At 45.2% G+C, this 72,089-nt stretch overlaps 4 protein-coding genes and 1 pseudogene across 4 annotated transcripts in view; 3 read left to right on the forward strand and 2 right to left on the reverse strand.

Annotated features, from left to right (window-relative positions):
• Positions 1-16,867: 16,867 nt before the first annotated feature.
• LOC125522501 (anthranilate O-methyltransferase 1-like) lies at positions 16,868-19,689 on the reverse strand. The gene is made up of 4 exons (XM_048687559.1): positions 18,458-19,689; positions 17,918-18,325; positions 17,476-17,748; positions 16,868-17,398 (listed from the first exon to the last, which is right to left on the reverse strand). The coding sequence occupies exons 1-4, from the start codon at positions 18,530-18,532 to the stop codon at positions 17,039-17,041; spliced, it is 1,116 nt and encodes a 371-aa protein (XP_048543516.1). The 5' UTR covers positions 18,533-19,689; the 3' UTR covers positions 16,868-17,038.
• Positions 19,690-47,086: 27,397 nt separating this feature from the next.
• Positions 47,087-47,655, forward strand: LOC125520964 (late embryogenesis abundant protein 6-like). Its single transcript, XM_048686005.1, has one exon. The coding sequence runs from the start codon at positions 47,172-47,174 to the stop codon at positions 47,433-47,435; it is 264 nt and encodes an 87-aa protein (XP_048541962.1). The 5' UTR covers positions 47,087-47,171; the 3' UTR covers positions 47,436-47,655.
• A 15,620-nt stretch (positions 47,656-63,275) lies between these two features.
• Positions 63,276-65,094, forward strand: LOC125518176. The gene is made up of 2 exons (XM_048683099.1): positions 63,276-63,342; positions 63,769-65,094. The coding sequence occupies exons 1-2, from the start codon at positions 63,276-63,278 to the stop codon at positions 64,491-64,493; spliced, it is 792 nt and encodes a 263-aa protein (XP_048539056.1). The 3' UTR covers positions 64,494-65,094.
• Positions 65,095-67,239: 2,145 nt separating this feature from the next.
• LOC125524549 lies at positions 67,240-70,053 on the forward strand (annotated as a pseudogene).
• Positions 70,054-70,195: 142 nt separating this feature from the next.
• LOC125524548 overlaps positions 70,196-72,089 on the reverse strand; it is a 2,598-nt gene continuing 704 nt past the window's right edge. Inside the window, exon 2 of the mRNA XM_048689584.1 lies at positions 70,196-70,558. Within this exon, the coding sequence (XP_048545541.1) occupies positions 70,429-70,558 (130 nt within the window). The 3' untranslated portion in view covers positions 70,196-70,428. The remainder of the gene's footprint in view (positions 70,559-72,089) is intronic.

The following is a 72,089-nucleotide window of genomic DNA, read 5'->3' on the forward strand; positions in this document are numbered from 1 at the left end:
CCAAAGAACTCAAGGGATCATTAATAACCAGATAAAGAATAACTATGTGATCTGACAACAAAGGTGCGAGTTCTGGATGCCTAGATCATTGACGTGACAAGGTCATTTGTGGCCAAAGGGGCGATTACATGGAGAGCTATCAAGATCATTGGGATGGAAAAGGACAGAGGAGGAGAGTGTTGAGAAAGTAGATATCGATGGATATGTGGCAAAGGCATCACATCAAAAGAGACATGCTATAGTGAAGACAAGCAGGTGAGAGAAGAAGCCTAATAATGGAATGAACAGGTATTTTGTCCGGTCTACTCAACCTTCTTGTGCACGTGGAAAAGATACAAACAAAATGACCATAGGTAAAACGGTTGTAGCTTATCTATATCAAATTGTGACTTCAAAGAAAAGAAATAAAAAATTGACATGGATGCTCAGAAAGAAAATAGACTTGAAAGCCAGTTAAGAAACATGGCAACGCACACATGGTTTCCAGAGATGTTGTATGTAAGCATCTTCTATCTTCTATTTAGTAATTGGAGGCACCAAACGAGGCTCCACATTAATCCTGGAGGTTAGAAAATTTCATCCATTAGATTGAGTAATAATCAACTAACAACCATCGGATGATCATGAGGCCCGCTACACCTATTCCACATGTGTGAGGAAACCTGACTCCTCTCCTTACATTTCCTTTCCTAATAAAAATAGTAGTAACAAAAAGAAAAAAACACATCTAATCTCTTTCCATCTCCTTCCATGATAAAAGGAAGAAATCGAGTAGAAGTTGCGTCCTTCCCCATATTGATTGGCAGGTACAAGTGGGAGGAGGATTCATCTCCTGTGTTCATGCGCCTCCACGCAAGGCTGCAACAGCTGATCTTCCATGGCACTTATCACCCATGTGCTCAGATCTGATTTGTAGCAACAACCCAACAAGATGCAGAGCAGGTGATGATTACCGATGGACTCTCCGGCACGCATGCTTCCTGGCTGCCCAAAATATTTGATAGAGGGTTTATCCGGTAAGCACCAGAATTTTGAGGTGTTAGCAATCTGCAATCAGCCATGAGGAACAAAATTCATTTTCCTTATTTATTTATGGATCTTAATTTATTATTCTAGAAGAAGATGTGTGGATGATTTCTGGATTCTTAGAGGGAAATCTCCACAAAATAAAAACACTAATCAGGCATGTACTTTAAGGAGAACAAAACTTGCAGATCAGTTGCAAAAGAAGCTCATGAGCATGTAGTCCGGACAAAGTGAAGTGCCTAGGGAGGCACATGGTAGAAGACGTTGGCAAGTACTGCCGGCATCAGGCCATCCACTCCAAGAGCTTCTTTTCAATACGTGTACATGCCGGCTGCAGTAATTCCTCCAGACACGGACAAAGCTAGGCTTGATATTGCTCTGTGTGTGCTTTAGATTTGGGTAGTTCATATGTTTGGGTGCTGGCATGGAATTAGCTAATACTTTGACCCATGTCTCTGCCTCCCCCCATTGACTCTCCGTAGTGTGGCAGATTAAACTTCAACAGTAGCGCTGGCCAGCGCCAAGTTCGTACAGCTGTGGGCAGCAGCCCTGACCTGGTAAGCACTAAGCATGTCCACTTCCCTGCATGATCATGTCAGATCTAGAACATTTTTTTCTAGCTATGCGTAATGCATTGAATTAATCTGATAAGATCAATATAATTTTGACTTGCAAGTTCATGATAACCCAGATATTTTGGACTAAGTGGTTTTAGAATAATTGCCGGTCTCACAACATGAAACATTGGTATGTTCGTTAAGTATAACAAGAATTATTTAGTGAAGCCGATATGGCTAGGACGATAGTCTGTTTGCAAGATTGCAATTGATTGAAAGAAAACGTGTTCCATACTCTCTAGCCTTTCAAATATTCTTAACTGCCAACCACGCACGAGCCAAACATCTATTTGTAGCTTATTCGAGCCCAAGTTTAATGTAGGAGGAGGCATACCGATGTATACCAACCACGTTTGATGCAGACTTAATTTCCGCAGTCGTCGACGACGTAGCCGGGTGTATGCACTGTAGCAGACTGGTGCAGCGGAAATGGTTTACCGGTTGTTTGAAGGAGGGCGCCATTGATATTTGAGGGCACACATGCCAGAAGTTAAAGGCAAGTACAGGCCGATGGCAGCTTCGTCATCTGCTCCTGCTCTGTTTGGTCTCGACAGGTACACACACACCTTCTCTGTTTTTTATGGGAAGTACTTATTTTTTGAGGAAAGTTCTTTCTTTTCTAGACCCTCTCCCAGGCAGAGCAAGCGGCTGCCCTTCCTCCAGATCGTCTTTGGTGATTGCGGAGCATGTCGCTTGCCTATTGATTACAAGGACTACATCATATCAATAGAGAACATCACACATGAAGATTTTCCTACCGGCCATGGTGACGAGCAACGAAAACTGTTTAATTTCAGCTGTTGTCATTTACCCATGCCCTAATTCAAGTAGTAGCAAGTAATCCCAGTAACAGAAGTGTTCTCTGACCCATCGTTTCATTGTAGAAGTCTGCCAAATTTGCATGATTCCTAATGTAGAATCACAAAAAGATAAGTTCTAGATGTGCCAGGACTTGATTATGTGCTATACACAGAGTCCACGAGGATGAGGGTCAGCTTTGATTGTCACCATCAACTCCAGCGACGCAAGCAGCAAGGGTCCAGATGATGATGTTTCATATAAAAATGGAAATATTCATATGTGATCAGCTTGCAACTGTTACTAAATATTGAATGTATATTCTCTCTAACTCATTTTAAATAGTAAATCTTCTGCTACAATCTGCCTAAATTGTATCTTTACGTTCTTTTTATAATATATGAAAATGAGTTATACACGATGTAAATAGTTTACATATTCTATGTTAAATCTACCTGCACAAAAGGAGTGGATCTATGACTTTATCTCCACTGTGCGCACTGAGTAGAACTATGACTTTGGTTGTGCTTCCCAGCATAAATAGATTTGTATATGCATATATAATTTTTCAAAATGCACTTTGCGGAAACGTTCTCTTCAGACATATATTCATATCGACTTGAATAGAACACATACTTTTCGCATGTATCACTATTGATGGAACTGCATAGAATTGGCACTGATTTATCTCTAGACATTTTTCACTCTTCCCGTTGAAAGCAACTCTTAGTAAATATTCAATATTTTTTAGGACGGGTGGTGAATCATGTTTTATTTCCAGAAGAATATAGTTGAAGACGTGTACCTTCAAGGTTTTATCTCTGCAAATAACATGCACTTATATGTAATTTCTGGATGATTAATCTTCTTTTTGTTACCAGATATGTGTAACTAGATAAGAGTTTCTTATTTACCTGACAGTGGCAGCATCTAGGGTAAAAGGCAATGGAAAAGGATCTCCAGAGGGCAATGCCACATGCTGCTTACAGCTGTTGCAAAAGGACAGTGACTGAGAGGCACATCCAAGACGTCTGGAGGCAAATGGAGTCAATGGTAATGAAAGGTGGAGCTTAATCTAACTTACAAACAAGTTAAATCACATTAAGAACCATATACAGGTTTAGGAAAAATGGATGGAGGGTCAAATGTAAGATGATCCGTCCGAGTGCTTTGTGTATGAATGGAGGAATGGTAAACGTGAGTAGTTAAATGAGAACGAGTAAATTACACAACAAGGCGTTCTTATAGGAATTCGAAAATGGTTGCTCTCACATTTTGATGTGATTATAAAGTTTATTATGTTGTACGAGTAATGTTTTTGCTCGGTGTTGTATACATCCATTCATGTTGAACTCATAGTCGATTCTCACATTTTGTATTCTATTTACAAATTCTTTATGTCGCATGATATGCTGAACATATTGCTGCGCTTCTAAGGTGTCATGATTACTGTCCTTGCGAGGTTGCCATCTATTGTACATACACTATTTCAGCTAAATTATTATTTTTTTCCAAAAAAAAATATATTTAGGAGATCCTACAGAAACTTAGTTCTCCCATGCAATATATGGTCACTCTTAGTGTAGTATGCATTCAAATGCAGCTGTATTATTAGATTGCTTCTTTGCTCACAACACTTTTTAACACGCTATTTATAGCTCCATTCATGACACTGACATTATATTAGAACAAAACTAATTATACGCAAGTTTTATTTGTACCTAGAGAATTATCATTCTAATGTATTCTAAATTGATTTGTTTTTCCGTTGAGTGATTCAGTATAAAAAGGTTATGTGTGTTGGTTGCCCTTTCATCTAATATCAAACTATGTTCACATTGTACAGAAGGAGAAAAATGTAAGATGTTGCAGAGGACTAAGGGTAACTACTACTGGTAGCATCTTACTGGGAAAATCTAAAGGTCCTATAAGTGATCATGGTGGAGATATCATGGTGGAGATATCCATGCCCATGGTATTTAATGCACTTGATTAGAAATCTCCTGATTATTGGATAGTGTCCTACTGTGTTTGAAGTACTAGAGCCTTGGTCATGTTCACAACACCACTTTTTCATCAAGTATGTAGCCATTTCACCACAACTACAACAATTGTATGATGTTCGTTGTGAATCATGGTGTGTGTATCTGCACTACGGTTTAGCCTTCATATTTCATCCTTGGACAATCCATTAAAATATCTGAGTCAAACTATACTGAAAAAAATAGAACATATGACATTCATTTGTTTTTTTTACTATTTAGTGTCTACAAAGTTTACTTACGAGAATAATAATGTAATCCATATTTATAACAAGGGGTTAAATAAAAATACCTAGCCCGTGCAGATGCACGGGTTGATGACTAGTATAATTAAACACAGTCCATGTTTTGCGATGAAAAAAACACAGTACATTACATCATAAAAGAATATAGTTACACAATAAACGATCTACATATTGATAAGTAAGATTGTATTCAATTCATTTGATATAAATGGTCAATTTTTTTATCAAGACCACATGGTTCGCATGTCACTAGCATGATTTCTTTTCATGTTGGGGTGCAAAACTATAGCATGTGTATGCTCTTTTGAGTACACTCCAATCCATATAATATAACATCATCCGACCCGCCGTCGTGGTCTCCTAGCACGGTCACTGCCGAGTAGCTGGCGGACGAGCATAGGCTGGCCACGCTAGTGATGGAATGGGCGGCCATTTGGTGGAGAAGCTCGTGCTTCGTGAAGCCGCGGCCGCTATCCACGTGTGTAAGATCGGCGCTCACGGCCACCGACTCGGTGACTGGCCAAGCGATTGAGAAGGCGAGGAGGAGAACATAGGGCAAAAGCTGTGACACTGACCAGCCCTTCTTCATGGAGTTGCATGCGCTACTGCACTGCCGTTGAGCTGGAAGTGCTATAGGTAGCAGGCGGGTCACCATGGCACAACAAAAAAAAAAGCATCACAAACAAAGTAGAACGTGAATGGCTCTAGATCTTGCCGCCGGTCTCGCGAATGCTTCCAGCAACGCGCTCAACCAGCGGGCAAATGCTGCCACAGCTACGACCTTTTATGAATTGGATATGCGTTTCCAGATCATGCATGCATAGATGCATGTACTTAATATCCACAATTCCAAATCAGTATTACTACTTCACTAGATCCCTCATCAAATATATTCTAATGTTTTATTTATTTGATATTACAGGTGTGTTACTTTTTTGCTATAAACATCTGGAAGGTTTACTCACCCTTGGATTCGGAACACAGCAAGAGTGAAGTCCCCAATGATGACACTTCACATGAGGACAGAAGGGGTGTCTGCAAGACATAGAAAATGGAAAGCAAAGGAATAGACAGATGTGATGCTAAAATAAGACAGAGCAGCAAGCAGAGTATGAAGAAAAGAAAGACGTGAACAAAATTTATGAAGAACAAGAAAACTACACTACCCCATAACACTCCAAGCAAACTACATGAGGAAGCCCCTTGAAGTTCCCGGAGCTTCCTCGCGTCTAGGCTTATTTAGTTCTTAGACATGGGATTTATGTAGGTCGCATACTATTTTTTAATACTACGTTGACAAAGGCTTGAACTCAAGACCTTCTGGCTCGGACCTCATCTTGAATTCATGCTATAGCCAACCCATCCAAAAGTATGAACTGGTGAAAAGAGGCGGACAATATATTTCAACACTCTCAACCGTGAACGATCACTGCGAAGTGACGAAGCCATGTACAGCAACCAGGTACTCCAAGGTGGTGTAACACTGGAGCGTCGCCACGGCCTGATCCAAGGATCATGGTTTCCCTGGAAGCAACATGGAGGACGAAGAGTAACTGCGATGACGCCTTTAGGTAGAAAACGACGCCCATATGCACCCCCATCGCCGGTCTGACAGAACCAAGGAAGGTTTTCACCCTGTCAAACACTTCTCCTGCGGAAAGTCGTATGACAAACCACGAATGTCTGCCGCACCAACTCCACCGACCATCGCACCTTGGCCACCATGCCGCCCGCACGACTACGATACCATGCCAACACCTGAGCCGCAAGCTCCGCCCCCAAGCACCACGGCTCCCACCACCAAGGCCGATGCCCAGGCATCCATGGATGCAACTCCATCCCCTCCACAAGCTTGCAACTAAGACAAGGAAGGCACCTCCTTCCCCACCCCTTAACAACCCCAGGCCGGCCAGCTCTAGTCAACACCGCCCCGCTTTGCCCCTCTCGAGTAAAGGCGAGCTCCTTTGTAGCGAACGACCATTAGATGGGAGGCAAGGCTGAAGTCGTGGCCCTCCCGCCGATGAATCATGCCTCAATGATGAGCAGAGCTAGGAAAATTCTAGCACTTTGGTGCATCTTGCCAAGCACGACTTGGGAATGGAGCGGATGCACTCTTGGACTGACACCACCGCTAGAAAACCGCCTGCAGTGCCATCAACCACCGCTGAAACTAGCAAGTGCTCGCCACCGTCTTGCCGCCGGAGCAGCCAAGGACGACACCCATCAGCATCAGGGATGCCCTACCGCTAGGAAGCTGGTGCGCTCCATGGGACGGCATAGTGAAATGTTGGATGAAATGTTGGTAAGCGTTCGTCCCTAGAAACGTCAATGGAGAAGCCTCTATCAATTTTATATACGCCATGTTTATAGGGGTGTGGTTCTTAGGATTGTCGGGACAATGAAAGACTGAATTTACATAGTTAATGGCTGCCAGGAATATCAAGACGTTCCCATGACGGTTTGCAGTCATGAGTGTAACTACATGGCGGCGCCTCGCATGGTGCAACCGCATGCATGGTGCTCCAACTGTGATCTTGCGCCAGCCCCAACCATGATTGGCCAATTCCCTTTTGTGTTGATGGAAATGTGAGCTGTAGGTTTCAAATTGTTTGAAAATTAAAAAGATGTTTATATTTCTCTACAAAATATCTATGCTGGAATTCTTTTATCAAAACTTCCTGTTGAATAATAGGCAGGAACCATTGTCGAATTGTGGTTTCCCGTACTATGCAAATTGAACAAGGTAGCATTCGGGATTACATGGGAACAATGCTATACAAGACACATATATGATCTACCATCTCGACAACACATAACCTCGATCTTTGTGCCCAGAAAGTAATACGAAACGTGGCTTATTCGGCAGGTTCTAGTTCAACTATGTCACCACGGACTATGATTCTATGGGTTCTGCTAACTCAATTTTTCAATACATCCCATTCCGCCGCTAGATCAGGATGTGTGACTGACAGTGCCATTCACCCGAATCGTTATTGATGCTCTCCTCCCCTCCCTACCAACTAAATTTCATCCTTCTACGTGTGGAAATAAGCTTGTTATTTATAGGTGGTCACCAAGTGATCAACATTGTGTGTAGCTAGGACATCATCATTGCTTCACCAAACATCAAATGCTCCAATGGTTGTGATTTTTTAATTCTACTTTGAGTGGTGTAGTTGCGGACATTCATAACACGCATGCCCTATTTAAGTATGAGAACCCTTCTTGTGTGAATAAGCAACACAACTAGAGTCTCTTTCCCCATAAGGAAAGCCAGATGACGGGTACCAAACATGGGATCAATTGATAAAGGAAGGGAAGGGGGAAAACTAGGATTCAGGTGAGGGTGCAGAGGAACGCGGACATGAGATTAAAAAGGTTTAGGATTCTAACACTCCTTGTTGGCCTATAAATATATATGAACTATGAAAACTCCACTTGTTTGATAGAGGAATAAAAATTCAATCAGTGAGGTGCTAACCGTGTTTGACGAGATCTGCATACCATTTGAGGCGGCACCCTAGGACCATCATACAAAATCAAAGTGTTGTAGCCACACTAGTCAAGGGAGGTGCACGCTGCTTCTAGTGGGTCTCTTTCCTCTTAGGACAATCGCACCACGAGTAGCAAATAGAGGACAGACATGTGGATGGAGGAAGGGATGCGATGTGAGAGTCCCGAGGAACAACGCGGACCTTGTAGAGCGAGGTTGCGCAAGCGGTGGCGATGGTCGGCTATGAACAGTGACGTGGTGGTCAGTGCCAGTGATCCTTCTCGACTCGTCAGACGATGGCTTCACGCAGCTCTGCTCTACTCTTCCCACTGTTGTTGCTTTTGTTTATCTATAAAAAGTTGGTACAGATGAGGGACCTGTTGCTTGGGCTCATTTTACCGGGCTGGTCCATACAAGTCGGGCTCGACTTCAACATACAATACATGCCAATTCTATCGATATGGTAGAGTAGCTCCACTGCATACATACTTGTTATCCATCCTCTTTTGTCGGAAATGTGATCCGTGGATTTCAATCGTGGTATCTCTCTTTTGTCCAACCTAAAGTAGTTCTTTTTTTAGGGAACCAAACTACTAGAGGGGATTTCTCCCTACTATATTTTTTATATTAATTGATTCAAATCAAGGAATAAAGGAAAGCCGTGGGTAACTAAGGGAGGTGATACTGACAAAAAAGAAGAAACAAAAACCAAATAATGGGGCGCCAAGATGAATCCTCGCTGAGAATCCATGGCCTATTTTCAAACTCAGGTACCACTTCCTCTTGGGCCTATGGATGAGTAAATGGACCTCTTAAAAATAAATGTGCAAGAGTAGTGGTTCGAAGAAGTTAGTTTGAATATGAAACCATTCTTTGTAATCCAGATTGCCCAAGCCATCACAATGATTATCTTCCTAAGAAAGTTCAGGCTCAGGCAGTCCTTAAAAGAGCTGATCTGATCTTGGATTGGTCTACGCAAAGGATACCATGTTCGGCACATGTATTTCTAGGAGGCAACAGCAAAAGGGCACCCAAAGAAAAGGTTTGTCTGTAGATTCAGCAGCCCAATCCCCACACAGAATGCATGAATAGTCTGAGATGAATTTATTCTTCATCTAGATCATTTACCTAGTATATAGCCTATTATGCAGTAAGAGCCAGAAAAAGAGTTACTTGCGTCAAGTTACCATTCCAATAGATCTTTTTATTCAAACAAGAAACCAAACCTCCCCGCCCCAAGAAAACGACATCAATACGTCGGAGCTCTGCCGACAACGTCCAGATAGATGAACACGAGAAGGATCGGAGCCCGCAAGACAAACTCGAAGAAGAAGCGTCGCCATCCGGTAGAGCGACGCACCTGTGAGGACTAAAGAGACTTAAACTAAATTACTAACCGGAGTGCAGGCATCGGGATTTCTCTCCCTGCCGCCGTCCGCCGGAGTGTCAGGCAGAGGAAGAGTATGCCGTAGCCATCTAGGGTTTGGTTTTTTTACTTTGTCCTGAATCATACTATTTGATTCCCCTACATAAACATAATTGGCCGACAGATGCATGGTCTAACCTTCAATCCATAAATAGGCGATGCCAATATAGATGTTCATGATATACTGCAATATCTCTGAACAAAATCTGTTAGTTTGCTCTAAATATAGAGTTTTCCTTGTGAACATTTATAATGGGCTGTTATTTTTATAAACGGGTTGTATTTGTTTATCATGGATTTGAAGGCTGACTTGTGGGTCCACTAGCTTGACGTATACACAGGGCTTTGTCAACTTAATCAACAAACCATTGTGGAAGCATAAGCCGTTTGATGTCAATCCAATGTATTATCCCTCGTGGATTCACCCTTTTATCTTACAGGACTTGTTAAAACAACGAGTAAGTGCTACGAAGTAGTGTTCTTAGTCTACACCTAACTTTTACCGGCCACATTGAGGGACTCCACGCGTATTCTTCTATTTCCGCCGTAATTGTCTTCGGACTGAGCCTAGAGCTAAGGCATGGTGTAAGGATTATATACTTGATCTGTGATGGAATACTATGATATGCAACAAGGCTTGATATGTCATCGCAAACTTTGAGTGCTAGTTATTGATTCGGAACTAGCACAGTGAATCATGGAGATTCAGATCTGAACGGGTCCGGAGTAGTCACAGTTCTACATATATGACGTTGAAGCTACCTAGCTATCTGTAACATCATACTTCCATCAAGGGATGTCAAGGAGTGTATAAAATGGAAAACAAAGACGCCGTACAAAGCTACATATACGTATCAGCGGATGGAGGATTAACTTCTGGAAACAGTCGTTCGCCCAGCTTTACAAACAAAGCAACACCCAAAAAAGTACACGATTGAACGATACAAGATGATGAGGTTTTTTTCCCGATAAAAGGCGATTTTATTATCCAAAAAATGTAGCATCAAGCGAATACAAAGCATTATGAATAACATCCTGGGCTCTGCATAAATAGGATGCACATGGCCCAATATGAAAGTCTGACAAAAATTCATAAAAAAACCGACAAACCGACATTATGCCTATGTCGATGGAGGTGGTGGATCAATCCGAAGGTTATGTTGCCACCCTTGTTGAGAGAAAACCTCCATAGCCACCTGCTCCAATCGCATACACACCGCCTTGAACAGCGGTTGGTCCTTCAGTCGTTGTAACATAGACCACGTACGTAGCAATTGTGTACACCGGAAAATAACCTGCAGAGGAGAAGCATTTTTTCAATTAAAACCAAATCATTTCTACATAGCCAAAGTGACCAAATTAAGGCATACGCTCCCACCCTTATTAGTGTTTTGAACCTATTTAAAATACCATCCAACCAATGACCAAAAATATTGGCAACACTTGTGGGTGGATACAAATTTGACGCTATTTGGATGACTGACCACGTAGAACGTGCAAATTTGCATTGGAAAAGGAGGTGTTTGATTGTCTCAGCATAAGTACAAAAACAACACTTCTTACTCCCTTGCCAATTGCGCCGTGCGAGATTTTCTTTGGTTAACACAACTCCCCTATGAAAATACCACATGAAAATTTCCACTTTTAGTGGAATCTTGGTCTTCCAAATTTTCTTGCTATTACTCACTGGTACCTCAGAATGTATGACCGCACGATAAATAGTCTACAGTGAAAGACCTTGATGTAGTAAGGTTCCAGCGAAACACATCCCGGCCTTCTGTCAGGTTAATCAAATCTAGTCAGGATAAAAGATTATGCCATGACACAAGTCGAGGGCCAATCAAATCCCGCCTGAACAAAATATTCAGCGGGGATGAACTGAGCACTTGCGCAATAGTATTATTCTTTTCGCGAGCTATGTTGTATAAGGCCGGATATTGTTCTCGGAGAGTGGCATTTCCTAGCCAGATGTCTTCCCAAAAAACGAATCTCCGACTCATCCTTTATCGCGAAAGACCCAAAGCGAAAGAAATGTTTCTTTGCCGCCATTAGACTAGCCCAAAAGTGTGAGTCCCCAGGTTTCCAAAATGCCTGGGACACTGCCTTTTGGCCTAAATACTTGTTGTGCAGCAAGATTTGGCAAACACCGTCCTTGGTAAGAAGTTTGAACAACCATTTACTGAGTAGGGCCTCATTTTTGACATGTAGGTCATGAATTCCGAGGCCACCTTGGTCTTTTGGCCTACAAACCACGCTCCATTTGGCTAGACTGTATTTTTTTTCTTTTCACCGTCTCCTTGCGAAAAGAATTTGGATCTGAAATAATCCAGTCTTTGTAGGACCCCTTTTGGGAGTTGGAAGAAAGAAAGCATATAGAGAACCATATCTGTGAGGACGGAGTTAATCAAAACCAACCGTCCTCCAACTAAGAGTAGTTTGCCTTTCCAACTGCTGAACCGTTTCTCTAGACGCTCGTCTACATGCTTCCACTCTGCAATGGTGAGGCGTTGAAAATGAACCGGTATTCCCAAATATTTAATCGGGAATTGGCCATGTGCGCAACCAAATAGGTCAGCATAATCGGCCGCCGCCTCAACGGCTTCTCCAAAGCAGAACAACTCGCTTGTATGGAAGTTTATTTTGAAACCCGACATTTTCTCAAACACTGAAAGCAAGAGTTACAGGTTTCGAGCCTTGTCCAGATCATGTTCCATAAAAAAGAATTGTGTCATCGGCGTATTGTAAAATAGAGGCCACCATCCACAATGTGTGGGACTACTCTTGCAAGCTATCCGTCCTGCTTTGCACGCTCGATCAGAATCGCCAACATGTCAGCGACAATGTTAAATAATATTGGGGACATGGGGTCACCCTGCTGTAGATGAGGTAGCCCTCTTACAAAGCCAATCCTGAGATATCCGGCACACGCAGAAGGCACATGACTACGCTACCAGCAATGAGCACCGAAAGAACTAAACACCCCCACGCTACCACCTAGTACAACTAAACTTCATGACAACGTCCCCAAGAAGGAGAACGGCATAGAGCGTCGCCACTGCCGAGTCCACACTGGACAAAGGTCTTCACCTGGAACCGTGACACAGAGAGAAGAACCACAGACGTCTTCAAGAGGAGCACGACACCCACGGGTGTCTTTGTTGTCGGCACCAAGGCACGGAGCTTTCTCTTGGTAACTCACTCGTGCCACCACGAGGCCGCCAGGAGGAGCGTGATGGTCTCAGATTCGCAGATCCGGGTTACGATGCTGCCCCACCGAGAGAGAGGGCACATCCGAGTTACCCACCGCAAGGCCTCCCTATGCCCATACAACCCGGGAGGAGAGCCCCCACCACCACAATGATGCCCGTCGGAGAGCAACCATGCAGACCACCATCAGGGGCCACCACCCCCGTATCCCTGTCGCGATACTGAACGCCGCTCATATCACAACGCACTCAACCGCGGTAGGAAGAGTGGCGGCACTCCATCTACTCCTAGGCCGGCATCAGTCCCCGAGTCTGGGTATGTAAGCGCCTCCATCGTAGGAGGTGCCCACACCTGTGTCCCTAGCCAATGCCCTGTGGACTGGGGGTGACATGACTCTGGAACTGCCGGTGGCCGATGACGAGCCAGCCCTGAGCCCTTGGCCACGCTACCTCACATGATGTCATTTCTGTGGTCACCGGTGCCGATCCGCGCATCCACACATCACAAACCCGACCACCACCATCAAGCACCATACCGCGAGGGGGGCATGAGCACCACCCATGAGCACATCCCGGGCCAAGCCTGTCCTCACCTACCCGAAGCACACGCTTCAATCCGCCCCAGGCCATGAACTGGACCTCCCGACCATGAAACCTAGATCTAAACCATCCCTTCGGCACAGAGCCTAGAGAAGGCAGCCGCCACCACCGCTGCACACCGCCTGCATAACTACCACCACTACATTGTTGCAGCTCACCCAAGCGCGCACCACCGCACTGCCTAGCCAAGGCCCAGAAGCCCGAGCAAGGCAGAGCACCACCACCGCACGAAGCCACTGCCGCAAGGGGCGAAGCAGCAGCCGTCGGCAAGAGCCACCATGGCCCACGCTGCCTGCCGACCAGGCACGCTCCACCACCTTACCTGGGGCGGATCTGGCAGAAGCTTCCCCGCCGCCACACTCACCACTGCGAGTCCCGCTAGCCACCACGCCGCCTGGAGCCGGCCGCTGCACCGGCACCCAACACGGGACCCGCGTGCCACAACGCCGCGACGCACAACATCCACGTCATGCCAGCACTGTCGTGCCGGCCCCTTCATGGGAGGGGATGAGAAGGCCCTGCCGCCGACGATGGCGGCGGGGGAGGTGCCTAGGTGGGGAGAGGGGGCGGGTGGCTGGCGGCGGTGGAGTAGGGTTTCTCCCCGGTCGCCGCGCAGGGACGACGCGGGAGTGGAAGGAAGGGGGGGGGGGGGTCGGGTGAATGTCTAATTCGGATTGACACTGACTTGCTAGCGAAAAGAACCAACAAATGGAAGCCGTTGAACTAGTTTTTGGCTTGAACAATTCCGTCATCATGATGACATAAAGCACTGGATAGCCCTGATTGGTTGATGATGCTGCTTGCTAGACGCCATAATTCCATCAGGGCTTCCATGGCTTTCCATCAAAGCTACACCCAGGATTGAGATTCGGGGTGCACGGGGGACAAAGGAAAGACAGCCATCAACCGATCGCGGCTAACTGTAGGAAACCACAGGCTGGCTGGATCAAACTTAACGTGGAGGTCTTTTAATTCGTTCAGGCAACGGGATCGACAAGGTAGTGCAGGCTGCAGGAGCAGTGGCCTGGGACTGTGAGGGCAAAATTATTGCCTCCACGTGCAAGCTGCATGATTCCTATTAAGTCCTAACTGCGTTGGATTGGTCTGAGGAGGCACGAGCATGTGCGGCGCATATTTTTTTTGATAAAGGGTGAATTTTATTACTCAAAATAAAGCATCAAACGAATACAATCAAAATAAGCACATACTCGGCCTCTGCATAGTTAGGATGCACACAGCCAACACGAACGCCTGTTTGGTGTGACAATGTGCAGCGCATATGGGTGAGCTCATTATTGTCTCTGGGCGCTACGAACGCCTGTTTGGTGGCATCACCCGCGCCATGGCTGAGGCCGCCGCCTCCTCGGATCCGTTCACCACGAGTGTGATAACCCGCCAAGTGACAACATTTTCATCATCTAGTCACCTTCATAGATCAGTGTCAGAGCTTTGCCCGGTCTAGCCTCTAACAGCGGCAGGGAAAGGCGGAATCAATAGCTATTTTTTAGAACACAATACAAACACCAACGTACGATCAAACGCTTATACATACGCATGTACACATAGTTCTATGAGCGAACACACGTATACCCTATCCCTATAAACAGCTCTGAAAGACTAAGCCGGCACATCAACATCCATGTCTTGCATCCCGGCTGGTGTGACCATGGAGGGTTGCGTGTTTTTGGCCTCTTTTTGGTTTTGTGAAACAGCCTCCTTCTGGTGGTCATCTGTGGAGTGTTCGATGGCATCGGCGGTGGTTGATGCTCGATCTTGGTGCCAAGCTACCACATGACGCCCGCCCACTGGGCGGACCATCTCCATACTGTCCTAAATCGAGTGTGGGCACCATCTCCATACTGGATGCATTATGGTCTAGCACATGGGCATGAACAAAGGCTACATGGTGTACACCTTTGAACGCAAGCAAGGTGCAACCCAAGGTGATGCTTGGGGCACGTTCCCACATAACAAGCACACAATATGTAAAAGCATCCTGCAATGAGCCCTAGCCATCCCTCCTCCTCCTCCCTCCTCCTCCCTAGCCGCCCTCCTCCTCTTCCCTTCCTCGCCGCCGCCTGAGGCAGCCGCCGGGCAAGCCCGGGGCGCCAAGGATGGTGGTGGCGGGGCCTCGGTTGCCCTGCCTCTGCATAGGGAACTCCGGATCTGGAGCGGCGCCTCCATTGGCAAGGCACGGACGGCTAGCAGCCATGCGGGCGGTGGATCTGGCATGCCGGGTGCGCGGGCGGCGGGATCCGGTGGTCGTTGGCGACCGGCGGCGGTTTCTGTGGTGGCCGGTGCGCGTGATCTGGCGCCTCCCCTCCTCCCCTGTTCGGCGTACGGGTCATCCTCGTCGGGCCGCGCTTTCTTGGGTCACCGGTTCTGTACAGGAGGCGCTGCTGGTGGCGGGGATCTAGTTCGGGCGAAATCCCTGGTCGGCCATGGCCGGCCGCATCGACGGCGACGCCTGAGGGCGCCGTTCCCCTGCTTGGAGGCGTCGGTGTGGACTGATCCCCTCACTTCCCATTCATTCCCCTAGGTCTCCCAGGCGAAAGCCCTAACTTTGTTGGGCGGCGACGGCGCTCACGATGCCTTTCCCTTCTTGAAGGCACCGCTTTGGAAACCTTGGGGCTGGGTGGCGCTTGTGGGTGGTGGGCCACGGCGGTGGTGGGCCACGGCGGTGGTGCGGCCCTATCCTAGCATGGATCTATGTCCGTTTCTTGGAGATGGACTCCCGTAGGTGGAGGTCATCGTTTGGTGTCATGGTGCCGTCGATGGCGGAGGTACCTGCCAAGGTTGGCACCTCAATTTGCTCTGAAGATGGACCAGTGGAAGATGGCGGCGACGACACATGTGAGTACGTCGGACCGGTTTGTGACCCGGACCCGGTATGTGGCTCGGTCAGGGCCTTCGACTTTAGATGTTAGGCTTAGGTGAGAGGTCTGGGCATTTGGCCCAGGTTTCATCATATGGATGGGAGTAGCGGCAGATGTTGCCAAATGACGGATTTAGGCATATTGTTGTACTACTTTGTAAGGTCCTCGAGAATAATCAATAAAATGGCCGCATGCATCTCCCAGATACAGAGGCTGGAGGTCATCCTCCTTTTAAAAAAAAAAAATTTGACTCCTTGTAGCATTACATATGTCTTCAATTTCGCAAACAGATTTTGATCTATTGAAATTCTCTTAATTTGACTAACTTCGATTAAGCTTTAATTTTCTTTGGAGTTAGTTTGAATCTAGCTTGAATATTTACGGTTAAAAATATTTCCATGCACACCGAATTGTTGGAAATTTCACTGAAATTCTGAATCTTAGGTGAAGAGCCTTAGCTCGATCCCTGTGTCAGTGGTTAAGTGTGCGTGCCGTCAATAACCTTTATTTGTGGCTTGATCAACATATTACTGTTAAAACGCAATACAGATTAGTATTTGAGGAACTTATTATTATACCCAGTTGTAGTGGAAAGAACTCTCCTAGTATTAATATACAACAACAACATAACACAACCCATGACTCATGCATATATTTTAGGAGGCGACTGATAAATACATAAATTGCAAGACCACAGATCGTCTACGCCTCATCTTCTTTTCAGTGATAGAGTAATGACAGAGTACTTGGTCTTCTCCTTGACAAGGTGCAAAGCGACGTTATATGCAAACTTCTTGAAGAGCTCATCGAGCACGGATTCTCCAAAATGGCTTGTAAACAGGGGCTCCATCACTGCTCTCAAGCAGTTTGCGACGTTAATCCCACTCTGGACACTGTCGTGCACATCATTGCCCTCCGAGTCGTCATAAGGATCCCAATTGGTTTCAAACAGTTTGATGTAAGTCAATTCAAACTGCTGGCTCTGGTCGACCACTGCCTTAACTTCATCCATCGATGGCCCATACACAGCTAGATTAAAGGAGTCCAGCTTTTCTTTCTCCACGAGCCCCTGTCGTAATTAGTATGCATTAATGAATAATTAGTTTCCTCAAATAATTATTAGAAGTATGATATATCATTGCGTACCTCCTCAACAAGAGATTGTACAGACTGTGAAAGTAACCCATATAAACGGTTGAGACTTGCTCTGTAGACATCATCGTGTTTCCTCCCAAGAAATGTGAGAACCATTTGTCCATTGGCAACTAGTTCTTCATGGCGCAGCTGGAGGAACAACAACATGTCCTTCTGAAACTGCTCTTTGTACATTTTCACCACACAGGGTGGGGTAGTCGCTCCAATGCCGATGTTTCCTTCATTGGGATATGATCTTTTCTTGCCCTCTAATCCATCAGGAAGCTGTGTATAACATGTAGCCTTTTTTCAGACATTCTGATACACATTGATATATTTTGGGCTGTCTACTTAGCTCCGTCAATTCAGCAAATTCTCACAATTAAATGGACCGATGTGGATGATTATAAAAATAAAGTTATGCAAGTAAGCTGTGTGTTGTTGGTGCTAGTACCCGAGATCGCCAATGCAGGCAGTATGATGAGTGAAAGAGATGAACACTCCGGCGAGGCAAAAGTCTTGTATAGTAGGAGCTGGGCAACCCAGCGATGTAGAAAGCAGGTATTGGCTCTCCCTTGTGATCCATATCAATCGAGTTGTTGAATCGTTGAAGTGATTGGAAGACATGGTTGAAGTCGTTGCCTGGTAAATCGTTGAGAAAGAACTGAAGCTCAATGGGATGGCGACTGAATTTCTCAAGGTGGTGGCTGACCGCTTCGATCACATTGGAGACAAAGAAGAGTGTGTTGTCACTTGAAGAGCAGCCTAAGTCAACAATTGTCATTGTTGGATGGAGGAGATCCACGCACATTTCCATCACAATCTTCTGGAGAACCGGCTTAGTCTGAACCAAAGCTTTTTCCTAAGATGAATGGAAGGGAATTCTTTATAAACTGCTGATGTAGAATCTACCCAGCGAATTAGGAGTAGAACGGCAGGTATGTCAAGGTTGTAGGCAATACCAATTGTGGATGCTAAAAGGATTGTATCGAACCTGAAGTCTTGAGTTCTTGAAGTAGCTGGTCTCTTCTTCTCCTTTGGTCATATGGAGGTCATGTTCCATCTTCATGGCTACTAAGAAAGTAAGAAGTAAGAACTCGAGGCACAAGTTGATTTTTCTGCTTTGTGTACGAGAGAACTGAAGAATGCACGGGTCAGTGCCATATAACCTTGTTGAATATATAGGGAGAGCATGAGTGATATTTGCTGAAGGTCCCTCTTTCTTCAGTATTTCACATAGATCTGTCTACTTCTTACATTATTTCCCTATATGCATACAGTACAGTTGTTAGAGCGTCCCCAAGGCCCATTCCCCATTTTCCTACCATGTTTATCCATCAAATTTTTCCATATAGGAATTTCTGGACAAATGTACCATGGTACCCAAGGGGGATACACCATTTCTCCACCTCAAATGTCCATACATTTCATCGAACAATTGATGTGCGGAGCTGCGGCAGCGGCCTGGAGAAGCTGCTGCACACGTTCACATCAACCATGACGAGAAATTGTCTCCAGGCTAGCGGGGAGGGCGGCGGCTTGTCGGGAAGGAGGGTGGGGATGGCTCCGGCAGCCAACCTGGCTCAGTACTGACAGTCTGACACAACACAGCAGCAATGAGCACCCACATGGTGAACACGAGGACCGAGCTCATGGTGTAGAGGACCAGCCTGAGCTCGCACCCAGCATCGTGGGGAGAGAGAGTGAGGCAGAGCAGGGCTCCTGCTATGTGTGTCCACGCTCGAAACAAAGTTGTAAAAATCGAACTGGACCGGAGGTGCGACATGAAAAACTAAGAACCGGCAGGATGCACTATTTTTTAAGGTTTCCCAGCTTTTTAGTAAAGAAATCACAAAAATGTTTGAGAAAAGGTGTATCACAAGGGATATGACACCTACCGTTGAGGCAAGCCATGCTAAAGGCCCAATAAACAACTAACGATGGGTGGCTCGGGCGTGCTTCCCCTCTCATAGGGGTGACGTCTCGATCTAGGGATTTGACCTCGTCGCGCTCATCATGGCGGCCTCGTGGTGGCACGGATGAGTTGTCAAAAAAAAGTTTTGCGTCTTAGTGTCAACGACGGCGGCGCCCGTGGGTGGCATGCTTTTTCTGAAGGCGTCGCCGTGGTTATACTCTTTGTGTCATGGTTCCAGGTGAAGACCTTTGACTGTTGCAGACTCAACAACAGCGACACTATTTGCGCCGTTCTCCCTCCTGAGGGTGTTGTCGTGGAGCATAGGTGTATTAGGTTGTAGAGTAGCGGTGTGTTCATGTATCGATTATCTTGGTAGCGTAGACGCGTGTGTTTTGTGTGTACCGATTATCTTGGGATCGGCTTTCTAAGAAGACTACATCACAATCTTGTATCGTTATGTCGTGTACTTCTTATGTTGTTGCTTTATATGTAAAGCGGCACGAAAGCCTGTTGAGAGAGAAAAAGAAATTGCACTTTATGATTTATTAATGATTTATATTCAATATTAAGTGTATTCATTTGATCTAACATCACATATTTGAAAATTCATCTTAAATATTTCAGTTTTTTGTCGCAAATGAATCGATGAACCGATGGTCTGGCTAGCAAAAACTTCAACCGCCAGCCAGACCGGTTTGATTTGTTAAACTATGGTTCAAACAGAGCTGGCCAAATGGGTCGTATTTTGTGGGTCGGCACGTTCGCACGTGTGCCTGACACTGTACTAAACGGGTCATGCCTAGACCGTGGCACGCTATGTGACATGCTCGTCAGTCGGGGTGAGGCTTGCTGCCGGCACGACACGGTTATTTTTTTTCTGATTGCTTTTACCAGGTTATTGGCCAAAAAGCATGCGAGCAAGCCAAGGCACATGTCATGCAGGGCCGGCTCATTCAGTTAACTAGACAATACACCGCGCGTTGCAGCAGGATGATAGTGTTATAAAAAAATTGAAAATGAGTGGTACACGGTAAGGAGAAAAGGAGTAAGAAAATAAAAATAAGAAATGATTTACAGCAGAAGATGGCTCGGACTTAATGTGCAACTCTGAAATCAACTTTCTTAGTACGATCAGTTCTCTAACCAAATCTGATATGTTGCTAATAAAAAAAGTAGCAATTAATACTGCAATACAAATTACATGTCTGCACCTTGAATGAACTCCCGGAGCTTATCTTTCTCGGATATGTGACTTCGCTGAACTTACATAGTGCTATATGTATGTATAGCCTCTGGATCGTAAAATATACGTCTTGGCGGTTTACACCAAAAGCAGTGCAAAGGAAGCACGAGATTTAAGAGCCATACCTGATGCGGAGCATCCCAAGGTCATCCCCATGGACCTAATTCGTCTCCCCAAGTGCCAAGTGGATCGATGACACATGCAAGTGCAAGAGCTCTCGAGTCCGAGGTGACATCTCTCCTCGCAAGTGCCTTTCGAATCACACGAGACATGGTTACTACCTCAACCGGAGACACTTTGCATATTCAGGTACCAAGAAACTAGCCATGGACACAAGGAGCAAGGTCGAACGAATGACGTGAAGATGGAGGATGATCCGGACCAAGTCCCGGATGATCCGGACCCCGGCCCCAGATGATCCGGCTACCGCGTACCAAGAGTGCAGCAGCCCTCCGGACAAAGTCAGATCATCTGGACTAGCTCAGACATCCGGCAACCGACCCGGACATCCGTACCCCCTGCAGCCGCCATGTCCGGATCAGCCGGACCCCTGAAGCCCGGATCATCCGGACCCTGCCTGCATGCATGACTTGGGCCGAGGCCCATGTACCTGTATCTCCCCCTAAACTATATATACTTCAGCTCTGCCCACGTTTTTGTGTTAGCATTGTGATAGCTCGAGATTGAGATAGAGCTTTGCTCATCCACTTACCCCTACTCCTATGGAGACCAAGAATTCCTAGGAGAAGATCCCCCAATTGGATTCAAGACCCCCTTGTGGGAAGATCCTCCAAGGATTCAAGACCTCTTTCCTTCAAGGATTGGGATAAACTAGTTCCCCCTTTGTACCCCACTTTGTTGACTTTGGATATTGTATTTCCCCTTTATGTGTGTGGATTTAGCACATGTGAGATTGGATCTTGTTGATTTGAGTGTTTTCCTCTCTTGTGTTCATTGTGTTCTTCGGGAAATCCCCTCCATTTCGTGAAAGATCGGCAATTAGTGTTCCACCTTACATCAATACCTGAAGGTTTTTCTCCCTTTTACAACAACTGGATGTGCTGTAATTGAATCAACAGATGTTGTGAGGAGTAGGTGGAGCATGCTGGCGGAGGCCAACCAGGTATCCTAGCGCTATGACGCAATGCAATGACTTGCTCGGGTGGCGGATCAAAATCAGACTAATGATGAGTTGTAGAGAAACAGTAAGAGATGTGGGACGCGCACATGCCTGACCCTGCTGGGCTACATGACATTGCGGGAGAAGGCAGGCAAGATGGCCTGATCAAGGTGGCTTCATAGTGTTGCCTGCGGCAACATCCTCAGCAACAGTGCACCCCGTGACCGTGGTGCCCCCGTCCGATTTGGCTGGCATGGTCGATGACATGTAGTACTTCGCCCTCTCGTCCCGCCTCTCTGTTGTCCCTATCTCAACACCGACACTGTCCACGGCCACAACAAAATCAGTGCCATCGTCTTCCCGCACCAATGTCAGCGTCTAAACCAGTTGATATGTACAGTCGTACAGTACCCATATTGGTCTGGGTTTTGTGGGAGATCAAGCAAGGGGAGGAAAAATCATGAATCCTCGTAATGTGATCAGGTTGTTGCTATTTATAAGAAGAACTCATATGAGAAGAACATGTTATGTGGGAATGAAGCGATGCGTTCAGTTCTTACTCCTAGACTTGTTTCGTGGAGAAGTTGGATATAAATGAGATATTGGGGATGTGAACAGCCAACCGTTTCTGCTGCTTATTTTTGCATGGACAAGATAATGGAATCACTTAGTAAAGTCAAGCAAAAAAAATTTGATGGCATGACATCAGGGTAGAGCAGGGAAATTTGATAGTTTAAGTACATGCTTGCTGATATGGCATGATAGCTGAGTTAGCATATGTGCATGTCAAGATAAACAGAATAGTGGCGATGATTCTCTCCCCACGTGTTATTGCGGTAGCTTTGTCAAAAAATGTGTTTGTAGCTGCTGAAAACAACTAAATCTTATGAAAATAAAGTATAAGCTTGAAAATATATAGAAGAAAGTGTCTAAAAATAAAACAAAAACTTTTGAATTATAGTTAAAAATATCATTTTGAACAAAAATGTGAAGGATGACTAACATGAATATATGATGTGGCAGCATTTACATGCATAGACTAATGCAAAAATGATTATAATTTATAAGTTAAATGCATGACCCGCTTATGTGGCAGATTTTGCATGGCTTAGTGGGAGAGAAGACATAATATATTGCTTAATGGGGAGGTGGATATTTTGCATGTTGAAAGAATTGGAACCAACTTCTTAAGAATGTGAATATTAAGTTAAATGCATGACTTGCTTACGTGACATATTGTGCATGGCCTATTGGGAGAGAAGAATTAAATGCATTTCTTAGGCTGGTCATAGCGGGGAGTAACTTAGACTAATGTCATGCATATGACACTAGTCTAAGTTACTACTTTCATAATGCAAAGTAACATAATACTAGTATCGTAGATGGCTTCATTTATTAGCTTGTAGACTCATCTTGTCTTGAAAAGCGCTATGTTACAGTAATATATTATGTTACCACCTCTCATTAATTACTTGTCATGTAAGCAGAATTTTATCGAAGTGCACTATGTTACTAGCTAAGTTACTCCAACTATGACTAGGCTTAGTGGGAAGTTGACGTGGACACTTTGCAGGTTGAGATAATTGGGACCAACTTCTTAGAGCATCTCCACCCACGCCGCCAGGAACGCCCCCAGGCCACTTTTTTAGCACCGGCAGCAAAAAATCCTCCCACTCACGCCCCCAAGTCCTCGTTTTTCGCCGGATTGAAGACAATACAACGCCGGCGACCGCAGCCCACACCCAGCCTACCGGGGGGCGCTTGGGACCGCCGGCACTCCCTTTCGCATGCCGAAACCCCACAGGTCAGCCTCTCTTCCCTCTCTCTCTCCCCGCTCGCCCACATGCAAAAGGAATCTCGCCCACTTTTCCTCGCTTCTCTCCCCGCTCGCCGCCCGCCTCCTCGCCGCACTGCCTCACGCCGCCCGCCTCCTCGCCGCTCCGGCCGCCAGAATCGCCTCGCCGAGCCCCAGGAAGTGGAGGAGGAGGATGAGCGGGGAGAAGCAGACGTGGCGGCCGGCCACGTGGAGCGCGTCGGAGCCGGTGTGCTTGGCTCCGTTGGCGAGGAGGAGCTCCGCGAGGTCGAGCAACGTGCTCCCGGACTCGTCCTCAGCGTGGGGCGTGGCGTGCCGGGCGCCCCCCTTCCTCCTCCTCCTCCCTCCTCTCCGTCCTCGTCGACGCCGGCCATGGAGGGCGCGCGCGGCAAGGCGCGGGCGGGCACGGGCACGGCCAGGCGCCCCCTTCCTCCTCCTCCCTCCTCTCCCTCCTCGTCGGCGCCGGCCATGGAGGGCGCGCGCGGCCAGGCGCCCCCCTTCCTCCTCCTTCCTCCTCCTCCCTCCTCTCCTCGCTCCTCGACCTCGCGGGCGGTGTGGCTGCTGCACATGCCGTGGCGGGGCTCGCGCTCGCGCGGCCGTGGCAGAGCTCGCGCTCGCGTGGAGGAGGGAGCTTGATGGAGGGATGGTGGTACGCGGCTGCGAGGCCCGTGCCAAGGAGCGTGCGGCGGACGATGGCGGGCGTCCTTGATGGTGCTGGAGACGGTGTCGAGCTGCAGTGCCGCCACACGTCCTCGGAATGCGTCTTGGGTGGGGGGACGGCTGGGAAATTTTGCCTCCCATAGCCAGAAATTCCGCCGGCGCGATCCCAAGCGGCGAAAAAAAGACCTCCTGAGGGCGCCAACGAGTGGAGATGCTCTTAAGAATGTAAGATGTGTTGTGCCCATCCCAAAGACGAGGCCTACATGCTGGCACGGCATGGCCCACTTATAATTTTTTTACGGGTTGCCCGCTTATAAATGGGCATCCGCGTGTCATGTCGTGCCAGGCCCTCTAACAAGTGTGTCGGGCCGTGTCCGAGCCGGCTGGTTGGCCACCTCTATGTACAAATGAGGGAACCACATGACTGGATAATTAAATGGAAAATGACTTGGGAACTTTATGCCGTTCCCCAAATAGACAAATTAGGGGAGTAAAGAGGGGGCGGGCGCGGGGGGGGGGGGGGGGGGGGGGGGGGGGGGGGGCAGTGGGTTGTTCTTTGTGCATGGTAAAGTTTTCTTGCAAAAACATCTCATGTCCTCCTGAAGACGTATAGAAGTATATACTCGATACTAGTTAGAAACTATTTTATTACTTGAGAAAGTGAAAGTAGATATAGGAACTGTGGTTTGTTAAAATCTATAAGGTGTATATAAGTGCAGAAACATTCTTGTTCTTTCTTTTTCTTTTTAGTGAAGACAAGTGGTACATGTGAAACTCTCACAAGCACTCACGTTCCATCACACGAAAAAAATTAAGAGATGGTAAAATAGAACTATCTATATCCTCCCACAACAATCTGAGCTCGTGAGCCGTTGCATTCAACACAAGTTATATTTAGGGCATTAAAACTGGAAATCATATAAGTTTTCTCATGCATCGATACTCCGAAGCCACTTGATTTCGATTCATGGTATTTATAATTGTTGGTTACTGAAAGAATATAAATGTACCCCGCAAAAAAAGAATATAAATGTGTGGATAAGAAAGATTTATTTTTTCTAATATTATGGATGCAAACTTTGTTGTGTAGCTTACAAACTAATGTAATTTTGAATAGAGTTTGATCGAAAAACACATCTAATGTATAATACAACAACAGATCAAGGATCTCTAGTAGTGTATCCCGCAAAAAAAAAGTATGTTACGGATTACTATATGTCAGTGTCCTATGAATTGAGATGTGAGATATGTTTAAACAATAAATTTGTCTTTCACATTAAGCTAGTAATCCATCTGGTCGCTTGAACTGTACTTCGTGTCACCATGTGGTACTCTGCCATACTCTGCGATTTTTGTGCTTGAATTACATCTCCGTCGTCACAACTGAAAATTTGGTCCTTGTGTGAATCACATGAAACCATTCAGGAGTACACGGGCACAATAGCATTGGACTGAGACGTGACTGAACCGTCTTTGGTGTTACTCGAGTGATGAAATCTACAGCACCATTGTGTACAGGATTGAACTATCTGTCATGTTGTCTCTGCTCGGAAAGTAACAAGAGTCACGACTTGTTCGGTTCTTGTTAGCTTCACCGTTTGTCTGTGGAATATGCCTCTGTATATGCCTTCAAATCGAATTTCCAATACATCCCATTCCCTGCTGGTTCATGCTATGTGACCGCCCATGCAATTCACCCTGCTTGTCATTGTTGCTCTCCTTCCACACTTTGACATTCTCCTCTAACACTCCCACGGACTATATGTGATCCCATTACATGTGGAATAAGCTAGTTATTTATAGGAGGCCTGCTAGTTACCAACGATATGTGTGGCTAGTAGATATATAATCATTGCTTCACCAAACATCACATGCCAACTTTTTTGGTCGCTTAATTCTACTATGAATGGTGTAGTGATAAACATTTGTAACACCACTGGCATATCTAAGTAGAAGCAACTCTAAGCGGAATGTTGCTACTAAACCATGAAAAAAGAGCCATTCCAAACTCAAGTTATTATATGGTTGTAGTGCTACCACTACTTTAGGTGCTACCATACTACCAATACACCACGACACCTCTAGAAAACTACAATTTTTGTATGCACATCTGAGGTACCAAGTGCACAACAAAGAGCATGCCACTGCCACCAAAGTCCATGCCAAAGACGCGACCTTTGTTTACGAGCAAGAATTTCAGGCACCCCAGGTGACGCACACCTTTATTAAAAAATGTATTTTATAGAAAATTTCAGAGTTGGGATCAATTCTTAAGGTGAGTTTGAGAGTGATGACATAGGCTCCTTCAAATACCCGACAACCATGGATGGACCCACCCCCGGGAATAGCAAAAATTAATGTCGATGGAGCAATGAAGGTGTGGGAAGGAATAAATCACGATGGCATTAATCTGCTGAGATGAGCCGGGGCATTATCTGGGATGATCTTCGATCAACTTGCGTGGAGTGTGTGATGTTCCATCCCTCGAGGCATTGGCCTTGGAAGATGACATGATAGATGCTTACAAAAATCCTAATTTCCTCAGATTGCAAGTCAGTGGTGAATGACGTTTGTTGTAACACTGGTGGAAAACATGGTGCTATTATCAAGGAAATCGAGGAGCACGTGAGAGATTTTAATGCTTGTAATTTTATTTTTGAGAGTGGAAGTAGAAATTTTGAAGCAGACATTTTACCTAAAAACTTTATCTTTGGCGTTGGGTAGGCATGGTTGGCTACTGCAGAAGCATGACATTGTATCAGTTCCGATGGACCTTCGTAATCAATAAAGGAACGCCTATTCCCCTCACACACACACACACACACACACACACACACACACACACACACACACACACACACACACACACACACACACCATGGAAGTAATATGGTACTCTTGCCGGAAAGCCATTTACGAGCATAAATTTCAAGTGCACCAGGTGACGCACACCTTTATTCAAAATTTTATTTCAGAGTTGGGATCAATTCCTAAGGTGAGTCCGAGAGTGGTGACACAGGGTCCTTCAAACAGCCGACAACTTTGGATCAGCCCACCCCCGCGAATAGAAAATTTTGATGTCGATAGAGCACTGAAGGTGCGGGAAGGAATAGGCGTGGGGGCAGTAATCTGCCGAGATGAACAGGGGCATTATCTGGGATCATCTTCGATCACCCTGCGTGGACTATGTGATGTTCCATCCCTCGAGGCATTGGCCTGTAGGGAGGCGTTGGCTTTGGCAGATGACCTGATGCTTGCAAGAAGATCCTAATTTCCTCATATTGCAAGTACCTAATTTCCTGGGATTGCAGGTCAGTGGTGAATGCCATTTGTTGTGACACGGGCAGAAAACATGTTGCTATCATCAAGTAAATCAAGGAGCGCACGGGAGATTTTGAAGCTTGTAATTTTATTTTTGAGAGTAGAAGTAGAAAATTTGAAGCAGATATTTTAGCTGAATTTTCGTTATGTTTGGTGTTGGGTAGGCATGTTTGGTTGCTGCAGGCACATGACATTGTATCGGTTCCTATGGACCTTCGTAATCAACAAAGCAAAGCCTATTCTCTCTCTCTCTCTCTCTCTCTCTCTCTCTCTCTCTCTCTCTCTCTCTCTCTCTCGCACACACACACACGCGCGCAAAAGAAATATAGGTCGCAAATCGTTTCGTGTGCTAGACGCCCCCTGCTATGATCAACGCGACGCCTTATGCCTGTCGCCGCACAGACGATCAGTGATGAGGCAAGTAACTGACATGGTTAGTTGGTCCCAACATTAGATTAGTTTATGCCTTTAAAACTAAATACGTAGAATTGTAGAATCTAGAAATATCAACAATTAACTTGCAAGAGATCTTTAGAACGGCAGCTCGTAAGTTTTTGAAGGAATTAGGAGCCAAAATTATTGAGGATTTTGATCTCTGTATTGTGAAGCTCATTTTAAATTAATAATTGTGTAAATTTTATTCGTAGAGCTCAACAATGAAAATATTCTAACTATATAGAGTTTAATATGCGGCGTCCCATCTAAGAATTTGATGTTTCTAGTTCTTTTCCCCCTTGTTATTTCCAATTCCTAGCTCCTTCCGTGGACAAGGATATGTGGTTTGAGTTACACCATTGGAGCCATGAGGGTGTTGAAATGGACCTTGGTGTATTCGTGGCCCCATACCTATGGAGGCAAAATAGTAGTACATATGAACTAAATTATAAGACAGGAAGTAGGCTGAGAGCTATGAAAAAAACGTGGCAGTGCACATGGAGATCGATGTTTTCTTTTGCGGGGTGAAAGAGCTTTATTCCATTGTCACAGGGTTACAATCTCGAGCCAGCTCCTCCTCACAACACGGAGGACTCGAATTCAACCATACCACAGTACACCACTCGGTAGGGCTATAGTGTGCCAAAAGATGTGCTACCCTGTTTTGTACTCTACTAATTTTTATAGGAACAAAAACCCTATCAACCAAAATTGCTTTGATCTCTGCATCTAAATGACCATATGCAGACTTAGAAAGAGTGTCGCCCGAGAGGATAGCCAACGAGTTTATAGAATCCGATTGAACGATCACCGGTTTGTCAGAATGTTGACTGGCCAGTGCCAGTCCTTGCATAAGAGCATGGATCTCCGACTCCAGTGCATCATTACAATTGAATATATACCTGTACGCCACAAAAATCACAGCTCCATAGTCGTTCCGCAAAACCATCCTAGCCGATGCACGTCCATCCTGTTCAGAGTACGAACCATCTACTGAAAGAGCAACCCAACCTTTAGGTGAGTGAGGCCACGGCTCGTGAATTTGTAAACACTGTATGTTCTCTGTACGATGTATGTCGCCTAGTGGCATCTTTCCTTTGATGATCTCATCCACACTATACATCCTGACCAAAGTGATGGTCAACAGTCACATCCACGGGGGTCTCACTCTTGCCATGTGCAAAATCATTAAGTAACTGCCATATGCGCCAAGTAGTCATAATCACCATATCCCTTGTTTGAGCTGAACACTTTGAAAGAAGCTGTAGTAGCCAATCTTGACCAGAATCAATAAGTGCAGACTCATGAGGGAACGACCAGATTTTGCGCAGGCCGTCCCATACTTCCCTTGCATGAGGGCATGTAATAAGTGCATGAAAGCTGCTTTCACTCTCTGTTCCACACATTGGGCAGGTACTCCGAGTTGGAATGTGACGACGTACTTTGCCCAAATTTGTAGCCACAAGGCGCCAGTTGATGTCTTCCATGCCATGATGCGCATCTTAAGTGGTACATGCGACTTCCAAATCAAACTCCAGATCGACCGGTCACCTTTCGGCCTAGTACTACTAGCACCTCCCGCATGAGCCAGTTCATGAGCTTCCACAGCTAGCTTATAGGCGGATTTGACAGTAAAGATACCATGCAACTCGGGATACCGGCCAATGAAATATTGCCTTCTTCTTGGGGAAGTACGAATTTTAAGAATTCCAGCAACATCCATTGGCCAAAAATGCTCCTCAAGTCGGTTCAACACCCAAGCTCCGTTAATATCCAAAAAATCAGAGACACGGTTGTATCGACAATTTCTTTTGGGAGTAATAGGGCGAAAATCATACCGTTGAGGGATCCAAGGGTCTCTCCAAGTTCTTACCGAAACACCATCTCCAATTCTCCAAATTATACCTTTCTTTGGCAACTCCAGTCCATGTGCTATACCCTTCCAGATGGCCGAAGATCTTCCGGTAAACACTGTATCAATAATATTGCCATCGGGGAAATATCTTGCTTTTAATAATCGAGCACACAAACTGTCAGGAGACTCAATTAGCCTCCATGCTTGTTTTGCAAGAAGTGCTTGGTTGAAAGCTAGCATGTCCCGGAAACCCATACCTCCCTTATTTTTCGGCAACCTCATCTTGTCCCAGCTCAACCAAGCCATCTTCCTCCTATCCTTCTCCACTCCCCACCGGTACTGCCTCATTAACTTAGTGAGATCATCATAGACCGAATCAGGCAAACGAAAGACACTCATAATATAAGCAGGAATAGCCTGGGTTATTGACTTGATTGAGATCTCTTTGTTACCAAATAGACATAAACTGCTCACTCCAATCCACAAGTCGCTTCTTCAACCTTTCCTGTGTAGTTTCAAACCTTCCCTTGTGCATTCTCCCCTCTGGTACTGGCAACCCCAAGTATTTGGCCTCAAAAACTTTACTAGAAATATCCAAGATCAGTTTCACTTGCACAGATACCACCTCACTACAGGTACTAGAAAAAAGGATGGAACACTTCGAAGGGTTTATAAGTTGACCCGTAGCTCGTGCATAACTACTCAACAAACCTTTTACAATTGTTGCCTGCTGCTCTGAGGCTTGGAAGAACAATAATGAATCATCCGCAAATAGCAAGTGAGAGATTGTCGGTGCCCGGCGACATATCTTAACTCCTTCCAGGCCCTCCTCCGAAATAGCTTTGTTCACCAACCTAGAAAGTGCGTCAGCAACAAAGAGAAATAAAAACGGAGACAATGGATCACCTTGTCTGGGTCCATGAGAAGGGGTAAAAGACTCCAGTAATTTTCCATTAAGCTTCATGGAATATTTAACCGAGGACACACATGCCATAATCCACGAGATCCACTTCTGTGAGAAACCCCATTTACCTAGGGCCTTCTCCAAGAACAGCCAGTCCACCCGGTCATAGGCCTTAGAAAGGTCCAGTTTGTAAGCGCAACAAGCCGGTACAGAGGCTCCAACATACTGAATATAATCCAAGCATTCAAAAGCCATAATAGAGTTATCTGTGATGAGCCTCCCTTGAATAAACGCACTCTGGTTTTCGGTTATAAGATCAGATAAAATAGGGCATAACCTATTAACCATACATTTGGAGACAATTTTATAAATCACATTGCATAAACTTATTGGTCTAAAATCCTTCTGTTCCTTAGGGAACTGTACTTTAGGAATCAAGACAATTGCAGTGTCATTGACACCCTCAGGCATGATACCAGTAGTGAAAAACTCCAGTACACCTGCTATAATTGATTTCTTCAACACTCCCCAATTGCTTTGATAAAAACGAGTAGGAAATCCATCTGTCCCTAGGGCTTTTATTGGCCCAATCTGAAAGAGTGCATCTGATATCTCCTTCTCAGAAAAAGAAGCACATAAACTATCATTCATTTGAGCAGTAACTTTTTCTTCTATGCACCCGAAAACATCATCCGGAGATAGAATCGGGTCCTTAGTGTATACCTCCTGGAAGTAGGACCTCGTCATCAACTCCATCTCCGAGGATGAGATGCACCAGGTACCATCAAGTTTACGAAGATGCTGAATGTAATTGCGCCTTGCTCGCCACATAGCCCTACGGTGCAGATATTCAGTATTCCTCTCACCTTCCTTTAACCAAGTAATTCTAGAACGCTGCAACCATAACATTTCTTCTCTGTAGAGAAGTTCATCTAGCTCATTCATTTTCTCCTTAATTAATGCCCTGTCAGCAACACCCTGTTGCAAATCTGCTAGTTGGGTTCGCAGATTTTCAATGTCTCGAAGAACATGTCCAAAGGTTTTGTTGCTCCACTCCTTCAAATTCCTCATTAGATCCTTTAGTGAGTGCGCCACTGAACCCAAGTTCCCGTGCGGCCTTTGTTTGTCCCATGAATTGGCGATCACCCCCGGAAGGGAGGGATCCCTTTCCCACATAATTTCGTATCTTGATGCACCCCTCCTTTTCCGATCAATATCCATGGGAACCATCTCCAGAACGACTGGACAGTAGTCCGAGCATGACGATGCCAAGTGAACCACCCTGGAAGCGGGGAAAAGGTCTCTCCAATGTTCATCAGCGCACACGCAGTCTAACCGGACCCGAACATTATTATTTCCATACTGGCCATTGTCGTATGTGAAAGGAACACCCGAGAAACCCAGGTCTTCCAACTCACACAATATTAAGCAGTCTCGAAATGCAGCCATTTGAGATTCAGATCGCAACGTTCTGGACATATGCTCATGTTGCCACAAGTCTTCGTTGAAATCACCACACACATAAGCCATGGTTCCTGCAAGACCCCTCTCAAGTGTGTCAGATGATCCCACATACTGTGCCTATTCTCCACCCTTGGTTCGCCATACACAAAAGTCATACGCCACCTCTTATCAGAACTTTTGTCCTCCACCATAACATCAATATATCTTTGACATGCATCCAGAACAGTGACCAACAAAGCTTCATCCTAGTAAAGTGCAATACCACCACTCAGTCCTGAACTACACACTCCATAGAAACCCTTCAGCCCAAATCTCCATCTTAACTTCTCCATCTTCACACTAGCTTGCCTAGTTTCACACAGAAAGACAAGCTTGGGGATGTTGGTTTTAGCGAAGGCCAACACCTCACGAACTGTCCGGCGGTTCCCCGCCCCCCGGCAGTTCCAAATCAGGGCATTCATTGTTCCCGGCACGCCTCCTCGCGAGAGCCCGCCGAATTATTGGTATCGTCGAGAAAATTCACACTAGTTTTTGCTCTTTTACTTTCCGAGCTGGACGTAGGAGATGGCACAAGATCATCCTCACCATTACCTGCTGTTATTGCTAGCACTGGAACACTCTGATTCCTTTGATCAGTCCCATTCTCGCCTTCCAAAAGCAGACGCTTCCTTACACCTTTGTCCTCATCCATACTCACCTTATTTAAGTCAATAGCATCCTGATCAACTAGCCCGTTAACAGCATGGAGATTCTTAATTGGGGTAGTCCTAGTATCATGTAGTTCCTCACTGCCATTAGCAGCAGATGTAGCCGCAGCAGTACTTCCAGTCCCACGATTCTCAGCCCTGTACATATTAGGTGGATCCGCATATAACTAGTCACCAAATTTCAGATCCTTTGCAGTGTATACACCTGAGCCACACTCCTTAAACTCATGACCAATTCTCCCACAAAACTTACAAAAGCGAGCAAGTTTCTCACAATGTCCTTGCTACAATATCCTTCCGGCAGTTTATGAATCTGTAGCCATATCGGCATATGAACCAGCTGCATGTCCTCAACTCGACTGAAACCATCGTAAGGATGCAGCAGCACCGCCCAAAATCTGAACAACCACGGTCCTTGGTACATAATTCGTTCCCAGTCGCCTAGACAAGATGCCTGCACGACGAACAGGTTGGCCCCCTTGGGCTTGAATTTCACTGGTTGCGTCGGGTTCCACGCTGCCATCATGTCTTTGAAGAACGCCGCTTGGCTGAAGGTCTTGTCGGTATGGACACGAGCAAGAGCCATCCACCTAACGCGTTCATTGATCTCTGGGATCTCCTCGTCAATTACCAGATCATTGAAAACTTCGTTTTCAAGGTCAAGTTGCCCAAAAAATTCATCCAGATCACCTACTCGATCTGCCCGCGACCCGCCACTCGTTGCCGGGCATGCATCCGAGGGAGAGGCCATCACCGTTCCCGTCAAGGGAAACCCACTCACGATCTCTGATGGATTGGTGGAACTCAGGGCGATTTGGAATGTTGTCTGCAAGCATAGGATCAAAATACATTGCAAGACAAAAAACTCTACGTACACAATAAACCAAAAATTATTAAGCATAGAAAACACTATATTGGAGGATAAGAAAAATATGTATACAACACACCATATCCATTTAGCATTGAGCCCGCTACAATACAAAATAAAAAAAATATAGTTACGCAATAAATCATCTACATATTAATAAGATTCCAATCAATTCATTTGACATGGATGGTCAATTTTTGGATGAAAAAATTGCAGACTCGCATGTCAGTAGCATGATTAGTTTTCATGTCATTAGTGTTTGTTTGAGAACGAAACTACAACATATATAACTCTTTTGATTAAAGTTCAATCCATATATCCGTTCGAGTGACGTCCAAATTGTACTCGTAAATTGATGGCATATTTATAACATCATCCTGTGTCACATTATTGCACTGCTTTATTTTATTAATAACTACTTACATGCTTTCTATTTGACTAATTATTGATATATTGATGGACACTCGGCCGTACAATTTGATACTCATGACTGATGTTCAAGTTTTTCTAACCACAGGCTAAAAACTTGCTATCACGTGTATAGCTAATTGTCCGCATGTATGCTCGGCTGAATATGTTTTCCTAAGACTGCGAGAAATATGTGTTCACAGAATCCGCGGGCATGGACTAGGCTCCTATGGTGAATGCTTTTGAATTTCCGTGGCTTTAGTCTCCAGCGAGCCACGCACAGATCGCAACGCTCCTACATTTGTCGTGCGATGCTATCCTACTGCCCAACTTTTGTCTCGAAGAGCCCCATTATCTTTCCACTCCATGTTTGAAATTATTGCCAGTTGCAGCTAGGCCTTCAGCAGTAGTTAGTTTCCACTTATGCTACGAGCCTACGACAATGGTTCTTCTCAATTTTTGATATCTTCTCTATGAATTAGTTCGTAAGTAATAAGAATACTATGATAGAAGGATGTACGTAGTAGAAGATAATGTGCATATTTTAGCTACTTACAACTGTTGTTTTGATTCGCAGCCCATCAGGATTCAAATCCTGGTGCTCGCATTCATCCTGGATTTATTTCAGGACTTCTGGTGATGCGCATTCAGTGGAAGGAGGCGTTCTCGTCGACTAGGAGGTGCGTAGGTGTGTGTGTGCGCACGTTCATAGGGGTGAGTGCATGCGCGTGTATATGAGCACTTGCGTTTGTACTGTGTTAAAAATAACTTTTGCTTTGACTAATGTTGTCTATTTTACTATGAAACATTGTTTTCAGGTAATGAATAGAAGAAGAAAATTTGTCATTGTACATGGTTGTCTGTAATGCCAAATTTCATTTGCTAAAGACTACCAAACACACCATATTCCATACATTGTTTTGCTTGAAAAATGTAATGCTATGCTGAAGTGGTGCATCATGGTTAGTTTTGTTCTAGATTCGTGTCATTGCTAAAACTTGGACCTTGTAGATATAACTCAGAGAATAATATTTGTGATTACATGGGCACAGCGCCTTAGAAGTGAAAAAAGCTACCGCTGGAAGATACTTTGGCTGGATTGCAACGACTTGGCATCATACTACTAATGTGTTTCCCCAAAATGTACATAGAGCCACAGTTTGTACAGCGCATCCTAGATTCACTCTTCGTTGATAAACTAGTATTATGTGTTCTAACTCAAATTTCCAATGCATCACATTCCTATGTTAGATCGTGCTATGCGACCATGAGTTCCATTCACGCATCACTTCAGTGGTACTCTCCTCCCCCACACTTTATCATCATCCTCCAACCCCAAACCATACTAAATTTGATCCTGATATATAGACAATAAGCTAGTTATTTACAGGAGGTCGGCTAGTGGCCAATGTTGTGTGTGTGCAAGACATCATCATTGCTTCACCAAACATCACACACCAACTATTGTGATCATTTAATACTACTACATGTGGTGTAGTTGTCCGCATTTTTAGCACATATGCCTAGGCTAAGAGGAATGTTGCTAGAAGAGAAAGACAATGTAGTCCTTTCAAACTTAACAAATCATATGTAGTGATGGATTCTTTATCGAAAAATATAGCGATGGATTATGGCTTGGTGAAGCATGTGTATTATGTCGTAAGAGCCGCGTGTACCGTAATCAAGAGATATTTGGTAAACTTAAACATGTGAGGTAATAGTTACCATGACATTTGAACAGTGCCCTCAATCATACTTTTATGAGTTAAAGACTACTAAATTAATTACTGAAAAACTTATTTGTATTAGATTTCCCGAATTAACTAATGTAAACATTTGTTTTATATGCATTATTACACTTCATATTCTTATAGGCTAGTGAACACTTGAAATACCATGATTGTCATCAGTTTCATGATGAGTGCACCAATAGATGCCGAGGTCGGAGGTTATATTCTTTTTCAGAAAATTGCATCTCAATGCATTGCATCTAGTTTATAATTCTTGTTGTACATGATGCATTAATTTTGACACTGAATATGTAGTTCACATAAAGAATCAAGCATGGTATAAAAAATTAGTCCCATAATAACAACTCCGCAATCTTGCACTAAGAGAAGCATTGTTACACGCCACTGGATTTAGGTTAGCAAGGTATTCTATTGTCATTTCCTCCCAAGGAACTGTCATATTGTATAATCAATTCCAATGTGCCAAGTGCATAACAAAGAGCATGCACTTGAGTCCATGCCGAGGACCTCACCTTCGAGGGCCACAATCAAGCTGATTGTTGCACCACAAGTACTAGGCATTAATCATGAGTGACTGCAAACACTCAAAAATAAATGTGGGATTAGTCGTTGACAAGGAGATGGCTGTAGAAGCCCATGAGAGCACTAAAGTAGACATTTGTGTATTGTGAAGGTCAAATAGGAACACCTACAAATACATCAACCATGAGACATGATATATGGATGGAGAAGATGAGATATTGACCTTAAGAAACGGACATGAACCAAATCGCTGCCTGGTGGACTATCAAGTCATTAATAACAAGAGAAAGATTAACTAGGGGGTTTTGATCATGACAATAGAGGTGTGATTTTTGGCTGCCTTGATTATTGAGATGACAAGGCTGTTTTGTCGACATAGGGGCTATGGCGAGGAGAGCGCACAATTACATCAGGTTGGAGTAGGACACACTGGGACAGTGTTAAGATAGTAGATTTTGATGGATATGAGGCAAATGCATCACGCCAAGAGCGGGATGGTTGCTACTTCTTGAGCTTGCGTTGGTTTTTCCCTTGAAGAGAAAAGGGTGATGCAGCAAAGTAGAGATAAATATTTCCCTCAGTTTGAGAACCAAGGTATCAATCCAGTAGGGGACAACGCACAAATCACCAATATCTGCACAAACAATCAAACAACTTGCACCCAACGCGATAAAAGGGATTGTCAATCCCTTCACGGTTACTTGCAAAAGTGAGATCTGATAGAGATAGATAAACGTTAAAGTAAATATTTTTGGTGTTTTTGGTTTATATATCGGAAAGTAAAAGATTGCAAAATTAGTAGATCGGAAACTAATATTGTAGATCGGAAACATGTAAGATGGAAGGTCGAAACTTAGATGATGGAAAATAGACCCGGGGCCATAGGTTTCACTAGAGGCTTCTCTCAAGATAGCAAATAATAAGGTGGGTGAAGAAATTACAGCCGAGCAATTGATAGAAAAGCGGAAAGTTATGACGATTTCTAAGGCACTGATCATGAATATAAGCATCGCGTCTGTGTCAAGTAGACCGAAACGATTATGCATCTACTACTATTACTCCACACATCGACCGCTATCCAGGATGCATCTAGAGTATTAAGTTCATAAAGAACGGAGTAACGCATTAAGTAAGATGACATGATGTAGAGGAATTAACTCAAGCAATATGATGAAAAACCCATCTTTTTATCCTCGATGGCAACAATACAATACGTGCCTTGCTGCCCCTACTATCACTAGGAAAGGACACCGCAAGATTGAACCCAAAGCTAAGCACTTCTCCCATTGCAAGAAAAACCAATCTAGTTGTCCAAACCAAACCGATAGTTCGAAGAGAATTACAAAGATATCAAATCATGCATAAAAGAATTCAGAGAAGACTCAAATAATATTCATAGATAAGCTGATCATAAATCCACAATTCATCGGATCTCGTCAAACACACCGCAAAAAGGTATTACATCGAATAGATCTCCAAGAACATCGAGGAGAACATGGTAATGAGAATCAAAGAGAGAGAACAAGCCATCTAGGTACTATCTATGGACCCATAGGTCTGTGGTAAACTACCCACGTTTCATCGGAAGGGCAATAGAGTTGATGTAGAAACCCTCCGTGATCGAATCCCCCTCTGGCAGGGTGCCGGAAAGGTCCCTAGATGGGATCTCGCGGGTATGGAAGGTTGCGGCGGTGGAAACGTGTTTTCGTGGATGTCTCTGGTGGTTTGGAGATATTTGGGAATATATAGGCGAAAGAATTAGGTCAGGAGGGTCACAGGGAGCCCACAAGGGTGGGGGCGCGCCCTCCGTCCTTGTGGCCGCCTCGTGGCTCCTCCGACTTCATCTCCAAGTCTCCTGGTTGTCTTCTGGTCCAAGAAAAATCATCGTGAAGGTTTCATTCCGTTTGGACTCCATTTGGTATTCATTTTCTGCGAAACTGAAAACAAGGAAAAAACGGGAACTGGCACTGGGCTCTAGGTTAATAGTTAGTCACAAAAATAATATAAAATAGAATATTGATGCATATAAAACATCCAAAACAGATAATATAATAGCATGGAACAATCAAAAAATATAGATACATTGGAGACGTATCAATGGTATAGTGAAGGCAAGTAGGTGAGAAAAGGAGCCTAACAGAGCAATAGGGAAATGAAGTAGAACTTCTAGCGGGTTTGCTCAGACATGACGAAGATACAAAAAAAATGATACTTGGCTAATGATTCCATTTCATCTATTTTAAATCAAAAAGCATTTTACTACTTTTAATAGCTAGGACTTCATCAAATGCTTTGAAAATAAGAAATGAACTATAAAAGTGGCAAACGTTTTCCATGACCCTTATTATGAAGGAACTTAAACCCCACAAAAACTGAGAAAAAATCATACCCCAAAATACTAAGATCATACGACTACCAAAAAACGAGAAGCAGTGGTGGGCTCCCAAAAGCACCCGCCACTGGTAATGCACTCCACTAGTAGGCACTAGGGGTTGTCCGCCAATGCTAAATTTGTTTCTCGTGGCAGGCCGGTTGTTACGCCAATTAGTGGTGGGTCGGGCTGGCATACCCCCTCCTGCACAGGTGCTCAATTTCCCCCAGAATTTCCCAATCAATCCCCTTTCTTCCCTCTCCCCCAATCAATAGTGCACGACATCCTCCAGCATCGTCTCTTCCTTTGCTAGAGCTGTCGTGGTTGCCTTCACGGGAGGACATCTTGTTGTTCTCCCATAGCCAGAGTCGCCATTTCGTTGCCTCTGTGCCCGTCATTGGAGGCCATCCATGTCATCATGCATGTCGTCGAAGTAGCCGTCACTCTCGCAGTCGCCGTCAAAGACGTCGTCACCCTTTCACTTGGTACACGCGCTCTATTCAACTCTCCCCTCCCCTCCCTTCCTCTCCCCTCCCCTTATCTATTGTAGCTCACAACAATGTCACATATTTGTTGTAGATCATAGCAATGTTGAATCCTATGACAATGGAATGGAAAGCACATAAATGCGTGACAGGTGTGTTTGGTTGTGCCTTGCACAAACACACAAATTTTCTAATCTTTTAAATCTGACAAGATTCACATGAAGAAAAAAATCCACAAAATCGTTTGAACAAAAGAGTACATCTTAAGTTAAAAGAGTGAAAGATTTTAAAATAAAAGTAGGATTAGGATGGCATGTGAAATCCATGTGTCACAAGAAGAAATAATGATTTGAGGTGGAGCAGTTGGGTATCCATGTGCCTTCTTACTCTGTCATAGTGGGATACATGTGTTTGGTGGTTGTTGTGTCTTTAGAATTTGCATGGATTCAAAATGAGTATCAACTTTCCATTTCATCAAAATTTTGGCACTCAATAGGTGAACATTTTAGCACAAGTCATGCTGATTTTTTCCGTCATTTTAGAATTTATTATTTTTATTTTTCAATGTGGACACATCAAATGGTATGCCCCAACTATTTCGACACTAGGGGCTTGTGCGCCAATTATGTTGGATTGGAGACCAATTTCTTCTACTTTGCGGTTCTAGAGGGCTCCAAATTAATGACATATATATGTTATGCGAGTTATTACACATAATTCATTCATTTGCATGTCTTGAGGATTTTCTTAATAAATGTAAATTTTGTTCTTTTTTTTTGCTTATGTGCATCCTCTGTTTTGCAAGACCCGACCTCCTAAGGAAACTTAAGATCGCCATAGATCAGGAGACTAACACTTTGCCTACCTCGAGACGAAGGAGGGTTTCTCTTTCAAGACTATGATCCATAACGAAAAATATCGAACCTATTTTGATTGTTATAGTTGGAGGGCATTTTCCAAAGCTTACAATTTGAGGAAGGGATGGCTATCCACTTTGATTTTAGAAAATACTAGAAGAACGCCCCTGCGTTGCAACGGGGCCACATTAGGGTTACGAGTTCAATATTAATCATGTTAATAATACATTTAATATTCTCATACATATCAAGTGACACTGGCGACCTTTTTTGTCAATTTAGCAACGGGCTCAGTTGCAACGAGCTCTTTATACATATCAGACAACTCGCTACTACTTAAACTACAACTATGGCTACCAATATTTTTTTGTCAATTTAGCTCAGCAATAGTGCCTGGCTTAATAGACTGCTTTGCATTCACCCCCTCAGAAGACAGAGAGAACCAACTCAACATGTAAGATTAACAGAAATTTCATTTGTATGACATGAACATATAGCAGGAGCACCAACACATAGATCAGCAGAGAGCAGAGCACAGCATGCACACACTCGGGCCATCTATATCATACACACACAGCAACGCACACACGCGTCACGCTGGCATACACATACAGAAAAGCAGGCACACACGCATCATGCGCATTGGCCGGTGCGATGCACGCAGAGCAAGTACGTACGCACGGAGAGCAAGCTAGCAAGCACGCACGCGTCCAACCCCGCCGCTGCATGCGCTGGCAGAAGGTGAGGTAGCAAGGGAGACTGCACATTGAAGCTGTCCATGCAAGGCTGGAGGTGCTGGGCAGGCGACGGCGGTGTCGGGATGGCGCTTGATTCGTTCCCGGTAGCGTGGAGCTTGGGGCGGCAATGCGGCGATAGCTAGTGCTCGGGGATGGAGGTTTGGGGCGGGGGCAGTCGACCCGATGGCTGGCGAAGTTAACAGGCTCGGGTGGCTGGAAATTTGGCGGATGGCGGCGGCACAGCGCGAGGATGGGACAGGCGGAAAACCTAGCGGGCGTTCAACTACCAATACCCACGCCTTTTTTAGGAGAATTGCTTGTGAAAATAACGTGCGACGACGACTTAGCGAGCGGATCCCCTTAAAAAAGACATAGCGAGCAGATTTCCTTAAAACTGGTAGGAATGGATACGATTGATGACGTTGATAAATAGTGGTGAATGTTGGCCTAATTTACTATCATCATGCATGGAAACGAATCATCAAGAAAAAGAATACTTCCTATTACTACACTCATAGGAAGCTTCCTAATCTCTGCTACCAAATAGTTTCTGCCCAAACAAGGAAGGAAAGTTATGGACGTGATTCGGAAGGAAACAAACGTTATGAAGATTAATTAATTTAGATTTGATCTTTAGAGATTGATTGTGATTGATTCTTTTACATAAAGACATTACTAAATAATTTGCGTCAGTATGGAAAGTTCTGATCCGTTCAGTTTTTTTCGTTGTGTGAGAGGGTGAAGTGAAAATAAACCGATGAAGTGGGGGAGGCGACGAAAAAAATCTACGACGGTTAACATACGAAAAAACCCGGACGAAAGTGGTGGGACGAAAAAAACCTGGAAGCGAGACTACCAACTGCTCCATTAGGAGTAGAGATTATGACTCTGATCCTGACATCTTGGTGGATTTGTACAACATTCCAATCCTTTATGAGTGTTTGTTTCTTAAACCTACTTGGTAATTATCCTTTATATTAGTCAAAATAAGTTGCTATTTATAAATAATTGATCTTACTTACATATGTTTTTGAAGCTTACTTCCTAGTGCCAAGAATAACTCGGAAGATAGTAGACAACACTTATTATATTGTTGGCACCGCACTTTCTTGGGAGGAGAAGAGGCACCTCATCAAATTTGTTGATGGTATTGAGTGACTTACGGGCACTTACAATGCAGGAAGAAATGACGCACCATACGTTCCAATAGTGCACGCCTTGAACAAGACCAACATTCATAATAAGTACAAGGTAATATTTGTATTAAGTTTCATATTTTCCACATACTCTTTGTAAATTAATTACTCCCTCCGATCCATATTAATTGGCTTGTACTAATTAAAGTTGTGACAATTAATATGGATTAGAGGAAGTACAATGCTTACTATACAGGGTCGTCTACAGGATTTCGGGGCTCCGGTGCGAAAAGGAAAATATGCCCTAACATTTGGAAAAAAAACATAGTATAACTCAAGCATAATTATATATTTATATAATTTAACTTTATTTTATCTCTACTCCTAATGGACGAGTTGGTGAATCGTCTCCGCGGTTTATTTTTGCTGGGTTTTTTTCGTCTCTCCTCCCACCACCCCCTCCCACCCTGGTCCGCGGTTTATTTTCGCTGGTTTTTTATCGTCTCTCCTCCTACCACCCCCTCCCACCCTGATCCATCGGTTTATTTTTCTCTCCGCTCTTTATTACAACCAGAACTTTCCTAACGTATAACAAATCATGGATCTAACTTCCTTAAATTATGCAAATCATCGATTCCTTTTATTGGTTCAATTTGTCTTAGGAAACAAATAATACATTTTAATCTAACTTCCTTAAATTATGCAAACCAATCGATTCCTTTTATTGGTTCAATTTGTCTTAGGAAACAAATAACAGATTTTCAGGAAAAAAATAATACATTTTAATCTAACTTCCTTAAATTATGCAAATCAATCGATTCCTTTTATTGGTTCAATTTATCTTAGGAAACAAATAACAGATTTTCAGGAAACAAATAATACATTTTAATCTAACTTTCCTAATTTATCTAAATCAATCGATTTCTCTTATTAGTGAAATTTGTTTTAGGAAACAAATAACAGACACGTTACAATTTCCTCCCAATAAATAGTTTCTTAACATTTGCAGACTTTCCTAATCAGACACGTCACAAACGGGCAGGTACTGGTATCACGTTACCAAACAATAAAACCCCATTTGCATAGAAATCAGTTCAAAAATCCTAATTTTCCTAAATTTTTACCTTTCCTTGATAACAATCCCTCCGCCATATTTTTCCACGGCGGTGTCGAGGGCATGGCGCAGCAGCGTACCAGCGCTAGAGCAGCGCATAGCAGCAGGAAGCAACACATAACAGGCGAGGCGAGCGGCCGACGGTGGAGGGCAGAGATGCGGTCGGCGTGGCGGAGGGGGCGGCCGACAGAAGATGGCCACGACTGGAGGCGGCGCGAGGCAGGGGCGCGACAGCGGGGCGAGCGAAGGGATAGGCGGCAGCAGATGGGGCGAGCGCAGCTAGCGAGAGTGTGGCGCGCGGCCAGGGTGTGTGTCGCACGGGGCACAGTGGTGCAGTGGCTGCGGCGAGCGCGACGGCAGCGGCGGGCGCGACCGACGCGGTGTAGCACGGGCGTGGGCATGGAGAGGGAGTGGCCCCGCGAGCACGGAAGAAGAGCGGTAGGCTCGGGTATGGGTGTGCATAGGAGCGGGCATATGCCACGGGGTCAATCCGAGGAGCTCGGTGGCTACCCCTGCAATGGCCATGGCGGACGGCGGTTCTCGGCCATGGCGAAATACCTAACGAGAGCAAACGAGAGGGGAAATAGGGGGAAGGCAAGAGGAGATCATGGCGGTGTCAATGGCGCCCTAGGGGAAGACATGGGAGCTCGGGGCGGCGCGGATCGAACGGCAATGTCACGGTGGCCCAAGGTTGAGGAAGACGGCAGCGACATCGATGCGGGGGTGCTGGACTTGATCTCGTTGGCGCAGACGATGTAGCGAAGGCGTTCGGAGCTCCTCGACAAGCTCCTAGCCCGCAGGGAGGGCAGTGGCCATGTGGACGGGGTCGGTCATGGTGGCCGTGGCGTCTGACTTCGTCCAGATCGATGAGATCGAGCGAGCGAGGAGAAGTGGATTTGGGAGGGGGTGTTGAGGAGGAGTGAGGCCATGGGGGCAGGGAAGGAAGGGTGTCACCCTTATCCATTCCCCTTCGATGCCAGCGAGGTGGTCGGGAAGGAGCCCGGCTCTGTAGCGACGCGGCTCGGGGAACAGGAGAAGACGGCTGCGCGGGGACTGGACCGCTGAGCCGGTTCGGTGGGGCCCGGGAGCAGGGCGAATCCTCTTTTACATCGTCCTTTTGGTTTTCCAATGTATTCTAATCTGTTTCTCCTTTTTAACACCGTTTTTTATTTATTCTTATCAACTAAATGATCTCTACTCCTAATGTCGCAGTTGGTAGTCTCCGTTCCGGGTTTATTTTCGTCTCACCTCCTGAGCGAGGGAGAGGGGGAGAGAGAGTGAGGAAGAGGGAGGGAGAGGGTGTGTGTGAGAGAGAATTTGATGGTAAAAAAGGTCGTCAATGTCACTTAATATGTATGAGAATATTAAATGTAATATTAACATAATTGATATTGAATTTTTAAAGTTAATGTAGCCCCGTTGCAACGCATGGGCGTTCTTCTAGTTTTGAACAATTCTTTGAAAATTATCAAGTATCAATGCAAAATACTAAACCAATAAACTGACCTCATTCTCAGAATTAGTTTGGGATCCTTTCATAACAAATTTATGAATGGAACCCCTTTGAGATTAAGCATCTTCTCCTTCTTTTTCTTTATTCTTAAGCTTTAAGGCACCAGGATCATACATTCTTCTAGAACTAGAATTCATGATTGTTTCTGTTTATGAACCAAACAAAACTAATATCAATGAATTTGAACTTCTGCAGCCACCCAAGGCAAGCCGGAAGCGGAACTGCCGCGATGCCGGACGCTGCCGCCGTGCCGCCAAACAGAAGGCCAACCGGTGCGATGCCCTACGCTCCTCCTTTTTTTTCTCTAACTAATTCCGATTTTTTGACACAAACTGACCTGCGAAGTTGTACAACTGTTACTACTCCCTCTGTTCCTAAATATTTGTCTTTCTAAAGATTTCAACAAGTGACTACATACGGAACAAAATAAGTGAATCTATAGTCTAAAATATATTTATATACATCCGTAGGTGATAGTTCATTTGAAATCTCTAAAAAAGACAAATATTTAGGAATGAAGGGAGTAATTACTAATTTGTTTTGGAACAATTTTTTGCCTAATTGAAGTTCAGAAGTTGTCACAGATTTGAGATTTTTAATAGTTGCTCGCTCAAATCCAAAACCAAGGTTCTATATTTCTATACTAACTATCTATACAAGTTACAAGCCTATAATTCATGGAGTTTATCAGCTATCGCCGCCGAGTCACCGATTCAGTCGAAGCCAAAAGATGGAAAGCGAATTAGCGAAGAGATTACGGAACGAAACGACGAAAGACACGGAACGTACGCGCGTTGCGACTGGAGTTTCGTCTATGGATCAGATTTTCTTTAGTGTCATCGATCAGATTGATCCAGGCGACAAGAGGCAGCATATACGCCTATGGATTGAGCGGACCAAGCCCAAAAGGAAGTGCTTCACGGACAGAGTAAACGTTGGCCCAAAAGGCCAAAACTGATTCTTTTCAGACTAATACATATAGTATATGGACCCTATTTAGGGGCCCCTGGATTTTGAGGGTCATGTGTGAGTGCACAGCTCACACAAGCCCTTCAATGGCCCTGTTACTATATTACTATTGTGCTCTTGCAACAGAAGCTCCCAAGATGTATTGAGCCCGTGGTGGTGGATAGCAATGGTGAGATGACACTTATCTGCCATGACAAGACCAACTTTTGGAGACACCTACTCGACTACAGTCCTACCAGATGGACGTGTCCTAGTTTATGGTGGACGCGAATACTGTAGGAGTGAAACCTGGAAATTGGAGATAGGTGGACCTCTGTACTCCACCATGGACGTGCATGGGGTTTTCCTATTCTTCACATCCATTCCGAAAGGAGAGAACTAGCTAGTGTCTATTGACTACCAATCATATTTTAGGCTAATCCTAGTATGTGCTGTATAGGAATAATGAACAAGTTCAATGTTTAAATTATGTGATGTTTATTCATGATACTAGCTAGTAGATAAGGTAGTACTCCAATGCATGCATGTAACGATGGGTATTAATGTAGCATACTGCAATTTCTAATCGGTATCAATGTAATATTGCAGCGTACTACAGTTGTCTGTAGCTTTCATTCCGTAAAAAATGTCCGTAACTGTAGCATCGTTTCTTATGGCTATCGATGTATTGTGTGCAAAACACTACCATAGGATTAAAATGATGTCAGGGCAGCGTTATTTTTTAACTTACCTAGGCGAAGCTTTCAGTGACCGGCACTTAAAACAGCCCATCACTGGTACAAACATTACCCGTGGGCAGTGGCGAGCGGCGCGTCCGACACTAATGATCTGTTAGCAATGCAGGAGAACAGACACTGATGGTCTTTTTGTGCCCACCACTGCTAGCTTATTCTGCAGTAGTGTTTAAGTTTTTCCAGGGGTGGGCTTCAAATTGTAATTGTGCACATGCGTGTATGCTCGGTCAAAAAAATGTGTCTTAGTGAAGTAGAGTATTTTTTTCAAGGACGTTGAGAAAAGTAGTACGTTCTCCCACGATTATCGACGTTCGTACAGGCACTTGATGTAGTGAATTTATTCGGAAACTCAGTGACTCGAGTCCTCCGAGAACGATGTGCGAGTATATGTGAAGTGCATTCCTGTGTCCGTATAGAAGGAAAAACACGCATATTAAAACCAAGATGTTTCTAAAAGAACGTGACAAAAATAATACACCGAGTGTGGGAAATCCTACTTTTTCCCTTTTGCAGGTGGTCGACATGAGATGCACCGTGCGGCCATGTGCCCATGTCGATCTCTATCCATGCAGCGATGGCGATGGCCCCACCGAGCACTTGGCCACTTGCAACCATCCATCCGGCCGACATCACGTCCCTATCGGCCGACCTCCATCCACCCACGTGTCACGCAATGATTCGTCCAACTCAGCACCGCTCCGCCTACATAAACCCACTATAGCTCAGCACCCGGAGAGAAGAAGGGAAACAAGAAGAAGACCAAGAAGCAGCAGCAGCAGCTAGCCAAAGCAAGATACTTCACCAAGATGGAGCACGCCAAGGAGAAGATGAAGGACAGCGCGAGCGCGGCCAAGGCGAAGTCGACCATCACGAAGGCCAAGGTGGCGGAGAAGGCCGAGGCGGCGACGGCGAGGTCGCACGACGAGCGCGAGCTGGCGCACGAGCGCGGCGCCGCCAAGGTCGCCGCCGCCGAGGCGCAGCTGCACCAGGACAAGGCCGCGCACCGCGAGGACGCCATGTCGCACCACATCCACAAGCACGGCGGCCACAAGCACGGCCATAGCCACTGATATGATGCGCAGGCTCGGCGCTTGCCTGCACGTGCGTACGTCGTGTGTGCTCTGGCTAGCGGCTAGCCTGTCATGCATCCATGTGATGTGATTTTCGCTGTTCTTTTCACTACCGTACGTGTACGTGCGCGTGACGTTCGTGTTTCTGTTGTGTCGATTTCGCACGTACGTACGTCGGGCTTAATTATCTCGGAGATTAAAGACAAGAGCTAGCTGCTTCCACCGAGTGTGTGTTCCTTTCATCTCTTTTTTTGCGAGCGGGGTTTATGAGTTGCTTAATTTATGTGTGTGTCCTAACCCCTCAATTCAGAGGGACAAAATTCTGAAAATCATAAGTAAGGGACTTTTGTTTTTGATCTGACAGGAGCATCTACAATTGGTGGCCCATATCCCCCCAAAACACTCGGCGGCCTTCCCGGTCACTCTTCAAACAGAAAAACGACACCCAACAGGACTAGAGAAACTCAGTACAAACATTCAGCCTGACCGGCACCCTCATACCTAGCCCATATCTGGAGCGGATATGCAGCGGATCGGACATGCCCAACCACCGCCTCCACGTCGGACAGACCCACCCTGGTCCACGACGTCCTCACCTTTGTCCCCACATATACTCCACCCATATGGCAAACCCTCACTCTCTTGACCTCTTCACTGCACTGCCCATCTCCTCGCTCTCTCCTCTCCCTTCCACCATGGTCGGCAACGGATTCAGCGGTGAGTCCGATGCGATCAACTGGGTGGCGCTTGCCAGGGAGGACTCGCCTCATATGCGAAGTACGATGAGGAGCTCGCGCTTGGCATTACCCTCCGCCACTCGTGGATGGATAGGGGCGGGAGCTCCTCCTCGACATCGTTGCTGATGGCCCAGAGGGGTAGCTGTAGCTCTGCGCCGGGCCGCAGCTACATGATGCGGTCCGCGCCTTCCCCAGTTACGCAGCAGGGTGACCACTCGCACAGGCACCGCCAGCCCCTGCTTCTCGACAGCGGCACTGGGTGCTCATTCCCACGCCCGTGGCTGCCCGCCGTCGATGCCTATGACGAGGACAGCGCCTGCTCCGAAGACCCCATGCGGAAGCCACAGGCGAGGAAGTGGAATTCTGGCGGCCCTTTCAGTTTACTGAATTTTAATGTATCTTACTATTTTAGTTAAGTGATGAATCCGGCTCCTCTTTTGGGTCGGATTGTGCAAAACTTGTTTTATAAATTGCATGTTGAACTACGTAGATCCGTCTTGTTGCAAGCTCTGTATGGATTTGGGGGCGAACATTTAATGAGCACGGTTGCAGACTGGGAGAAATAAGGATGTCCGGTCACTGTCCGCGGACGTATAGGGCCCCATGTTTGCTCAAAGTTAAACGGGGTGATTATCTGCATGTAGGCCTATCGATCGAGAATTAACAGGCATTAATTCCCAATGTGCCTACAGCTACAGCGCACTCCAGACAAATTCATGAAAACAAATGATGTCATATGGAGTTGGTCGTGATGCTAAATGATGATCTTGTCAATGTGCCACGCAAATCCACCAACCGGAGGATGAGAATTGCAGGAGAGACAAATTGAAAACAACTCTAGTTAGCGTCGAAACATGCTCATGTAGAGTGAGTACACGAGCAAAGATTGTTGCCACCAGCAAAAACAACACAAGACACTATCAAAGTAAAACAAAAACAAGAAAGCAAACTAATTTCTGAACAATATCAACTGGAGTGAAGTAATCTGTAGTTTTATAGCAAATTGGAAAGCCCATAAAATTTAGATGAAAAAACTAGCTTCAGGTAATCTAGAAACTCGTTTCGGCTACTGAAGACACACGCAAAAATGTTGGAAATATGCCCTAGAGGCAATAATAAAAGCATTATTATTATATTTCCTTATTCATGATAATTGTCTTTATTCATGCTATAATTGTGTTATCCAGAAATCGTAATACATGTGTGAATAACAGACACCAACATGTCCCTAGTAAGCCTCTAGTTGACTAGCTCGTTGATCAACAGATAGTCATGGTTTCCTGACTATGGACATTAGATGTCATTGATAACGAGATCACATCATTAGGAGAATGATGTGATGGACAAGACCCAATCCTAAACATAGCATAAAGATCGTATAGTTCGTTTGCTGGAGTTTTTCCAATGTCAAGTATCCTTTCCTTAGACCATGAGATCATGTAACTCCCGGATACCGTAAGAGTGCTTTGGGTGTACCAAACGTCACAACGTAACTGGGTGACTATAAAGGTATACTACGGGTATCTCCGAAAGTGTCTGTTGGGTTGACACAGATCAAGACTGGGATTCGTCACTCCGTATGACGGAGAGGTATCACTGGGCCCACTCGGTAATGCATCATCATTATGAGCTCAAAGTGACCAAGTGTCTGGTCACGGGATCATGCATTACGGTACGAGTAAAGTGACTTGCCGGTAACAAGATTGAACAAGGTATTGGGATACCGACGATCGAATCTCGGGCAAGTAACATATCGATTGATGAAGGGAATTGTATACGGGGTTGTTTGAATCCTCGACATCGTGGTTCATCCGATGAGATCATCATGGAGTATGTGGGAGCCAACATAGGTATCCAGATCCCGCTGTTGGTTATTGACCGGAGAGTCGTCTCGGTCATGTCTGCATGTCTCCCGAACCCGTAGGGTCTACACACTTAAGGTTCAGTGACGCTAGGGTTGTGAAGATATGTATATGCAGTAACCCGAATGTTGTTCGGAGTCCCGGATGAGATCCCGGACGTCACGAGGAGTTTCGGAATAGTCCGGAGGTAAAGAATTATATATAGGAAGTGCTGTTTCGGCCATCGGGACAAGTTTCGGGGTCACCGGTATTGTACCGGGACCATCGGAAGGGTCCCGGGGGTCCACCGGGTGGGGCCACCCATCCCGAAGGGCCCCATGGGCCAAAGTGGGGAGGGGAACCAGCCCATAGTGGGCTAGTGCGCCCCCCTAGGCCCACCCCATGCGCCTAGGGTTGAAACCCTAGGGGTGGGGGGGGCCACCTTTGCTTGGGGGCCACTCCAGCCCTGGCCACTGCCCCCCCCCCCTAGGAGATCCCATCTCCTAGGGCCGGCGCCCCCCCCTAGGGGACTATATAAAGGGAAGGGGGGAGGGGGGCAGCCGCACCCTGCATCCCTGGCGCCTCCCTCTCCCCTGCTACACCTCTCTCCCTCGTAGTACACGGCGAAGCCCTGCTACTGTGACGCCCTGCATCCACCACCACGTCGTCGTGCTGCTGGATCTTCATCAACCTCTCCTTCCCCCTTTCTGGATCAAGAAGGAGGAGACGTCATCCACTCCGTACGTGTGTTGAACGCGGAGGTGCCGTCCGTTCGGCGCTTGGTCATCGGTGATTTGGATCACGTCGTGTACGACTACATCATCCCCGTTCTTTGAACGCTTCCGCTCGCGATCTACAAAGGTATGTAGATGCATCCGATCACTCGTTGCTAGATGAACTCATAGATGGATCTTGGTGAAACCGTAGGAAAATTTTGTTTTTCTGCAACGTTCCCCAGCAGTGGCATCATGAGCTAGGTCTATGCGTAGTTCTTCTTGCGCGAGTAGAACACAATTTGTTGTGGGCGTAGATGTTGTCAACTTTCTTGCCGCTACTAGTCTTATCTTGCTTCAGCGGTATTGTGGGATGAAGCGGCCCGGACCAACCTTACACGTATGCTTACGTGAGACCGGTTCCACCGACTAACATGCACTAGTTGCATAAGGTGGCTGGCGGGTGTCTGTCTCTCCTACTTTAGTTGGAGCGGATTCGATGAAAAGGGTCCTTATGAAGGGTAAATAGAAGTTGACAAATCACGTTGTGGCTTTCACGTAGGTAAGAAAACGTTCTTGCTAGAACCCTAATTCAGCCACGTAAAACTTGCAACAACAATTAGAGGACGTCTAACTTGTTTTTGCAGCAAGTGCTTTGTGATATGATATGGCCAAAGTTGTGATGAATGATGAATGATCTATATGTGATGTATGAGATGTTCATGCTATTGTAATAGGAATCATGACTTGCATGTCGATGAGTATGACAACCGGCAGGAGCCATAGGAGTTGTCTTTATTCTTTTATATGACCTGCGTGTCATTGAGAAACGCCATGTAAATTACTTTACTTTATTGCTAAACGCGTTAGCCATAGTAGTAGAAGTAATAGTTGGCGAGCAACTTCATGGAGACACGATGATGAACATCATGATGATGGAGATCATGGTGTCAAGCCGGTGACAAGATGATCATGGAGCCCCAAGATGGAGATCAAAGGAGCTATGTGATATTGGCCATATCATGTCACTATTATTATTTGATTGCATGTGATGTTTATCATGTTTTGCATCTTGTTTACTTAGAACGACGGTAGTAAATAAGATGATCCCTCATAATAATTTCAAGCAAGTGTTCCCCCTAACTGTGCACTGTTGCGACAGTTCGTTGCTTCAATGCACCACGTGATGATCGGGTGTTTGATTCAAACGTTCACATACAACGGGTGTAAGACAGATTTACACATGCAAACACTCAGGTTGACTTGACGAGCCTAGCATGTACAGACATGGCCTCGGAACACAGAAGACCGAAAGGTCGAGCATGAGTCGTATAGAAGATACGATCAACATGAAGATGTTCACCAATGTTGACTAGTCCGTCTCACGTGATGATCGGACACGGCCTAGTTGACTCGGATCATGTTATACTTAGATGACTAGAAGAGGGATGTCTATCTAAGTGGGAGTTTATTGAATAATTTGATTAGATGAACTTAATTATTATGAACTTAGTCTAAAAATCTTTACAATATGTCTTGTAGATCAAATGGCCAACGTAGTCCTCAACTTCAACGCGTTCCTAGAGAAAACCAAGTTGAAAGACGATGGCAGCAACTACACGGACTGGGTCCGGAACCTAAGGATCATCCTCATAGCTGCCAAGAAAGATTATGTCCTACAAGCACCGCTAGGTGAAGCTCCCGTCCCACAGAACCAAGACGTTATGAACGCTTGGCAGACACGTGCTGATGACTACTCCCTCGTTCAGTGCGGCATGCTTTACAGCTTAGAGCCGGGGCTCCAAAAGCGTTTTGAGAGACATGGAGCATATGAGATGTTCGAAGAGCTGAAAATGGTTTTCCAAGCTCATGCCCGGGTCGAGAGATATGGGGTCTCCGACAAATTCTTCAGCTGTAAGATGGAGGAAAATAGTTCTGTCAGTGAGCACATACTCACTATGTCTGGGTTACATAACCGCTTGACTCAGCTGGGAGTTAATCTCCCGGATGATGCGGTCATTGACAGAATCCTCCAGTCGCTTCCACCAAGCTACAAGAGTTTTGTGATGAACTTCAATATGCAGGGGATGGAAAAGACCATTCCTGAGGTATTTGCAATGCTGAAATCAGCAGAGGTAGAAGTCAAGAAGGAACATCAAGTGTTGATGGTCAATAAAACCACTAAGTTCAAGAAAGGCAAGGGTAAAAAGAACTTCAAGAAGGACGGCAAAGAAGTTGCCGCGCCCGGCAAGCAAGCTGCCGGGAAGAAGCCAAAGAATGGACCCAAGCCCGAGACTGAGTGCTTTTATTGCAAGGGAAGCGGTCACTGGAAGCGGAACTGCTCCAAATATTTAGCGGACAAGAAGGCCGGCAAAACAAAAGGTATATATGATATACATGTAATTGATGTGTACCTTACTAGTACCCGTAGTAGCTCCTGGGTATTTGATACCGGTGCAGTTGCTCACATTTGTAACTCAAAGCAGGGGCTGCGGAATAAGCGGAGACTGGCAAATGACGAGGTGACGATGCGCGTCGGGAATGGTTCCAAGGTCAATGTGATCGCCGTCGGCACGCTACCTCTATATTTGCCTTCAGGATTAGTTTTAAACCTTAATAATTGTTATTTAGTGCCAGCTTTGAGCATGAACATTGTATCGGGATCTCGTTTAATTCGAGATGGCTACTCATTTAAATCCGAGAATAATGGTTGTTCTATTTATATGAGAGATATGTTTTATGGTCATGCTCCTATGGTGAATGGTTTATTCTTAATGAATCTCGAGCGTAATGCTACACATATTCATAGTGTGAGTACCAAAAGATGTAAGGTTAATAATGATAGTCCCACATACTTGTGGCACTGCCGCCTTGGTCACATAGGTGTCAAACGCATGAAGAAGCTCCATGCAGATGGACTTTTAGAGTCTCTTGATTATGAATCATTTGACACGTGTGAACCATGCCTCATGGGTAAAATGACCAAGACTCCGTTCTCAGGAACAATGGAGCGAGCAACCAACTTATTGGAAATCATACATACTGATGTGTGCGGTCCAATGAGTGTTGAGGCTCGCGGTGGCTATCGTTATGTTCTCACCCTCACTGATGACTTGAGTAGATATGGGTATGTCTACTTAATGAAACACAAGTCTGAAACCTTTGAAAAGTTCAAGGAATTTCAGAGTGAGGTTAAGAATCAACGTGACAGGAAAATCAAGTTTCTACGATCAGATCGTGGAGGAGAATACTTGAGTCACGAATTTTGCACACACTTAAGAAAATGTGGAATAGTTTCACAACTAACGCCGCCTGGAACACCTCAGCGTAACGGTGTGTCCGAACGTCGTAATCGCACTCTATTAGATATGGTGCGGTCTATGATGTCTCTTACCGATCTACCGCTATCTTTTTGGGGCTATGCTTTAGAGACTGCCGCATTCACTTTAAATAGGGCTCCGTCGAAATCCATTGAGACGACACCGTATGAATTATGGTTTGGGAAGAAACATAAGCTGTCGTTTCTAAGAGTTTGGGGATGCGATGCTTATGTCAAGAAACTTCGACCTGAAAAGCTCGAACCCAAGTCGGAAAAATGCGTCTTCATAGGATACCCTAAAGAAACTATTGGGTATACCTTTTACCTCAGATCCGAAGGCAAGGTCTTTGTTGCCAAGAATGGATCCTTTCTAGAGAAGGAGTTTCTCTCGAAAGAAGTAAGTGGGAGGAAAGTAGAACTTGATGAAGTGTTACCTCTTGAACCGGAAAATGGCGCAACTCAAGAAAATGTTCCTGAGGTGCCTGCACCGACTAGAGAGGAAGTTAATGATAATGATCATGAAACTTCATATCAAGTTGCTACTGAACTTCGAAGGTCCACAAGGACACGTTCCGCACCAGAGTGGTACGGCAACCCTGTCTTGGAAATCATGTTGTTAGACAATGGTGAACCTTCGAACTATGAAGAAGCGATGGCGGGCCCGGATTCCGACAAATGGCTAGAAGCCATGAAATCCGAGATAGGATCCATGTATGAAAACGAAGTATAGACTTTGACTGACTTGCCCGTTGATCGGCGAGCCATAGAAAATAAATGGATCTTTAAGAAGAAGACAGACGCAGATGGTAATGTGACCATCTATAAAGCTCGGCTTGTCGCTAAGGGTTATCGACAAGTTCAAGGGGTTGACTACGATGAGACTTTCTCACCAGTAGCGAAGCTGAAGTCCGTCCAAATCATGTTAGCAATTGCCGCATTCTACGATTATGAGATATGTCAAATGGACGTCAAAATGGCATTCCTTAATGGTTTCCTTAAGGAAGAATTGTATATGATGCAGCCGGAAGGTTTTGTCGATCCTAAGAATGCTCACAAGGTGTGCAAGCTCCAACGCTCGATTTATGGGCTGGTGCAAGCATCTCGGAGTTGGAACATTCGCTTTGATGAGATGATCAAAGCATTTGGGTTTACGCAGACTTATGAAGAAGCCTGCGTTTACAAAAAAGTGAGTGGGAGCTCTGTAGCATTTCTCATATTATATGTAGATGACATACTTTTGATGGGAAATGATATAGAACTCTTGGACAGCATTAAGGCCTACTTGAATAAGAGTTTTTCAATGAAGGACCTTGGAGAAGCTGCTTATATATTAGGCATCAAGATCTATAGAGATAGATCAAGACGCCTCATAGGTATTTCACAAAGCACATACCTTGATAAGATATTGAAGAAGTTCAATATGGATCAGTCTAAGAAGGGGTTCTTGCCTGTGTTGCAAGGTATGAAATTGAGCTCTGCTCAATGTCCGACCACGGCAGAAGATATAGAAGAGATGAGTGTCATCCCCTATGCCTCAGCCATAGGTTCTATTATGTATGCCATGCTGTGTACCAGACCTGATGTAAACCTTGCCGTAAGTTTGGTAGGAAGGTACCAAAGTAATCCCAGCAAGGAACACTGGACAGCGGTCAAGAATATCCTGAAGTACCTGAAAAGGACTAAGGAAATGTTTCTCGTTTATGGAGGTGACGAAGAGCTCGTCGTAAAGGGTTACGTCGACGCTAGCTTTGACACAGATCTGGATGACTCTAAGTCACAAACCGGATACGTGTATATTTTGAATGGTGGGGCAGTAAGCTGGTGCAGTTGCAAGCAGAGCGTCGTGGCGGGATCTACATGTGAAGCGGAGTACATGGCAGCCTCGGAGGCAGCACATGAAGCAATTTGGGTGAAGGAGTTCATCACCGACCTAGGAGTCATACCCAATGCGTCGGGGCCAATCAAACTCTTCTGTGACAACACTGGAGCTATTGCACTTGCCAAGGAGCCCAGGTTTCACAAGAAGACAAGGCACATCAAGCGTCGCTTCAACTCCATTCGTGAGAATGTTCAAGATGGAGACATAGATATTTGTAAAGTACATACGGACCTGAATGTAGCAGATCCGTTGACTAAACCTCTCCCTAGAGCAAAACATGATCAACACCAGAATTCCATGGGTGTTCGATTCATCACAATGTAACTATATTATTGACTCTAGTGCAAGTGGGAGACTGTTGGAAATATGCCCTAGAGGCAATAATAAAAGCATTATTATTATATTTCCTTGTTCATGATAATTGTCTTTATTCATGCTATAATTGTGTTATCCGGAAATCGTAATCCATGTGTGAATAACAGACACCAACATGTCCCTAGTAAGCCTCTAGTTGACTAGCTCGTTGATCAACAGATAGTCATGGTTTCCTGACTATGGACATTAGATGTCATTGATAACGAGATCACATCATTAGGAGAATGATGTGATGGACAAGACCCAATCCTAAACATAGCATAAAGATCGTATAGTTCGTTTGCTGGAGTTTTCCAATGTCAAGTATCCTTTCCTTAGACCGTGAGATCGTGTAACTCCCGGATACCGTAAGAGTGCTTTGGGTGTACCAAACGTCACAACGTAACTTGGTGAATATAAAGGTATACTACGGGTATCTCCGAAAGTGTCTGTTGGGTTGACACGGATCAAGACTGGGATTCGTCACTCCGTATGACGGAGAGGTATCACTGGGCCCACTCGGTAATGCATCATCATTATGAGCTCAAAGTGACCAAGTGTCTGGTCACGGGATCATGCATTACGGTACGAGTAAAGTGACTTGCCGGTAACGAGATTGAACAAGGTATTGGGATACCGACGATCGAATCTCGGGCAAGTAACATATCGATTGATGAAGGGAATTGTATACGGGGTTGTTTGAATCCTCGACATCGTGGTTCATCCGATGAGATCATCGTGGAGTATGTGGGAGCCAACATGGGTATCCAGATCCCGCTGTTGGTTATTGACCGGAGAGTCGTCTCGGTCATGTCTGCATGTCTCCCGAACTCGTAGGGTCTACACACTTAAGGTTCGGTGACGCTAGGGTTGTGAAGATATGTATATGCAGTAACCCGAATGTTGTTCGGAGTCCCGGATGAGATCCCGGATGTCACGAGGAGTTTCGGAATAGTCCGGAGGTAAAGAATTATATATAGGAAGTGCTGTTTCGGCCATCGGGACAAGTTTCGGGGTCACCGGTATTGTACCGGGACCACCGGAAGGGTCCCGGGGGTCCACCGGGTGGGGCCACCCATCCCGGAGGGCCCCATGGGCCAAAGTGGGGAGGGGAACCAGCCCATAGTGGGCTGGTGCGCTCCCTAGGCCCACCCCATGCGCCTAGGGTTGAAACCCTAGGGGTGGGGGGGCGCCCCACCTTGGCTTGGGGGCCACTCCAGCCCTGGCCGCCGCCCCCCCTAGGAGATCCCATCTCCTAGGGCCGGCACCCCCCCCTAGGGGACTATATAAAGGGAAGGGGGGAGGGGGGCAGCCGCACCCTGCATCCCTGGCGCCTCCCTCTCCCCTGCTACACCTCTCTTCCTCGTAGTACACGGCGAAGCCCTGCTACTGTGACGCCCTGCATCCACCACCACGCCGTCGTGCTGCTGGATCTTCATCAACCTCTCCTTCCCCCTTGCTGGATCAAGAAGGAGGAGACGTCATCCGCTCCGTACGTGTGTTGAACGCGGAGGTGCCGTCCGTTCGGCGCTTGGTCATCGGTGATTTGGATCACGTCGTGTACGACTACATCATCCCCGTTCTTTGAACGCTTCCGCTCGCGATCTACAAAGGTATGTAGATGCATCCGATCACTCGTTGCTAGATGAACTCATAGATGGATCTTGGTGAAACCGTAGGAAAATTTTGTTTTCTGCAACGTTCCCCAGCAAAAAAATCATTATCATGATTTGACCGTCTACTACTCAATCTTTTTCTCTCCTTCCTTCGTCTCTCCTTCAAGGAAAGGCGGCTAGGGTTTTTGCCTCCCATCGGCGACGCCGCCGATCTGCCATGTCTCTTCTGGTCTTAGGGCCATGGGTGCATAGTGGATCCCAGACCTTGCTGGTGGAATGGCTTCTTCTAGTTTTGTTAGGGTTTGTGTCCTGCTGAGAAAGACGAGACAACGGCGGCTTCTTGAAGATGGAATAAAGTTCTCCCCGTCTAGCCCACGTTCCAGTGGTGTGTTTAGAATCGTCGGTGGGCGGGTGGAGGTGTGTCTCCGGGGGATCTCGCGGGATTCGGTCAGTGGTTGTCCTTGGTGGATCTGCTCGGATCCGGTCTTTGTTCATGTGTCTTCCGGTTGTCTCCTTCTGATCTAAGCTTCTCTTCATTGGCGGCGGTTACTGTTCTGGTGCATTGGTCCTATGGGGACTTAGCACGATGACTTCCCGACTGTCTACTATAACAAGTTGTGCCTGGCTCTGGCGAGGGAGGGGCTATGAAGGCGGCATGACTTCGGCTCGCTTCAGTGCTTGTAATCGTCGCTAGGTGGTCTACGAATTTGGATGTAATATTTTCTTATTTTTCTTATTCGTTGTGCTATCATGATTGAAGATGAATAGAATGAACGTTTCTTGAAAAAAAATACGCAAAAAAGAAGGGTGTGATCAAAGGAGAAGATTGCAGAAAAAAACAAGGAAACCAAGGTAAGGAAGCCTACATAAAAAAGTATCAAAAAATCTGCCAACTCCACCATACAGCTTTTCTAGGCATTGATGTGTGATGATGATGTGTGCACACAAATTCACCCATAATATATCATATCTATCCAATAAATGGCATAGATATGTGCAATTGGACTTTCTAAATAGGCACTTCAATGCCACATTTCAACCACCCCGAAGATTTTCCAAAACATGAAGACTTAACTTTAGGATTTAATTGATGAAACATACCAGAGTTTAGATCAACATTGCATTTCACGAAAGAATGGGCAATGAAGATGTTTTGTGCTATTGTGCATCCATCTTTCATTGACCAGAATTAATTAGATAGTTTCAAAGCCACTCTTTTGAGCAATGGCGAACATCTGAGTACGAGTTTCAAGAAATCGAACTCATGATCCAATCCTACAAAGCCAATGATCTCCACTTCTTCAAGAGCAGTCAAGGAGATGGGTTGGGATCTCCAATATGTGGACTCATATGGACAATCTTGTCGGCATTCTTCTTCTTCCACCTAAAACCAAACATAAATGTCAACTAGTACACTATGTATTGTTGAGATATGTAACAGAATGGAAAATTGCCATTGATCCTTGTAGGACGACCTTAAGTATCCGTGTAGCACAAAGAATTCGGTCCACCCCAAGGAGATGAAACACCAATGCTCCAACAACATGCCCGTAAGTTCAAAAATTTAGCTCCAAACAGAGAAGGCAATAACCATATGCTTCTCTATCCCGTGTGTAAACTCACGTGCTTCACCGTGGAAAATAGAGGAGCGCTGAAAAAACAATTTAGCAGGATATATATTATTGTAAAATTAAGTTTAATCGTGGAAGATAGACGCGGCGCACAGTGGGCATGAATTTGCAGCGAAGGGACTTGTCCTTGTCTCATTTTTGCTTGGAGAGTCAACCACTCGAGTTGCCAAAGACCAAACACAGTAGACATGTCGGTATAGCAGCAGTACCACCAGAATTTCTCCAGCTTTGCTGCCAAGATAGAGATGTTGACCTTCGAAACGAGTAAGAACATGAGCAATTGCTTAACCGAGGGGCAACAATTTTAACATGGTGTATACCTGCTGCCTCGGTGTCCACCATAACAAGCTCCTGCAGCGACACCAAGTGAATTGTCAGGTCGTCTCAGTGCAAAATGTCTGACATCACCACGAGCCTCGGGCTTAAACCTGGGAATGGGGACAGACACCAACCCCAATCCAAGCCACAACCAACTTATGACTCATTTCATACTAATGCCAACTCAATCAATTTGATCAGCATCTAAACAATATATGGTTGGTGGAGTACATCCATGAAGCTTTCTTTTCCATTCGATGCCACTTTGGTGCGGGTAGAGGCCCAAAATTATACTCGCCCATGCGTCCAATCCACACGGGTCAAAATCTGGGAAAAAGGACATGTTGGAGCTAATCTTAACACGTGTGCACGTGCATGTGTGCACATCATTTGAGTAATAGCTGGTCAATGCGGGTGTGCATGGCCAAATAGTTTAGTGGGTAACTAGTGCATGCATTAGTCTAGACAAAAAGGTCTAGAGGTTGGCCGGGTCAGTGCGTTTGTTTGTTACTGGAGTGAGTCCAGGAATTGGTTAGTTAGTGGGATAGCCATGCATGTTAGATGAGCGCATTTGAGTAGTGGCCGGACGTGTTAGTTGCATGAGAATAGGTCTTAGTTGGTTAGAGCATCTCTAACAGGCGCCGAACGCGCCGCACGCAAAAAACTGCTTTGCCGCGCGCCCATCGCCTGGTTTGGTGCGGCGCGCAGCGCTGGCTCCAGCTGCCGCGCTAAAAAGCAATGCGCGCCGCTCCAGCAGCGCGCGCGACTCTCGCACAAACAACATATGCATTCCAAAACAGAAGCAAAAAGATCAAACACAAACAAAAATAAATCAAAATAAATAGTTCAATTTCGTTATTACAACTCAAACAAACAGTTTATCGTTCAATATAACAAATAGTGCAATAAACACAACAAATAGTTCAATAATACAATATCGAACGCACAAATCATGATGCTCTTTGTCGTCCATTCCATGCCCACCACTCCTCAATGAGATCCTTCTGAAGATCATTATGTGCTACGGGACGTCGAATGGCGTGGTAGGAGGCAACAAAACGGGCCACCCTTTCAGCCCTCCGTCACACTCGCACGGGATGTCTCAAGAGCTCATACTGAGAGTAGTCTACATCTTGGCCATGCTCATTCTCGATGATCATGTTATGCATGATCACACAAGCGTGCATGATGTACCAAAGCATTTTCTGATCCCAAAATCTAGCCGGTCCTCTCACAATAGCAAATTGGGCTTGCAAAATCCCAAAAGCTCTCTCCACATCTTTTCTAGCCGCCGCCTGAGCATTGTGGAAATCAAGAATTTTCTTACCTCCTGGCTTTTTCAACGGCTTGACAAAGGTTTGCCACTTTGGATAGATGCCATCCGCTAGATAATAGCCATAGTTGTATGTACGGCCATTTGCTACAAACTGCACTGGTGGCAACTCACCATTTGCAATCTTATTCATCAGTGGTGACCGGTTGACAACATTGATGTCATTCAAAAATCCAGGCATTTCAAAGAATGCATGCCAAATCCAAGTCTCTTGATCGGCCACCGCTTCAAGGATTATAGTGGAACCCTTTTTTTGGCCGTGGAATTGCCCATGCCATGCCTTTGGACAATTCTTCCAACTCCAATGCATGCAATCTATTGAGCCAAGCATGTCAGGAAAGCTGCGAGCTTTGTTCATCGCCAATAGCCTTGCGGCGTCTTCAGCATTGGGAGATCTCAAATACTCCTCGCCAAACACTTGCACAATTCCGACTGCGAAGCGCTTGACACACATGATGGCTTGGCTCTCACCCATAGCCAAGTGATCATCAACTAGATCAGCCGGTATACCGTATGCCAACATACGCAAAGCGGCTGTCACCTTCTGAAAAGTGCTATGCCCGAGCTCTTCGGCGGCATTCCTCCTTTGCTGAAAAAAAGCGTTCATGGCTCGCTAGTTTCTTTGCAATGCGCCTGAACAACTCGGTGCTCATCCTAAACCGGCGACGAAAATACGACTCGGGGTATGTGGGATTCTCCGCAAAATAATGCCTGATCAATCTGTTGTGGGCATCGATCCTATCCCTCCAAATTTTCTGCCGACCCATAACCGAACCACCGTGCTTCGGTTTTTTATTGATATGCATAGCCGGGATCATTGCAAGATCCTCCTCCTCTTCCATATCAAATTATTCTTCGGAGGAATCATACGACGAACTCATCTACAATGTTCAATACTATGCTATAAAAACTACAATCAACATGCACGAAATTCATGGCTTTTGAGCAATACATACCTTCTAGGCGTTTTGTCGAACACCTTGCGGGCGCCGAGTGGCAGCGAGCGCGCGGGCGCTGTTCGTCGGAGGACGGACGCGCGTGAGGGGCAGCGGGACTAGAGGGGGGCGGAGAAGCCGCCGCGGGGCGGGGATAGGCCGGGGAAGCGCCGGAACGGTCGCCGGGTGGCGCGGTCGGCGGCGGTGGCGCGGCTGGATGGGGGGTGGGAGTTGCGAGCGAGCGCGCGAGAGTCCAGCGCGCGGGAGCGGGCACAAAAAATAGGCGGCGCGCGATTGAGTTTCGGCCCGCGCGCTAAACTACATATGCCACGCGCGCCGTTTTGCGCGCCCGCTGGAGCAACTATACCGGTTGCGTGCGCTCTAAAACGGGCAATTTTGCGGTGCAGCGCTAGTTTGGCGCAGCTGTTGGAGATGCTCTTAGTGGCGTGAGTGGCATGGCCGCATGAGTGCTCACCCCTGTGTATATATGATGCACGTTGAGTTAATGAGAAGCGAGGCCGTGAGGGCTGGGAAAAACACAATGTAGTCTCTTGTTCCACCAAGGAGACGGGCCTCTCGTGCAAAGTAACAGCTGGTCTTCTCCTTGATTGTGTGCGTGTGTATAGAGCTTCTCACCGTGTGTGTGTGTGTGTTCTTGAGAGAAACAACCAGAGAGAGAGAGAGTTGTGAGAGGCAGCTCAAGGAAGGAGAAGAGCGGCCTCGCGAGGAGGCGGCGCCAACAGGACAGACCCGCACCCAATCCAAACAAAAATGCTACACCTATGAAATTTATACATAATCTAAAATTTCAGGGGTGGGAGCCATGCCAGCTAATGAAAAAAGCTACATCAGCATATAGGTAAGATTGGATTTCGTCCGACATTGCTGGTCTATGATGGATTTCATGAACACGCTGTTGCCGAGGAATGCGATCCAATCTTAAATTCCACCGCTTTGAATGTTGAGTCAAAAGATGTACTTGGCCAAGCTTGGGCAAAGTTTTTTCATGCTAATGACATTGCTGGTCTGAAAGCAAATTGTCCCTATTTTCGTGCGGCTGTCAAGATAACTCAAAACCTTGGCCCAGCTCCTGTTCCAACTGCCAAGGAGATTTATGGGATATATTTGGACAAGAATTATGAAGAAGCTGAGCAGTGGTTGAACATGTTCAAGCAAGACTGGAGGAACTATGGTGTAACTGTGATGTGTGACTCATGGACAGGGCCTACTGGTATGAGTCTCATCAATTTCATGGTGTATTGCAATGCACGAATGTTCTTTCATAAATCCATTGATGTTTCTGGTCAAACTCAGACTGCATGTTAGTTTTCTAATGATTGAAACTATGTTTACGCATGTCCATTCATTGTTAATTCTGACTAGCCATGCCTTATTAGTTTTCTACATGATGGTATGATGCATTTATTGTGCATTTAGAGTTGCAAATCTGTTATGTTTGTCTATTCATGGTTGAAAATCTGTTATGTTTGTTTATTCATGGTTAAATGTGGCTATTATGCCTTTTCTAATCTTTTTACATGATATTATGGTGCATTTAGAGTAAAAAAAGTGTTATTTCTGTTTATTCATGCTTATTTCTGTTATTACTCGCTTCATTTTTGTTTCAAACAAAAATTTACTTGCAATTAATTGGCAGAGTTTATCTATAGAGAGATCAGAAAGGTCGTTGTGGAAGAGATAGGTTCTGAGAATGTTGTTCAAATCGTAACTGATAATGGGTCAAATTACAAGAAAGCATGTAAAACTCTGGCAGAACAACCAGAGTTTAGTCATATTGTTTGGCAGCCATGTGCTGCCCACACTGTTAACCTCATGCTTAAGGATGTTGCTAAGTTTTGTGAGATTGACGTGATAGTTAAAAGTGCTAAGCAAATCTGTAGATTTTTCTACAATCACAATAACCTACATGATAGCATGAAAAAGAACATTGGTGGTGAACTCATAAAACCGAATGCGACCCGGTTTGGAACGGTGTTCATGTTCTTGGAGAGTTTCCATTGTAAGAAAGATGAGTTTAGGAAATGGATGGTGTCCGATGATTGGAAGGGAAGTACTTGGAACGGTGTTGCTGATTATGTGTTCGCTGAAGAGCTGCTATCTAGTAATATGTGGTGGGCAACTTTAGACTGGGTTCTTGCTGTGCTAGAGCCACTCTACAAAGCCCTTAGATATGCTGATACACAAAAGAGATGCACCCTATCTAGATTCAAGAAGAGTATGATGACAGCAATACAAAAGTTGGAAAGTCATCTTGGTGGTGGATCACAAATGTTTCATAGAGTCATGAGCAAGGTGTCCAAGAGGATCGATGCTATGCAAGAAGGCACACTATTGGTTGCAGGTAGTTACAAAACTAACTAAATTTGTATTATGACGCTCTCTTTTTATGGTTTTAACTTATTTTGTTCTCCCTTTTCCTATGCAGCTGTTGTCCTTGATCCTTACACACATTATCAGATCAACATGTGCAAGATGATGGACTATGCTCTTGCACTAACAGATGTCATTGAGAAGATCGCAGACCCCGAGACCGCTGTTTTGGCTATTGATGAAGTCAGCACTTATAGGGAATGTCATGGGAGGTTTGGCTCAAGGTTGGCACGTTCCTATGTAGAGAAAATGTCACCAAGTAAGTTCCAATTACCCCACTTGTAATACTCTATTACCCCAGTTTTTCAACTCAGATCATCTCACTATGTTAATTTTGTTTTAACTTGGCAGCTGAGTGGTGGTTCCAATTTGGAGGGGAAGTTCCTAATCTGCAGAAGTGTGCCTTGAGGATTGTATCACAATGCGTTTTGTCAAGTGGCTGTGAGAGGAATTGGAGCGCTTTTGCTTTGGTCCACACGAAGCAAAGAAACTGTCTTCTATATGGCAAGCTGCACAAGCTTGTATCTGTGCGCTACAACTTGAAGGTATGAAATGTGTTTTGCCCATATGCCATTATTCACCCATATGCCATGATTCACCTGCATACTGTTGTTTACTAAGCATTGTTTGAAATAAAGGTTGTTGTTTACTAAGTAAATGCTACTATTTATTAAAGACTGTTATTAGGTTGTTATTTAAAGTAAATGTTGATGTTTACTTAGCAATGTTTAGAGTAAAGGCTGCTGTCTAATAAGCATTGTTTTATACATAACGACTTTATCCATTTTATTCTTTGTACTTCGTTGTCATTCACTGATTTTGTTTTCACATTTTGAAGATACGTGCTGAAGAAGAAGAAGACCCGGTGAGAGAGAATGATAAGCAGAAGGAAGTTGATGCATGTGCAATGATGATGGATACAACCATGTTTGATGCAACAAATCCTATGATGGAATGGTTGAATGAGGATGAGGAGCATGCAATCTTGGATGGAGTTGATGCTGCTAGCGCCGTGTTTGAGAAAATACATTTGCTTAACTCAAGTAGGAAAGTGTCTCGTCTTGCAAGGAAGGATAATAGCAGGAAAAGAAAGAGGGTAGAGGAAGAAAAGGATGACTGCCATGATAGTGAGGATGATGATGAAGAGAATGAGGAGCTGGACCTGGAAATTGATGATGATGATAGCCATGATGATGGTGCAAGTCAATCTGATGGAGGAGATTCACCAATGCAAGTTGAAAAGGATTTAGCAAGCCAAGTTGGAAACAATGTTGAGGTAACAAGTGATGGTAGTTTGGTGAACCGTACTCCCTCCTTCCATCTATATAGGGCCTAATGCGTTTTTCCTTTGACTATTGACAAGATTAATAGTACATAACATGCATAATGTGAAAATTATATCATTGAAATCTCCTTTCACATACGAATTTGACGACATGCTTTGTGTAAGTTGCATGTCATATATTGTTGCTCTAACATTTGGTCAAAGTTAGCCTCGAAAAACGCATTAGGCCCTATATAGATGGAAGGAGGGAGTAGATCTGAACGGGTTAGGCAAGCCAAGAAGGTCAAGGAGGTCACCAGCCTTTACAATTGATAAGTAAGTTCCTTGTGATGACATCAATAATTTCCCATTTATGCACTTTCTTATATTCTATCATAAACATGTGATGTTTGCTTTAGTCCATATGATTTTATATGTTGTTTCAATTGGGGTTGCCATCTATTAATTGTTGTTTCTACCATCAACTTGATGTTTATATAATTCACAATGCTTTAGTCCATATGATTCTATATGGTGTTTCAATTGGGGCTGCCATCTACTTGTAATGTTTATATAATTCACAATGCTTTAGTCCATCTGAATTTATATGTTGTATTAATTTGGGCTGTCATCTATGAGTTGTTTCTGCCATCTACTTGTAATATTTATATAATTCACATTGTTTCTGCCCATATGATTTTATATGTTGTTCCAATTGCGGCTGCCATCATTGAGTTGTTGTTTCTGCCATCTACTTGTAATGTTTATATAATTCACAATGCTTTAATTGCAAGGTTAAGCGGCATGGGAGCAAAAGAGCTTTTGGTTTGATGAAGACTAACGGGTGGATAAACAGGAAGTCCGAAGTGAAGGTCTATGTTTGACTCAATACTTTTGGTGCAAGACTGAAGAGTTGAAGAACAGGAAGTTTGAATTGAACTTTCTGTTTGTATTTTGGGGTCGGCATAATTGAACTTCAAATGCCGTGTTAAATTCATCATGGACTGTAATTCTGAACTGTTATGGGTGTTCGTTTCGACTCTTGGTAGAACTATTAAGTCGCATGTTACTCTTAGTATCTGAACTATTAAGTCACATGTTAATCTGGATTATCATGTTGCTTTTCTAATGGTTGCTGCTCTCTGAATTGATCCACTATGCTATTGCCTGAATGGTTGCAACTGAAGTGTTGATGTTCAGTCTGATATGTAGTGATTTGAGGAATAGATTCAGCTGTTTGATTTTTACATGCATATTTTGGTAAAAGTTCTGAATACTCATTTGTTGTTCTGTTGTATTTCAAAATTCTAGGCAAATTTCGCTCATTTTTCGTTCATTTTTTGTCCCAAAATTCAAATTTTGTTCTATGATTTTCGTTCGAAATTTTCCAAAAAAAGCCGAAAAAATCGAATTTCGCCCATTTCGTCCAGGACCGGTAAAAATCAAAAAATGAAAACCGAAATTCTGGCCACAACCCGCTGGCAGCCGCGCCCGACGACCCCGACGCCCTCATCTCCCTGCCGGGGCTGCCGCACCGCGTCGAGATGAGGCGGAGCCAGATGATGGACCCCGCGAGGGCGTCGCACTGGGCCTTCTTCGAGAGCGTGAACGCCGCGGACCAGAGGAGCTTCGGCGAGGTGTTCAACAGCTTCCACGCGCTGGAGCCGGACTACGCCGAGCACTGCCGCGCGTCGCTCGTCTGGCCCGTGGCGCTCGCCGGCAAGGACGACATGGCCGGGCGAGGCGCCAACGCGCCCTCGCCGGACGCAGACGGCTGCCTCCGGCGGCTGGACACGAAGCCGGCCGGCTCGGTGGTGTACATCTCCTTCGGCACGCTGGCCAGCTTCTCGCCGGCGGAGCTGCACGAGCTCGCCCGCGGCCTTGACCTCTTAGGCACGAGCTTCCTGTGTGTTGGCGCCGAACCCTAGCTTGCTCTTTGTGCCGGTGCCCAGCTCCCTCTCGCTCTCTCTCTCGCCCGAACGAAGATAGAAGAAAGAGGAGACACAGGACACGGTGATGTTTTTCCGGCGCACATACGCTTGCCGCACGAACGGCTTCTTCCTCAAGTACGAACTCGACACAACACCCAAGCAATACAGTTGAGGGCTTTTTAATTTTTATACCCAGGCAAGCACACACACCAGCACACTCACGCACACACAAAGATCACCCGGCCACTAAGCCAGCTAACCAACTAGCATGCACACACGCCCCCACATCTCCATGCATGCACCGCAGTAGCTAACCTTACGGAACGGCCACACGGCTCGGTCGTCTCCTTCCATGCATGCAGCTAGCTGCTAACAAACACAACGCGTGCAACTAACAACTCCTAACCGATGCAAGATCAAGACTATGGCTAACACTGTGGGTGATGGGCGGAGCGGACACTTCACCGGAGAAGTGGATATGCCGGAAGGCTTCGCCGAGCTGACGGCAGCACGCGGCGGCCGCGGCTTCATCATGCGAGGCTGGGCGCCGCAGCTGCTCATCCTGAACCACCCCGCCCTCGGCGGGTTCGTGACACACTGCGACTGAAACTTGGTGCTGGAGGCCGTGAGCGCCGGCGTGCCGATGGTCACGTGGCCGCGGCACGCAGACCAGTTCAACAACGACATGCTCATCGTGGAGATGCTCGAGGTGGGTGTCAGCGTCGGTGCCAAGGACTACGGGTCATCCCTCGAGGCGCACGAGGTGGTCGGCGGCCAGGTGATCGCCGGATCAATCGGGAGGTTGATGGAGAGCGACGCCATACAGAAGAAGGCCAGGGACCTCGCTGTGAAGGCAAGGAGCGCCGTGGCGAACGGCGGGTCTTCGTACGACGCCGTTGGCCGGCTGATGGAAGAGTTGACGGCTCGCCGGAGTTCCGTCAATCAAGGTTAAACAAGCTGGCTGATCGATATTGATCGCATGGCTCGTTTTGCGGGAGCACATGAGTTGGCTTTTGGCTGATCAATCACAATGTGAGCATTTTTTCAATTTTTTTGACGTGGAACCCCTGGATTCCATTACTCAACCGGCACAGCAGTATCGTTCGGCACAGCCTCCACCCACAGACGCTGTGGTTCCTGCCATTGATCCCCATTGCAGCAAGTGCATGGGCTACTTTATTACAATCACGGAGCATACGAAAAGACTACCTTACCAAAATTAAGGCGAACAAACAGACGGATATATACCTATATATTAAATAGGGAGCGTCTGGCTGGCGGCCGTTGGCTCGCTAGCGGTAGCGAGTGGCCGGCCAGAAAAAGAAAATTCCTATCCCCTCGTTCCGAGAAAGGAAGGCCTCCTTCCGTCCCACAAAATTCATTGGCTCGGTAGCACTCGTGAGCGGCCGCCAGCCAGATGAGTCCACTAAACAGAAAACAAAACCCAGTCGCTATCAGTGACCCCACTACTCTCTAGAAAAAGCCTCCCACGCCCCCTCGTCCACATTTCCTCCTTCACGGGTATCCTTCTTCTCCACTTTCCCTTCGCCTTCTTCACTTTCCCTTCACCTTGCCTATGAATCTGCCACCGGTCTTCTCCATAGTTGGAGGGAGTAGCAAAATAGGAAGCCAAAAAAAGGAGAAAATATGATCTCTGTGTAATTAAACACCACTGTGTGCAACTATACCCTATAGTAAAACCAACTTTTGCCTGGATGTGTGCAAATAGACACAAGGAAGTAACCAAAAAAAGAGAAAATTTGATCTCTGTTTAATTAAACACCACTCTGTGCAACTAGACCTAGTAGTAAAACCAACTTTTGCCTGGATGTGTGTAAATAGACACAATGGAGTAGTTTTGCAGATAGCCCAAACTAGAAACATGGACTGGGTTCCTGTTTGTGCAACTAATCACAGTTCCAACAATGTCAACCTTTTGCGCAATGTATGCAACCAAACAGCCAAATACTAGAAAATATGGACTGGATGTACTGTTTGTGCAGAAAGAAGCACATATTTGCACAACTAAAAAAGAGTGGGTTCCAAAAGAAACCTTTTTATGCCATGTGTGCAAATAGAAGCCTATATTTCTGCCAACTAAAACATGGATCCAAAACCAACTTTTCCTGCTATGTGTGCAACCAAACAGCCAAGACTAGAAAAAGAGATGTGCAAACTAATCATGGATCCAAAAGCCAACTTTTGTTGTAACTGTGTGCAACCAACACACACAGACATGGATGTGTGTTGTCCGTGCAAAAATAAACATATATTTGTGCAACTAAACATGAATCCAAAGCCAACTTTTGCTGTAAACGTGTGCAACTAAAACATGAATCCAGACCAGAAAGTATCAGGAAGCACCAACAAGGGTGAAAAAGAGGTGATCATTTCCTCCTCCTGTTCAGATCCTCCCTCCTTGACTTTCCCTTTCCCCCTCACCAAATTTCTCTTTGAAAAAATAGCTTCTCCATAGTTGAAGAGACGATAAACAGAAATAATAAAAGGGAGATCTGGTACCTGTGCAATTTTAAGTGATTTTCGTGCTACTACATCATGGGACAAGCCAACTTTTACAGCAATGTCTGCAACAAAATGCAGAAAATGTGCAAATATATAGGAGAGAGCACATAGAGGCTTATTTCACACATAATGTAGAAAGAACCAATGTCTATGTAGCAAAAAAAAGAAAAGAGAAGAAAAGTATATTGTAGGTACTACGAAAACATAACTACCAACTAGACAAGAATCTGGTTTGCATTTTTTTCTTTGATCTTTCAACACAGTAGTATGTGACTTTGTAGTTTAGAATTGTGTGCACAAATCTATAGCAGCTCATCCACCCCCATAACCTGTAAAACCTGCACATGAGGCAAAAAAAGAAGCCTAAGAAAAAATGAACTAGCTCTAGCTTGAATTTAGCCTGCCTAAACACACGAAATGAAAAAATAGTGATTTTTAAAAGATTATAATCTTTCAAATAAATAGTGCAACTACATTCAAGTGCATCTGCAAACCTAGAAAAATCAGATGCATGTGAGCACATGAGGATGCCAACTATTAAATTGTTCTTGTGCAACTAAAGAAGTTGAAGATACCAACTCATGTGGCATTGTTGTGCAACTATTAAAACAAGTTGGGGATGCCAACTCCTGATTGGTTCTTGCGCAGCTAAAATAGATGTCGATGCCAACTCATGTGATATTGCTGTGGGACTATTTAAAAAGTTGAGACTGCCAATTCCCAAATGGCTCGGGTGCAACTATGGAAGTCGAGGATGCCAACTCGTATGATACTGTTGTGCAACTATTTGAAAAGTTGAGGATACCAGCTCCTAATTGATTCTTATGCAATTATAAAAGTTCAGGATGCCAACACCTAGCTGGTTCTCATGCAACTGTGTAAAAAATCTTGTGTTTTACACAGAGATGTAATGAAGCTCTACAGAGAGATCATGTTTAACGAGACAATTGTAGTTTAGGGAATAATAGATGGATCAAAAATAGGATCCTGAACCATACCAATAGTGACAAAATTAGAACAGCTAGCCGTGAAAATCCAACTAAAACCTAGTTGTAGCTGTGTGATGCAGGGCACTGTACCATTTAGATATCATGGCAAAAAAAAGGCCTGCCAACTAAATGATCTAGAGCGTGGAACTATCCTGGAAATGCAGCCAACGGACGTATGAGCGTGTGCAACTAAAAAATGAAATTTAAAAACAGACTACCGACCGTCCTTTGTGCTGTAATCCAACTATGTTTGCCTCCCTGTGCAATGTTTACAACTAGCTAGCCAGCTATGCAGTGTACCATTTAGATATCATCTAAAATATGCCCTCCCAATTATAATTTCTAGAGCATGCAACTACCCTGTAGATGCAGCCAACTGGCATGAGAGGTTGTGCAACTGTAAAATGAAAAAATGTCCTGCCAACTAAATGATCTAGAGCATGCAACTATCATGCAGATGCAGCCAATTGACATATGAGCGTGTGCAACTGGAAAATGAAATTGAAAAACACACTCCTGATCGTCCTTCGTCCTGTAATCCAACTATGTTTCCATCCTGTGCAAATTTTACAACTAGCTAGCCAACTATTTCTTCCTCCGTTTGCAACTTACTAGAAAAAACAATAAAAAACATGGGTGAACCCGGATGCAAAAAGAGATGTACAACAACCTACACTATCCCATTATCTACTCGCTCTGGTTGAAACTCAAATCTCACATAATCCCCACGCCTCTCTAGTTCGAAAGCAGCACGAGAGCTATGCTCATGACGCCAACGCCACCATGGTCGTAACTGTGTGAAGCGGATGCGGTTAACCACCGCTATGGGCTGCCCAACAAACTCGTCCCCCGCCGTCGCACCCTCTCCGCGCTAGCCTCC

Source organism: Triticum urartu, chromosome 7 (assembly GCF_003073215.2).
Source record: "Triticum urartu cultivar G1812 chromosome 7, Tu2.1, whole genome shotgun sequence".
Taxonomy (NCBI): domain Eukaryota; kingdom Viridiplantae; phylum Streptophyta; class Magnoliopsida; order Poales; family Poaceae; genus Triticum; species Triticum urartu.

What these genes read in the sequence shown, in the direction of transcription:
- LOC125522501 (XM_048687559.1), bottom strand. Translation starts at nt 18,532, where the DNA reads ATGAAGATGGAACATGACCTCCATATGACCAAAGGAGAAGAAGAGACC. An exon ending in TCAAGAACTCAAGACTTCAG is followed by an intron (nt 18,326 to 18,457) that starts GTTCGATACAAT and finishes CATTCATCTTAG; the next exon opens with GAAAAAGCTTTGGTTCAGAC. An exon ending in GCCTGCATTGGCGATCTCGG is followed by an intron (nt 17,749 to 17,917) that starts GTACTAGCACCA and finishes TGTTATACACAG; the next exon opens with CTTCCTGATGGATTAGAGGG.
- LOC125520964 (XM_048686005.1), top strand. Translation starts at nt 47,172, where the DNA reads ATGGAGCACGCCAAGGAGAAGATGAAGGACAGCGCGAGCGCGGCCAAG.
- LOC125518176 (XM_048683099.1), top strand. Translation starts at nt 63,276, where the DNA reads ATGTTCAAGCAAGACTGGAGGAACTATGGTGTAACTGTGATGTGTGAC. An exon ending in CTCATGGACAGGGCCTACTG is followed by an intron (nt 63,343 to 63,768) that starts GTATGAGTCTCA and finishes ATTAATTGGCAG; the next exon opens with AGTTTATCTATAGAGAGATC.